Source organism: Malania oleifera, chromosome 9 (assembly GCF_029873635.1).
Source record: "Malania oleifera isolate guangnan ecotype guangnan chromosome 9, ASM2987363v1, whole genome shotgun sequence".
NCBI classification, from domain to species: Eukaryota; Viridiplantae; Streptophyta; class Magnoliopsida; order Santalales; family Ximeniaceae; genus Malania; species Malania oleifera.
The window spans coordinates 6,548,004-6,620,092 of NC_080425.1; the positions used below are offsets into that span (position 1 = coordinate 6,548,004).

Sequence of the window (72,089 nt, forward strand, 5' to 3'; positions counted from 1 at the left end):
GTCACACAATTTGAGTATTACTTCATAATATATAAATTTTCCTGGGATAACTTTATTTTTCTATTGAAAATAATGGTATAACAAACTCTAGGATTTTACTCAATTTCAGAATACTTGTTTCCCAAAAATATACTTATAACAATATTAATCCAAAATTCTCACATACTTCCATTCAGAAAAATCACGTATACCATTTATGTACTTAAAATCTCAGTTTTAAACGGTTTAATCTCAAAAAATAAGTTGACCTAATTTATTCCCCTTATCTGTTTACTGAAGAAATGTCTGCAGGTATCCTAAAACAGTGCATGCGGTATCCAAATACCCAAACTTAATCAGCTCAACTCTGGAATAATAACCATTTAACATTTCTTAAGCCCACACATTTCCAATAACTGATTAAACTTTAAAAACATCTTCCTTACCCTAGTTTTGGAGTGGTGTCTAAGATCCCCAACCAGCTAATCTACTTCCATTAAACTGTAGAGAAATGTCGCCAAGATCTCAAAATTACATTCATCCTTCAATTCGGGCTTATATCATAGAAGAAATTGAAGAGAGAAAGAGAGGGTCGCAGCCCTAGGAGAGAGAAAGAGAGAGAGATGAAATTTTCTTCCAAAAAAAAAATGTTTGAACCTATTTATAGGTGGCTGTCTCCAAATAAAACTGTCGACAATTTGGTTTTTAACTAAACTCATTTTCACTGTTTTACCCTTACCTTACCGTGGCAACTCAAAATCGTTGACGGTTTTCTGAGCTCATCCAAAACCGTCGACGGTTTGGCCTATGCTAAACCAAATTTTCTCTTTTCTTTATTATTTTTATTATTACTATTTTCCGGGTCTCTACATCCTATATTTAACATTTTTTGTCCATGAATCTACATGGTATCATGCATTGTATCTCTTGTATATGTTTGTATTTTTACTATTTTAAGTAAAATATAATTTTAATACTTTGAATATTCATACTTTAATATTTGTAAACTAAATTATGAAAATATATTATAAATTTATTCTTAAAATATATCTAACCTTCATTAAGAAACCTAAAAATACATACATAATATCACAATATTATTCATGTATAATCACATGCAATGCACGTGACATATTTATTAGTAAATTAATGAAAGTACAAATAAAATAAATCATTTTATATCAAATTGCCCTATATTTCAAAAGCACTAAAAAACAATCTTAAAGAATATAAATTCAACCAAACTTAGATAAAATACATTTATAAAGTATATTTTAGATATATTAAAATTAGCTAAAAAAAAGGGCAGTGTATATACATATTATATAAAAAAGTGCAAATAGTGTGATTATTTTTTTTTGACAAAAATATTATTATCTTTTGTAAGTAAGAAAATTATTTGTAAAAAAAATTAAATTCAATGAAATTTTATATATTTTAAAATTTTTATTTTGAATAAATCAATATTTAGACCTAGAAAATCCATTTCACACAAAAAATAAATAAATAAATACAATGGTATTATAAACTTTAAATTAAATGTATATCAAAAAATAAAATAGGCAAGTTTATTTAATGTCTTCTAAAATTATTGTGAGTGTCTAATATCATTTACATAAATAATATATTTTTTCAAATATAAATTTTATGAATGAAACCGTGGACAAATTTGTTAACATTTTTTTAAAAAATTATTAATTGAACAAAAGAAGCAAAAATAACAATAATTAAGATTTTAGGTAGCAAATTAGAATTAAAAAATCGCAATAAATTTATTACTATTTTCACTAGAAGAAGTCATATATTGAGATTTTATAAAATAAAATTAATAAAAAATATGCTCATTAATTCTTTTTTATCTATAATGTTTGTAAATACCAAAATCTAGTAATTATCATATTTTTAATTTGATTATTTGTGTTATATTGAATCTTATACTTTTAAGATTCTTTACGTCCTTATATTTACATGATGTTACAGTAGTGTCTCATGTCGATATGTATTTTATCATTTTTAAATAAAATACTAATTTTTGTAAATAACTTTGAATGCTTAAACTTTACTACTTCTAAACTAAATTGTGACATATATTATTAATTCCTTTTGTTGGGAGTCCCAGCCCGGAGTATATAGTCTAGAGGGGGGGTGAATAGACTTTTTTTGCGGAATACGTATTTTTCTGCAAAATAAAAACTCTTGGCAAGATACAAGAAATTATATCTTAATATAAATATAAATCATGCACAAGATATAAAATAAAGAGTGTAAGGGGGAGAAAGAATAACACCGGTATTTTTACGTGGTTCGGCATCAAGCCTACGTCCACGCCTTAGCACTAAGCCAAGGATTCCACAATCCACTAAAGATACTCCTTCATTGGCGGAGAAGCCTTACAACTCGAGAACTAATCCCTACACTTGGGAACGAACCCCTACCGCGCTCATCAAGAGCCTTCGCTTCGGTTCACAAAGAACCTTACAAGAGATTGGAAATACAATTTAATGCTCCTTAAATGAGCCAATATGAAACACAACCAAATCTTCACTCTATTCTCTCAAGGAATGAATCTTACAAGATAAGTGAGCAAGAGAGGATTCAGCACTTGTGAAGAATAACTAAAATGCAAAGTGCAAAGTGTTTAGGTTTTGGATAAAATAATATTTTTCACAAATATGATCAACAATGCTCAAAACCATATTAATACAAGTCTAAAAGCTTGTATTTATAGTCCAAGAACCTTAGGAGCCGTTAACTAGCCGTTGGGGAGAAGAAAAAATACTTTATTTGGCAAACTAGCCGTTTTCCACCCGTTGGGGTGCTTCTGCCCAGAATTCGTCGACGAAATCTGAATTTCGTCGACGAAGTCCCTGAATCAGAAAAAGTGATCAACATGAAAGTTGTGGAATTTTGTCTTAGGGACTCAAGGTTGCACTACGGTAGTGACGATTACTTTGTTTTTCTTTGTCAAAAAGCATTTTAATGACTTAAAACATTATTGGACAAAAGTATATGAAATATATTTAGTCTAATGAAGATTAAAACTTGTCTAATTGAGTTTCCCCATAAATATAAGATATCTTGTTTTATGAAAACATATTTGAAAACTTGTTTCGATATCTTATATGCTTAGTATGTCTTTTATTTAATATACTTAACTTTCTTTGAATCTTTAGGACATTAAACTTGTTTTAATACAATCGGGACTAAGTATAAAAATATTCTTAAAACTAGGATGTTAAAAACTTGTCCCTTTGAAAACATATTTGAGTTTTAGGATTCATTTGACAAACTATTGTTTTAACTTAGAAAGTCATGAAAGGTGAGTTTGTGTTTATGTCTTTAGTCCAATCCTATAAACTCATGTATCCTAGTATGCTTATGCAATGGCTCAACTCTTACTCAGAAATCATGCAAGATACACATCGCAAGAGTTATAATACGCACTCACTCACACAACCCTTATTACAATTAATTTATATACTTAAGCTTTCTTTGGTTGTGCTTGGGTCATTACGAGTACGTGTCCATTTGATCTTTCCTTCTTGACGTCTACTCGGTCTGATCTTTGCCTTTGATCCAATAATTCATATACAAGTACCTGTACTAAACATGATTTGCAAAGATAGGAAAACACTAGGAACAACATGTAGGTTAATATCATCAAAACACATTAAACAATGATGGTGTAGCTACTAAGGCTAACACGTTTCAAATATATATGTATATATATATATATTCAAAATTTATTAAAATTTTTAATAATGCTTTCCACAATATTATTATACAATCACATGCAACACGTGTACATACTGACTAGTTATCTTAAAATTCTATTGAGAGTTTTAAAGACAAAAAAATCACCTCCATGTGCTTTCATTAATAGCATTAATATAAATTGTAAATAACAATAGCGTGCACATATGATTATAATCTATTGATGGAAATCACCTTGATGTGCTTTCATTCTCTACTATTATAAGGAATCATCATAACAATTTAATTTGTTTCGTAATTAATTCTCTTAGATATCCATTTAACTTCATTAGTGACTAACCGCTCGTGTGTGATTCTATTTTAATTTTTTAAATATTTTTTTTATCAAGCAACTTTTAATAAGAATAGTTTTCATTTAAATTTATATCTCATTAAATTAGGGAAAAGACACCGAACGATAACTAAAGAGTCATTTGATGGCGGTTTAAAAACAAAATTTAAAAATTAATATCTAGTAACTTGTTTAATTAGTTTTTATATAATTAAAGAAAACTAAGGATGAATTTGATGTCCTTTTTTTTCAAGTTATATTTTTAAAAATAAAGTTAAATATAATGTGTTTGGTATATATCTTTTTAGCTTTCAAGCCTAAAAAACTTGATTAGACAAATACCCTTGTTTTTTGTAGTTAGATCGAATAATAACAATATTAAGTCACGAATCAAATCGGGAGGACATTGAACTTTTAAATTAGGAATTACGAGTTTTTGACAAATACACCATATACAAGAATGAAGAAAGTTTAGATTTTAAATCCACAATAGGACAAAAGATGAAAGAAATAAATATTAGATTTGTAGACAAAATATATTGTAAGAACCTACTTTCTAAGAAGTCTATAAAAAAATATGTTAAACTTGGGTATAATGATCTTCACATAGGGTGTGTCTAGGTAGGAATCAAACCCTTAGCAACAGGATTAAACAATGCTCTATTGATTTGTCTAAGAGACACTAGAATTACGGATTATGCAAAATTAATTATAGGCATGGTAAAAACTTCCCTAACCAAGGGATCAATATACTCTTTAAGTATTTTCCAAATTTTACTATAGGATCGAACACTAATGATCATGAAAAAAATGTTTAGTCTTGGACATATAGACACATAATTATAAATTTTTTAGTGAATCAAGTGTGTACAGATTAGTTTATAAAATTCATTATAAACTCTTGAGTTCGGGAATTATTTTCCACTTTAATTCACCAAATATATTCCATGGACAAATAATATGTTACATATGAACCTTCTCCCCATATTAATGTAATGATTCAAAAAAACCCTAAACCCTTAGATGGGGTGTTTGCTCAAACCATTTGGATATAGTCATTTTGTCAAATTGCTCAAATTCATGTTGTTTCACCATTTAATGTAAATTTTGTTGGTGTGAGTTGTCATTGTAAACAACCAAGAGAGATTTGAGCCATTTGAAATTTGTAACATCCCATAAATCAAGGGTGGTTAGCTTGAGTTTAGGAGAAGAAAATTTGTGTAGCAAAGTTAAGTTTTTTTGCATATAAGAAAGGACAGATGGCTGAAAAAAAAAAAAGGATGAAGGGGTAGAATACAAAAGACAGATTTTTTACATGGTATCAGAGCCAAGTTAGTTCTAGCTTCCTGTATTGCATCCCAATCATACCTCTATTTATGGCGAACTCTGATGATCTGAACTCTTCTGGCGACACGTTCAATCTCTCTGATTCTATCCTTGAATTGACTATAAGGATGACCGAGGTTTTGAACAACACTCGGACCCCGACCATCACCACTGAAACATCCGTTGCTCCGATCGGCATTAAGTTGGATGGTTCCAACTATGCACTATGGTCCTAGGTTGTTGAGATGTATATCTCTGGCAAGGATAAACTGGGGTACATTAATGGTGATTTTCCCCAGCCGCTATCCACTGATCCCTCCTTTCGCAAGTGGTCGATAATGCCATTGTTAAAGGTTGGTTAATTTCTTCCATGGATTCGTCCTTGATTGGCAATTTTATTCGGTTTCCTACGGCAAAGGTGGTTTGGGATTCCATTGCCACTACCTTCTTTGATGGTAGTGATACATCACAAGTGTATGATCTTCGACGCCGTATGACACAACTGAAGCAAGCCACTGGCTCGCTGGAAAAATATTATACTAAGTTGCAGGGTTTATCGCGGGAAATTGATTTCCGTCGGCCAAATCCTATGGAATGCTCTGTTGATATTCAACATTATAATAAGATCATCCAGGAAGACCGTGTTTATGTGTTTTTGGATGGTCTTGACGATCGGATAGACAAAATACAGGCTGATATTTTGCAGATGAAACCATTTCCTATTGTCGAACAAGCGTATGCACGTGTTAGACAAGAGGCTATTCGACAGCAGGTTATGACTACCCATGACCTCGATGGGCTCCAGGGGACTGTCTTGGCCTCAAAATCACTTACGTTAAGCACATCTGCCCCTGGTAAATCTTCCAAGCCCCGAAATTCCACTGATTCAAAAAAATGTTCTCATTGTGGAAACCAGAAGCACACAAGTGAAACCTATTTCAAATTGCATGGGTACCCTGATTGGTGGCATGACCTTCAAGCCCGTAAATGTCCTGCTGGAACCGGAAAGAATGGAAATTTAGGCACAGCTGTTGTTGTTACTGCAGAGCCTCATCTCTCCCTTATACAACCAGCTGCAACGTCCATGGATGCTCCTCCTAATTTGAACTCAGGTATCCCTGGTCTTGCTCTTCCTACCTCCCACAAGATGTAGATTGTAGTGCATGGCTTCTTGACTCGGGGGCCACTAACCATTTGACTTTTGCTGCCTCAGACTTCTCTCATACCTCTTTTCCGCAACACACTAGCATAGTCAATGCAAATGGTGTTATCTCACTAGTCACTGGCGCTGGTTCTGTGACTTTATCTCCATCCCTGCATTTATCTAATACTTTACTTGTTCCGTATTTATCCCATAAATTGTTGTCTGTGAGTCAGCTTACTGCAGACCTTGGGTGTGTTGTGCTTATTTATCCCAATTTCTGTCTTATTCAGGATATTCTCACCAAGGAGATAATTGGACGTGGTACTAAGAGGGAGGGATTATATTATGTGGAAGACATTAGTATCAGCCAGGCCAATCACATGAACCATCCGCATGCTGATAAAGAGACACTACTTTGGTTGTGGCATCGATGCTTGGGACACCCATCTTTTCTTTATTTGAAGCATGTTTTTCCCAATTTGATTAAGCATTTACAGACTCCTGATTTGAAATGTGACACTTGTATTTTGGCTAAGAGCCATCACGCTACTTATCCTTTAAGTATGAATAAAAGTGACACTCCATTTACGTTAATTCACTCTGATGTATGGGGGCCCTCACCTGTTACTAATATGTCTGGCTTTCGTTGGTTTGTGATTTTTATGGATGATTGTACTCGTATGACATGACTTTATTTGATGAAACACAAAGATGAAGTTCTTAGTGTGTTTGAAACATTCCATGCTATGGTTGGTACTCAATACGGTGCCACCATGAAGGTTCTATGCTCTGATAATGGTGGTGAATATATCAATAAGCACCTTAAAGCGTACTTTACTCAACATGGTTTAATTCATAAAACTTCATGCTCACAAACACCTCAATAGAACGGTGTTGCCGAGAGGAAGAATAGACATGTTCTTGAGACTACCCGTGCTTTGCTTCTCGGTGCTTATATGCCCAAACGTTTTTGGACCAATGCCGTCTCAACTGCTGTCCATCTTCTTAACCGAATGCCTTCCAAGGTTTTATCCTTTAAGACACCACTCCAATGTCTTTCTACTTATGTGTCACTACCTACTGCACTAATGCTTCCTCCGCGCGTCTTTGGGTGTGTTATCTATGTGTATCTCCACAAGAACCAACACACTAAACTTGATCCATGTGCATGTCGGTGTTTGTTTTTGGGCTATGGCGTCCATCAAAAAGGGTACCAGTGCTATGATCCTACCACCTATAGACTCTATGTGACTATGGATGTCCAATTCTTAGAGACTGATATGTTTTTTTCCTCTTCGGCACCTACTTCTCCTCTTCAGGGGGAGATACATAATGAACAGTTGAATTGGTTCCAACATAAGGCGCCAAATGAGTTTGATTGGTTGGCGCCAAATGAGGGGCCATGTGAACTTGAGGGGCAGGATGGGCCGAATGATAACTTAGGTATTGTGAACTGTGAAGCTAAGATATATCCTACTACAGAGCATGCAACATCTGAGACTGAACCTATATCCCCTCCCTCTGAAGTGCCAGCCGAATCATCTCCTGAGAATACTCCTGAGGTACGTAATGTTATTACACCCTTACATACAGATGATATAGATGCTTCTGTGGGTTATGTCTTACCTTACAGGTACAATCGTGGCAAGCCACCTAATAGATACTCTCTAGATATTGAGGAACGAAGGTCGAGGTATCCTATTGCTAACTATGTATCCACCAAGGAACTCTCTGAACCTCTTAAGAAATTTGCACAAGAACTCTCCATATGTCAAATTCCTACCAGTGTTCATGAGGCATTGGCAGATCCAAGATGGACCCGAGCTATTGAGGAAGAAATGGAGGCACTACTAAAAATTGATACATGGAATCTTGTTCCATTACCTAAAGGAAAACGAACTGTGGGGTGCAAATGGGTGTTCTCCATTAAACACAAAGCAGATGGATCTATTGAATGGTACAAAGCACGACTGGTAGCGAAGGGATATACGCAGGCATATGGTGTCGATTATCAGGAGACTCTCTCACCTGTAGCCAAGCTAAATACAGTCAGGGTATTATTGTCTCTTGCTGCAAATCTTGATTGGCCTTTGCATCAATTTGATGTAAAGAATGCTTTTCTCAACGGTGATCTCCAAGAAGAGGTTTATATGGATGTTCCTCCTAGTTATACAACATCTTCAAAGAATGGAGTGGTGTGCAAATTGCAGCGAGCGTTGTACGGACTGAAACAATCACCACGAGCATGGTTTGGAAGGTTTAGCTTGGCAATGAAGAAATATGGCTTCCAACAAAGTAACTTTGACCATACTTTGTTCTTAAAGCATTAGTTAGGCAAGGTAACTGCTTTGATAGTCTATGTAGATGACATTATTATTACAGGAGATGATGAAGATGAAATCTCTTTGCTTCAAAAGCAATTAGCAAATGAATTTAAGATGAAATATCTGGGAGGACTCAAGTATTTCTTGGGAATTGAAGTTGCCAGGTCTAAGAAAGGCATATTTCTCTCCCAACGGAAATACATATTAGATTTACTAACCGAAGTAGGGATGTTGGAGTGTAGGCCTGCAGACACCCCCGAGGTTCAGAATCACAAGCTTGGAGAATACCCAGACCAAGTACCAACAGATAAGGGAAGATACCAAAGGTTAGTTGGTAAACTAATTTATCTCTCCCATACTCGCCCAGATATTGCCTATGCTGTAAGTGTCGTAAGTCAATTTATGCATAATCCAAGTAAGAGTCATATGGAAGCAGTGATTCGAATACTTCGATACTTGAAGTCATCACCGGGCAAGGGACTTATGTTCTCAAAACATAACAGTCAGCCGATGGTTTATGGGTATACGGATGCGGATTGGGCAGGTAATATCACTGATAGAAAGTCCACATCAGGATATTTTACATTTGTTGGAGGAAATCTTGTAACCGGGAGAAGCAAGAAACAAAAAGTGATAGCTTTGTCAAGTGCTGAAGCTGAGTTTAGGGGAATGGCTAAAAGTCTTTGTGAACTCCTTTGGCTAAGAAAGCTACTCAATGAAATCGGGTTTGCCCCCACTTCCGAGATGGATCTCTTGTGTGACAATAAAGCTGCAATTGCCATTTCTCACAATCCTATTCAACATGATCGTACTAAACATGTGGAGGTAGATCGACACTTCATCAAAGAGAATCTTGAAGCTAAAACAATTAGATTTTCGTTTGTGAAATCCGAAGATCAATTGGCAGACATCCTTACAAAAGCTGTATCTAGCAAGGACTTCTACAGCTCACTTGACAAGTTGGACATGCGAGACCTCTATGCATCAACTTGAGAGGGAGTGTTGGTGTGAGCTGTTATTGTAAACAACCAAGAGAGATTTGAGGCATTTGAAATTTGTAACATCCCATAAATCAAGGGTGGTTAGCTTGAGTCTAGGAGATGAAAATTTGTATAGCAAAGTTAAGTTTTTTTGTATATAAGAAAGGAGAGATGGCTGAAAAAAAAAAAAAAGGATGAAGGGGTAGAATACAAAAAACATATTTTTTACAAATTTGTCTATCAAAATATGGAGCTTTATGTGGTCCTATGACACTGTCCTGAATCACATATTCCATCATAATAATTTATGTCAAGTAAAAAATCTTGTAAAATATAAATAATATAAGATATTCCAACTAGTGGTCTAGGAGATTAATATTGTCATTCTAGAATTTGTAATTCTCTTTGAGCTTGAGATGGAATTAGAGGTAGACCAAATTTATCTCACCACTCATGAAACTAATGGGAGACTTCAATGGTCATATTTTTGTCAAAATATATAAATCAATAAAGAAAATATCTTTTAATTTTTCTATACAAAGTTTTTTTGTCGTGATATCTTTATAGTCCCAATAATTAAACTTTGAGGGAGATAATGGAAGAAAAAATTTCTTCATAGAATTGGGGTTGCCTCCCAATTGTTTTATTGACAATATACAATTAATTTTTATTTTAATAAAAGCTAATTTTGTCAGATCATGTTTGTCAAGATTTTGAAAATCTCAACTGATTCAATATCAACCAAGATAAATTCACAAATTTTTTTGTTGCTTCTTGTCATGGAAAATTTGGCATAGTATTTTTGTTTGTAGGTAGATAAATTATAACTGCATATTTGTCCTTGGAATTAGATTTTGGTTTTTCCATAATTTTTTCTCTTGCAAAATCCGCGATTTAGAAAATCAAGTAAAGTGTTTGTCTCTCATTCAATATCTTCAATATCAAAATAAAAAACAAATAATAAAGCCTATCATCTAACAAATATTTGTATTCCCTATCTACCTTTTTGTATTCTCTATCTATTTTCAAAAAGTTATCTTGTATTAGACAAAACCTTAAGATTATCTTGTATTTGGAGCAGATCACGAAATCAATATTGTATCATCATTTAAATTTAAAGTCATTAAAGTCATTAAAGTAAGATCATTTTATTTAACTATTATTCCGCATGTTTCCTGCTGATATTGTTATTTTATATTATTATTTATCTATTTATATTGTTATTATTTATTCTACTTGTATCACATAGGTGTTAAAAATTGGTATAAGGGCCATGTTGAGATCTTTCCCTGAGATTATTAAGACTTCGTCGAGCAGTGTTTCGTTGTGGAAATTTTGTTGTAAGACTGTAAGACCTTGATTTTTTTGGTCATTAAGTCATTACTGAGTTATAAATCTTATGATGTTTATAATATTCATGATTTTGCCGAATGTCCATTCCTTTAGGTTTAATTGTAGGTATCTGCTCTCACCAGATTCTTTTTAATCTTTTATTTTGTTTCTAACTTTTGTCACAAAGATGGATGATAATGTTATAATAAATTTGTTTTTTCAATAAAAAGCCCTACAATAAGTTCATTGCATAACTCTCGTCATAAAAACATCTTTATACCATTTGATATCTGATAGTTTTCTACATTTAAGGTTTTGTCAGAGTCCAAGCCTACAAAACTTGATTGAACAAATACTCATTTTTTTCGTAGTTAGATAGAATAATAACTAAAAATATGTCTAAATGAAAAAGAAAAAAGAATACACATTAAAAATTTTACAATAAAAATAAAAATATTGTAATCATTTTACTTCATTATTTTATTCTAAAATTTACATTCTAAGAAAGATTTTATTGTACTTGATTATTTTTAAATTATTTAAAAATATTTTTAGATAATTTTATTTTTAATTATATTTTAAATTTATATGATTATTTTATTTTATTTTAAACTAAAAATTATGTATAAAATGAATAATTTAATTTATAAAAAATTAATTATAAATAATTAAGTATTTTTAACAATAAGTTACCAACAAAACTAAAAATTACAAAATTTGATTTTTATTTTTAAAAAATAATTAAAGAATTATAATAAAAATAGAAAATTAACAATGTACACAAACACATTTTCATAATTCATAGTTTGTTCTTTTGGTAGAAAAATATAAAAAAAAAAAAAATACTAGAGTAGGTGAATTGGAGAAAATTATTTACTAGTAAAGAAAATAAATTATTATGATAATTAATAAATTATTATTTTAAATAATAGAGCATAATTCACGTAATCATACTTTCCTATAGATTTTTTTTTTTTTTGGAAAATCAGGAAACATAAATGAGTTGCCCAGCCAAACACAAATTATTATAAAATTAATTATAACAATTTTAATGTTTTACAAACCTGAAATGGATCCATTCCCCCTTGACCGTACCATTTCTATTTCTATAACGCTCGCTGCTTAACTGCAGATGAACGGAACGGAACGGAACAGAGCTCTGGTGAGATAGACGCTGTCGGAAAGAGAAAGCTTAGCTCGTGCGATTACTAAATACAGAGCTCCCCACCGCCCTCTCGGCGCTCCTGCACCGGCAATGGCGGATCGGGCGGGGAAGTGCGTGAGGGAAGAACTTGTTACCTACGCTTACATTCTCCTCTACATCGCCCTCTCCAGCGGTCAGATCTTCTTCAACAAGGTCCTCTCTTCTTTTTATCATCCTCTCTTTAATTCGAATTTCTTCCAATGCTTATCCGGCGCTCCGTTTTCTTCTTCTGTCGGGTGTCTCGATCATTGCACATTCCGCGATGTCGACGGTTTTCCCTTGTCTCGGGCCCTTGACCTGCATTTTATGAAATTGTTACGGGCCGTTAGGTCTGCTCTGGTCTGTGCAATTTTAGCAAAGAGTTGTTGGTTCTTGTTAATTGTGTTTTAGCTTTGTGACTGTGACTAGGTACGTATAAATTCATCTGATCTCTTGGTGTGAACTTTCTTCTGCTTCTTTTTTTCTTAAAGATATAGATTTTTTAAAGTTCTTTCTGCTGTGGTTGCTTTCTTTTATGTTACTTCAAACTGCATTTGCTAAATTTAGTATATTTGCCTGTTTTTTTTATGTGCCACGTCTTGAACAGAATGAGTATGTGCGTCATAAATAATATTTAACTCCATGGATTTTTTTTTTTTAATAAGTAGTAGGAGTAGAAGTTTTTTTTCTTCTTCGCCACCTTCCTTTTGTTAACCTTATGTTTATTGATTATTTGGTACGTTGGTAATCGTATGGAAAGTCTCTAGATGGACTAGTGGCCAGATTTTGTATGATTGCTCTTAAAATGAAAACACTTTATCATTTTGTTCTAGTGCAGTGGTTTCTCAAAACCCTAGTTTTCTGATTAAAATCTTAATTGAAGTTTTTCAGTTGAGGGATTATTATTATCTATTAGTTTGAGGGTGAGCCTTAGCTCAATGGTAAGGATTAAGGTCAAATGTTCAAGTTGTGGAAATAGCTTCTCCAAATATGGAGGTGAGAGTGCACACGTCATGTCCTTTCCATGCTCTGATATGGCTCAAGAGCCTTGTGTATTAAGTGTTGCATTAGAGGGTGAATATAACAGTAAGGGACTAAGGGTGTTACAATCAAAGCATGAAGGTCACAAGTTCAAGTAACAATGGCAGCCTCCCGAATGTGAAGTGAGGATGTGTAGGTTTTGCCCTCCCTAAATCCCTGATATGGCATGGAACCTTGTCCCCAAGTTGTTGCATTTAGAGGGCAAGCCCTGATTCAATGGTCAGATTGTTACATCAAAATCTAATGTCCAAGGTTTAAATCGCATAAACAGTCTTGCCAAGCCTACATATAAGACTATGTGCATGACTTCCCCCCAGACCCCCCCCCCCCCCAACTCTCAATAGCGTGTGAGCCCTGTGCACTGGGTGTTAAGTCCTTGAGCTTGGATTCCATGCATTGAAACTAAGGGGTTAAGTATTTGTTCGTGGATTAAAAGCAGTGATGGATTTAAATGTACCTCGTTGACTGAAAAAAGGTTCTCAAGGAAGGAGTTGAGACAGGCTTAATGTTCTCTTGACAAAAGGTTTTCTATAGCGGGCATGTAACCCAAGCCATTATCCGGCAGGGCAGACAGGAATCTGTGGGTGTAATGTTGGAAAATGTATTGCTGTGCAGCTGTAAAAGTTTTTAAGTTTGCTTCCTACAATTAGGCAGATCAGATGTAAAGGTTCATTTTGTGTCTCTACCTATCTAATTTGATCTATGGGACTGTTTGTAGCGAAACAATGAGGAAATGGAATTTTTGCAAACACATTCTGTTGAATTGTTGATCAAATTACTCTTTTTATATTGTTAGTAGGATTGTCATGACAGGTTGCTTGTCAAGAAGATTATGTCAATGTCGTTTTGTTGGTTAAAATTTTGCTTTTCTCATGTAGTTGGCTAGTCTGAGAAGATTGCCCATGATTGACCACCTGGTGGCTATGAATTGGGGTTTCTAGACTAGGTGCAACACATGTTAGAAAAGATACAAAATTCAGTGACCTTCTAAGTCCATTGCAGGTTTGTTCTCGAATTCCTTCTTGGTTTCAGCCTTTTGTCTAACCAAAGTGTAAGGGAGAAAGGGCTTCAATATGCAGGGTGCCCTCCTGGTTTTTCCCGTTGGGCATATAAAGGAAGAAATAACTGAATTTTTAATTGACTAAGGCGACTCTTAGCAAAACAAGTCACTGGAGTTTGTAGAGATTGCAAATAGGCGCACTGCATTTCATGCTGTCTTTTATTGGTCAAATAAGGGTGCAGCTTGGGAGACAACTAAAACTTTTCAGGCTTGAGCAAGATTTTTCAATACTTGGATTGCACTTTGATTGGGCAACCTCAACTTGAACCGATTCAGGTTGGCCTCAAGCAAAGGAGTTGGGCAACTCAATCCAACCTAAACCTGTGCCTTTTTATTGTTCAAATTAGGGCTGCAACTTGGGGCAGGCTAACCTGAATTCTTGCAGGCTTGAGCTATTTCAATGCTTGGGTTGAGCTAGGGCTGGAGAGCCTCAATCCTTATCTATGTTTCTCTGTGCAAGTGTGTATATTTACTTATGCAAAAAGTGTCTCAATTTTATGTTTTATATTCTATGAAATATAGCAAATGATTACTAATGTAATATAGAAGGAGCCAGTCCTAGCTTAACCTAAAGATGCTGTTTTGGGCTTGGGTTGGGGACTATTGAATAATTGAGTAAAATGGAAGACCTAAACTTAATGATAGGTCTCTCCCTCTATTTATAATATATGTCAAATACAATTGGAATGACCATAATACCCTTACTGACTCAACACTTATTACTAACCAAACTCTTAACTCATAATAATAATGCTAAATCACTAAATAACCATTAACACCTCCCCTTAAGTTGGAGCATATATATCATATGCTCCTAGCTTGTTACAAATGAATTTCACATGAGCACCGCCCAAGGCTTTAGTGAACAAATCAACAAGCTGAAACTCAAACTTCACATGGGTGGTTGTAATGAGCTTCTGTACAAGTTTCTCTCGAATAAAATGGCAATCAACTTTCATGTGCTTTGTCCGCTCATGGAAGACATGGTTGGAGGCAATATGAATAGCAGCTCAATTATCACACACATCAACTCCATAGGGTGAGAATGTGAAAAACCTAGTTATTTCAACATGTTCTTCAACCGAACAAATTCACATGTAGTGTGCACCATAGCCGTGTACTTTAACTCAGCACTTGATCTGGCCACCATAGTTTGTTTCTCACTTTTCCAAGACATCAACTTACCATTGACAAAGATACAATACCTAGTTGTGGATCTTCGGTCAAAAGGTGACTCGGCCTAATTTGCCTTTGTATATCCTTGAATATGAGTGTGACCCTGATCTTGATATAAGAGATCTCTCTCTGATGCACCTCTGAGATATCTCAAAATGCGAATTGCTGCATCCTAGTGACTTGTTCTCGGGGAATTGAGAAACTGACTCACAACACTTGGTGCAAAGGATAGATCTAGTTGAGTGATTCTGTGATAATTCAACTTTCCTACAAGTCTTCGGTAATAACTTGGGTTAGGCAACAAATCACCCATATCTGACACCAACTTACCATTGGGACCCATGGGTGTATCAATAGGTTTGGATCCCAACAACACCGTCTTATCTAAAAGATCAAGAATATACTTCTTCTGTGACAAGACAGTTCTCGTACGAGATCTCGATACCTCTATACCCAAGAAGTACTTCAATTGTCTGAAGTTCATCGTTTGAAACTTAGTAGGAAAAGCTTTAGATCTTGGATGCCTTGATCATCATCACTAGCGATCAAAATGTCATCCACATACAAAATAAGCAAAATCCTGCCATATGGAGTATGACGATAAAATACAAATTGATAAACTGCACACTGATGGAGGTTAAACTTAAGTACTATAGCACTAAAATGGCCAAACCAAGCTCTTTAGAAATTGTTTTAATCCTTTTAATGATTTTTTATGTTGACATGCCGAGCCTGACTCCCCCTAGTCAACAAACTCAGGAGGTTGCTCCATATATACCTCCTCATGAAGATCACCATGTAGGAAAGCATTCTTCACATCTAACTGATGTAGAAGCCAATGACAAGTGGTGGCTAAAGAAATGAACAAACATAGTGAGGCAAGTTTAGCGACCGGAGGGAATGTGTCTGAATAATCCAAACCATACATCTAAGTATACCACTTAGCAACAAGGCGGGCCTTCAAATGAGCCACAAAACCATTAGAATTGACTTTCACATTGTGCGCCCAGTGACACCCAATCGTAGACTTATCAAGAGGAAAAGGTACCAAATCCTAAGTATCATTATCATGTAGTGCACGCATGCCTTCAACCATCGCGGTCCTCCACCTAGAATGGGATAGAGCTTCAGAAATAGATTTTGGAAGAGCAACAGAAGATAGAGTACTAACAAAATAGTAATAAGAGGGTGACAAGAAATCATTACAAACAAAATTAGAGATCAGATGTTGGGTACAAGTGCGTTTACCTTTTCTAATAGCTATAAGAGGATCAACATCATGGGAAATAAGATCATCTGACGAGGGAATTGGAGGCACAGTAGTAGAAGCTGGAGGAGGCACTTTCCCCTTGAATGGTCATTTGTATACCTGCAAATTGGGATGATCCAAGTGATGAAGACTCAAATGGGATGAAGATGTAGGAGGATTGGGCACAGATACTAGGTTTGGATCTGGAAGGCAAGGCAGAGGAAGGGACTTATCAAGATCAACAGAACTCAAGGAATCAGAGTAGTACGGTGTAGACTCAAAGAAGGTGACATCAGCAGAGACAAAGAATTGATGTATAGTAGAACTATAACATCAATATCCTTTTTGAGTATCGGAATAACCCAGAAAAATACATTTGATAGCACGAGGATCCAACTTATTCATTCTTGGAGTTAACTGATGGACAAAGGACACACAACCGGATATACGAGGAGGAATGGAGAACAAAGGAGCCTTAGGGAAGATAACTAATTATGGGATTTTACCCCCAAGGACAGAGGATGACATTTTATTGATGAGGGAGCAAGCTGTGAGCACAACATCGCTCCAAAAAACTTTGGGGACATTCATTTGATACAATAGGGTACGGGTGACTTCAAGAATATGTCTGTTTTTCCTATTTGCAACTCCATTTTGTTGTGGAGTGTGGGCACGAGAGGACTGATGGATCGTACCAGAGTTAGTTATACAAGTACCGAATTAGGTGCTAAAGTACTTAGTCATATAAGTACTAAATTGGGTACTGAAGCACTCCTTATCATTATTACTACGAAGTATTCTGACTAGCATATCAAATTGATTCTTTATTTGGGAACATAAGGCACAGGAGAGATCAAACAACTTAGAATGATCTTTCATTAAATAGAACCAAGTCATCCTAGAGTATTCATTAACAAATGTAACAAAGTACTGAAACCCCAACTTTGATGTGACATGACTAGGACCCCAAATATCGGAATGGATTAGCATGAAAGGACTAACTACCCTTTTGTCAACTTGGGAAGCAAAGTGAACACGATGATGCTTGCCCAATTGACAGGATTCACACTCAAGATTAGACACAGAACTCAATGTAGGAACTTGCTGTTTCAACTTGTCCAAGGACGATGACCAAGGCGACAATGGATTTGAAGTGGTGTAGTTGCAACTGTGTAGGCAATGGATGGAGAAGGCGACTCAAAGTAGTAAAGTCTACGACACGTTCGGTGCCAATTGCCTTTCTCGTCTTTAGATCTTGAATTACCACATAATTAGGAAAGAATGTGATAGAACAATTTAGTAAGTAAGCTTACTAACTGACATGAGATTGAAAGGCAATTTAGGTATGTATAAAGCATAAGAAAGAGAGATAGAAGGAGTAGGATTTATTGTTTCTATTCCCTTAACAGCAATAGTGGACTCATCAGTAAGGGTAACTTGAGGTAGATTTTTAGGATACTAGAATTTAGAAAAGAAGTTGGTTGCACCTGTTATAAGGTCAGTGACAGCAGAAATGATAGCCCAAGGACTAGTAGGAAGGATACCAGATGGCATATAGACTGTAGGATTACCTTTTTGGGAAAAAGACTTAATGTGATAAGATGTTTTTTGAGACAATTGATACTATAGAAATCTTGAATACTCCTCTGATATAGTCACAGTACGTGGTTCACTCAAATAAGTTACTAACGAAGGGACCATACTTTTGGGATTTGCAAACTCCAGCCCAACATTCACAAACTGAGAACAATGATCATAAGATTAATTGCTGGAACAATCGGAACAACCACAAACAAGGTGACCGACCATGAACAAGTCACAAATAAATCAGTTCAAGGCTGCCACAGCACCAAGAAACTCAGACGCAGCCCCAAGAAAGCAACACACAGCACTGGAAAAATTGGAGAGGTATATCACCAAAACTACCATGGACAAATCACCAGCAAGCTTATATAACACTGCCACAGCCTAAAAAAAACAGCTTAGGAGAACTGACACTGCTCCAAGAAAGTCACCAATGACTGTCACTAACATTCAATCCACAAGTGCATGGTCCCAGAAAAGATTGGATCTTTGAGTAAAACACATGCGCAACGGCTTGATATGTTGATATATGGAAGGAATTAGAACATTGAATCAAAAAACACAACAAATCCCACTGTTTCTGACCAAATAAACTCAATGACCATTGATAAACAGCTTCATGAAGCATCAAACAACCATTCCTTGGGTGCTGCTCATGAGCAATTAAAAAAGGTGAGATCTTTGGGCAAAAAACTTCAAGAAAAACTCCAATAACATGTTAATAGAGGGATTGGATCACTGCTGGATGATTTCAGGTCAAAACCATGCCTGAAAAGAGCTTCACATGTCGGTGTGTGGGGTCGGCCCTGGCAGCCTTTGACCAGTGCGTGAGGGTGTGTGGGACACTGCCTGGAGATGGGATTGGGGAGCAGTGTCTGTGGGTGACTATGGTGTTGTTTCTGCAAAATCTAGAGCAGATTTGATGTTCTCGAACTGGCAGTGCCGCCAGAAAATTCCAGCAACAGGTCTGACTTTCTGCTGCTACTGGCTGTTTTCTAGGGCTATATTATTGCTGGAAATTCTTTTATGATGGTAGACATGCAGCGGATTTTGGGTTTTAGGCTTTTGATGGTGGTGGTAATAATTAGAGTTTAGGTTTCAGAATCATGCTCTGATACCATGTTGAATAATTGGGTAAAATGGAAGACCTAAACTCTATTAGAGGTGGTTATGTATGTCTTTTATTAGTATTATTATTGAGTGTGTTAGCATGTTAACGAGTGAGAGTTAGTAAGGGTATTATTGTCATTGGAATGTATTTAAATTTGTATTATAAATAGAGGGAGAGACCTATCTTCAAGTTGAGTCAATCAGTTTTAATCAAATCTTAACATGGTATCCGAGCATGATCCCATCTAAACCCTATTTCCCTCAACCGTTGTTGGAAAACACTATTCCCACGGCTGTTCTTCCCTGATCCACCTCCATCCCATACTAAATCACAAAACCAACCATATACCCATAAGCAGACCCCCCTGACGACCTGCCCCACAAAACCCCATCGCCGATGGGCCCCCCCTGTGCTGGCCAAATGCCGGCAAGGCCAACCCCACGTGCCGGCGTGTGAGAGCAGTTCTGGCCACTTTTTTTTTCTTCTGCCATGCTCTGATTCCTCTTTAGACCATATTATCAAGCTGTTAGGCCAGTTTTTTGCTAAAAAATTCCATCTTTTTCGATCATGTACTCGCGATATTCTGTTTAATTTCTGTTTAGGGTTTGTGAAGGCTTCCTTGTGAGTTTTTTGGAGCCGTGGTAGTGTTCATATGTTCAGTTGTGAGGCTGTGGCAGTGCTATATCCGTTGGTGAGTTGTTCACCTTGTTCGTGGTTGCGTTGGTGTTTCACATGGATTATGATTGTTCCGGTTATTGATTGTTCTTCTTGTTTTTGGTGTGGTTGCTGTTTGTGAGTGCTGTGGCAGCGCTATATCCCGTCATTGTGTCGGTGCTTCACATAGTTTGTGATTGTCCGGATTAATTTTGATTGTTCTTCTTCTTTTTGGTGTGATTGCTGATTTGTGAGTGTTGTGATGGAATCTATGAATCCCAAAAATTTGTTTCCTACATTGTTGCTGCAAATAACGTCTCAAAAGTTGGATGGAAAGAACTATGTTCAATGGTCTAAAGCTGTTCGGATTTATTTAGCAGGATTAGTGAAATCTAACCACTTGCTTCAATCTGAGTCTTCTAATGAGAAGAGAAAAGATGTGTTGGTTTAGGAAGATGCCTTGATTGTTTCCCTTTTATGGAATTCGATGGAGCCACAGATTGCACAAATGTGTATGCATCTAGATACTTGCAAGGAGATTTGGGATTATGTCAACTTCTTTACTCCAGTAACATTACATGTATGTATGATTTATCCCAAGTGTAGATTCAGTTACAACAAGGAGATAGGAGCATTGCAGATTATTTTGGAGAGATGAAACGTATTTATAAGGAGCTTAACATTGTGCAACCTATAACTGTGGACGTTCGTGAGATGCCAAAGCAGAGGGAGCAGATGACAGTTCTTCGTGTTCTAGCAGGCTTGAGACCTAAGTATGAGGTAGTTTGGTCCTAGATACTCACTGGTGCTAAGCTGCCATCATTTTTGATGTTTCTTCTCATGTCCTACGTGCTTACTTCAGCACGCATTCCCTTGTTCTTGCATTTGGCTTTGAGAGGACAGCCTTAGTTACACAGAGTGATTCTAGTTCTCTACCAAACAACAAAAGTTATCACGGTGGTTCAAGTAGTCGTAGTGGTAGAGACGGATGAGGCAGAGGTACTCCTCGCAAGTGCACTCATTGTGGACGGAATAATCATGGTATTGAGTAGTGTTGGGATCTTCATGGAAGACCTTCACATATTGCCAATGCAGTTGCCATTGGCTTCACACGTTTGGGGGCAGCCACCACCAACTCCTCACCTTTGGGGTTGAGTGGGGGGCAATGTACTGTCTCTATGCCAGAGGAAGAGTATTCCAAGTTCTAGCAGTATCAAGCGTCACAAAAAGCTTCTCTTACCATTGCATCTCTTGCCCAATCTGGTAAGCTCACCGTATGCCTATGATCCGGTACTTCTCATCCTAGCCCTTAGGTCATGGACTCCGCTGTCACAGATCATATCATAGGTATACCTAGCTTTTTCTCCACTCTTCAATATCCTACAAATTTACCTTGTGTTACTCTTGCCGATGGATCCACCATTGCAGTCAAGGGAATTGGGACTGTAAATCCCACTTCTTCTATTTCTCCTCCTTCGATTTTATATATTCCCAAATTTCCTTTCAATCTTATGTCTGTTAGCAAAATTACTAAATCCATGAATTGTTCAGTGACATTCTTCCCCGATTCTGTGATTATTCAAGATTTAAAGATGAGGAAGATGATTTGCGGAGGGCTTAAAGTTGGTGGACTCTATCACTTTGAGCCGCTATCTCCTTCTACCGCTTGCACTACTGCTGCCACACCTTTCCAAATTCATTGTCGCTTGGGTCATCCTTCATTGGAAAAGTTTAAATGTCTTGTTCCTAGTTTTAGTTTTGTGTCTAGTCTTGATTATGAGTCTTGCCAGTTGGGAAAGCACCATCGTGTTTCTTTCACTTCCTAGGTCAATAAACGGGCGGCAAGCCCTTTTATGTTAGTTCATTTAGATGTATGGGGTCCTAGTAGGGTTGTGTCCAAGTTGGGTTTTTGGTACTTTGTAACCTTTGTGGATGATTATTCAAGAATGACTTGGTTATATTTAACAAAAGATCGTTCTCAGTTATTTCATGTATTTTGTGCCTTTTGTTCTGAAATAAAGATTTAATTTGGTTTGCCAGTTTCAATACTTCGAAGTGATAATGCTAAAAAATTTTTCAATGCACAATTCACTACTTATATGACTCAGTTTGGTATTGTTCATCAATCATCTTGTGCCCACACTCCTTAACAAAATGGGGTCGCAGAGCGGAAAAATAGACATTTTCTTGAAATCACTCGCACTTTGTTTTATCAAATGCATGTACCTAAAGTGTTTTGGAGTGGTGCTGTACTTATTGCTTGTTATCTGATCAACAGAATGCCATATGTGGTAAAATTCCCTACTCCATTCTCTTTCCTAATTCACCTTTATTTTCTCTTCCTCCTCGTATCTTTGGGTGTGTGTCCTTTTTTCATCAACTAACTCTTGGGGTGGATAAGTTGGATCCTTGTGCTATAAAATGTGTCTTTTCCGGCTGCATCGCTTCTTTGTTTCTACTGATGTTATCTTCTTTGAGTCTACACCGTACTACACCTAGTCACTAAGAACTTCCAAGCCCAATGAGTTTCTTCCTTTGCTTAATCTTCCAGATTCTATGTTGCTGTCTTTGCCTAACCAACCATCTGAGTCTCCATGTAGTTCAAGTCCTCATCGCCTTGATCATCCTAATTTGCAGTATTCACAACGACGTCTCCAAGAAAGAGAGTCCCCTCTAGCTTCTACTATGATGCCTTTGGTTTCCTCGTCTGATGATCATACTTCTCATGATGTTGGTCCTCCTAATGCTGTTCAGAAAGGTAAATGCACATGCAATCAACGCCCCATTTCCATCTATGTTTCTTACGACGCCTTATGATCCTCCTATTATTGTTTAGTCATTGCTCTACCATCTACTACCCTTCTGAATCTGCTTTGAAAGCCTTAGTCCATTCAAGATGGAGGGATGCTATGGTTGACGAGATGAATGCTTTACATGACAATGGTACTTGGGACTTGGTAGACAAGTATGTGGTTGGTTGTCGTTGGGTTTACATTGTTAAAGTCAACCGTGATGGTTCTGTGGCTCATCTAAAGGCTCGTCTTGTTGCTTACACTCAGGTGTATGGTTTGGATTATTCAGATACTTTTTCTCCAGTTGCCAAACTTGCATCATTACGTTTGTTCATCTCTTTGGCTACTATTTGTCATTGGCCTTTGCATTAGTTATATGTAAAAAATGCCTTCTTGCATGTTGACCTTGAGGAGGAGGTTTATATAGTGCAATCACTTGGCTTTGTTGCTCAAGGGGAGTTAGGCTTAGTGTGTCGCCTCAAGAAGGCTTTATATGGTTTAAAACAGTCTCGCAGAGCATGGTTTGGTCGTTTCAGTGCTATAGTACTTGAGTTTGGTCTTTGACGATGTGCTGTGGATCATTCTGTGTTTTATCGTCATACTTCATCAGGTAGGATCCTTCTTGTTGCTTATGTGGATGATATTGTTATTACAGGTGATGATGATAAAGGTATTAATAGTCTCAAAATTTTTCTACAGACTAAGTTTCAGACCAAAGATTTGGGACTGCTGAAATACTTCTTGGGTATAGAAGTATTGAGATCTCGTATCAGAACTGTTGTGTCACAAAGGAAGTATATTCTTGACATGTTAGTTGAAACAGACTTTTTGGGATTTCAATCGGTTGATACACCCATGGATCCTAACATGAAGTTAATGCCGGATATGGGTGATTTGCTACCTAATCCTAGACAATACCGGTGACTTGTTGGAAAGTTGAATTATCTCACAGTTACTTGGCTGAATATATCTTTTGTAACAAGCGTTATGAGTCAATTTCTTGATCTCCGAGGACAAGTCATTGGGACGTAGTAATTCACATCTTAAGATATATCAGAGGTGCGCCTGGGAGAGGTCTTTTATATCGTGATTAGGGTCACACTTATATCTATGGATATATAGATGCAGATTGGGCTGGATCGCCTTCCGATTAGGGATCCACCACCAGGTACTGTATCTTGATTGGTGGTAATTTTTCTTGGTAAAGTAAGAAACAAACTATGGTGGCAAGGTCAAGTGTTGAATCAGAATATAGAGTTATGGCTCACACTACCTATGAACTTGTCTAGTTGAAGAACATGTTGGAAGAATTGAGTTTTCCGCATTCTTAGCCTATGAAGTTGATGTGTGATAATCAAGCTGCTCTTCATATTGCCTCCAACTTGGTCTTTTATGAGCGGACAAAGCACATTGAAGTTGATTGCCACTTTGTTCATGAGAAACTTGTGTAGAAGCTCATTACGACCGCTTATGTGAAGTTGGACATGCAGCTTGCTGATTTGTTTACCAAAAGCATTGGGGGGTGCTTGTGTTAGATTCATTTGTAACACGCCAGGAGCTTATGACACTTATGCTCCAGCTTGAGGGGGAGTTTTAAGAGGTTATATATATATTTTAGTATTATTATTATTGAGTGCGTTAGTATGTTAATTAGTGAGAGTTATTGAGGGTATTATTGTCATTAGAATGTATTTAAATTTGTATTATAAATAGAGGGAGAGACCTGTCTTCAAGTTAGGTCATTTAGTTTTAATCAAATCTTAACAAACTCAATGATAGGTCTCTCCCTCTATTTATATTATATGTTAAGAACAATAAGAATGACCATAATACTCTTACTAACTCACACTTATTACTAATCAAACTTACACATAATAATAATGCTAATGACTAAATAACCATTAACAGGGACCTTGGGTGTTGTCTTGGGTTTGTGCCCTTATTTCAAATATTTTGTTTATAGGCATTCCAGTAATTGATTTTTCATATCCTGGTCCTTTCCTTGATTCTTAGATATGCATTTGATGGGTTTTTTGGAAAATTCTTGGCTTAGTTTTTCTGTAACATTTTTGCCTTTTCACGAGCTTATAATTTTAAATTTAGAAGGAACCATGTTACCAAAATATATGGTGAAATAAATTTCCACAAAGATAATCTGCTACAGGCTAGAAGGGCTGAGGAGAGGATAGGGCATTCTAATTTCTAAATGAGCAAAAAGGGGTGCAGGAACACAAAGATGACACGTCGGGAGCTGAGAGTTATTAAGTAGGTGATCTAAGATTATTTCATTAGGTGTATTTGCATCCATTGTGTGCCACATAAGCATGGTGTATGAGGTAGCATAATTGTGTTTTAGGCATCTTGAGCCATGCTATGCTTTGCGACAATTAGGTGTGGGCTGCCATAGCTCACACAGACAAAAATATATTGGCATGTCATGGTTAGTGCATGTCATGTAAGCATGGTGTAGCATACTTTTATTATGGACATCTTCGTGCATGCTTTGCCTTGGCAATAATCAAGTTTGTGACATTATTATACATACATATAGACATGTTTGTATTTACATACATATGCAAATTTGCATACGTACATACATACAAATACACATGGGTGCATACCCAAGTTCTCACACACACACACAAACGCTCTCAATGCATAAGGCTCCCAAGCCATAACAAAAGCCTAGGAGGGGGCCTTAGCCCTTGCCTCCACATCTGGAGAGATGCTTTGATGGTTTGGATTGGTGACATTTAGGTTTATGTTTAACACCTTTATCATTGATTCAAAGTGGGCTTTCATTTTCAAGCCTCGAGTGTGTGTGTAGTGATAGTTCCAGTAACTCGCGCTTTCTGAGAATGTGCAGTGACCAAGAATGAATTACGCCCATGGAATTCAATGATGATTGAAACCTTATTTTATTGTTGAAAGCACCAAATATTTTATGCTATTAAAAACATATTGAATTCCAATGCTTAAGATGTTCAGCAAGGGCATAAGAATAGATTTTATTGGCCAACACCCTATCTCGTGTGCAAGCCTATTGAGCTTGAAAGCATTTTTTAAAACTTGATAAACATTGTTGGCCCACAACTTCACAACTTAAGCTTTTAGGTAAAGTGGTAATCTAAGATGGTATCAAAGCTGGTTACCAAGAGGTATTGGGTTCTAGACTTCTAGTCTTGTTGCCCGTTTACTATATGGTTTTTAAAAATTATTGTGTTCCCTATAATGGGTGTTATCTATTGTGTCTGTCTCTCTCCGCATGTGCAGGGGAATGTTAAAGCTTGGTATACATTGTTGGCCAATAACCTAACAACTTAGGTGAAGTGGTGATCTAACAGCATCAACAAAGCATAGGACCATCATTTACCTTGCGCTCAAAGTTAATTCTAGGAGTGTTAGAATTTTAATTTTGGAGTCCACAGTCCAGTGTTTTAAAAGGTGAGGTGTTTTACCCTTGATGAGGTAAGGCACATGCCTTATGAGAATTAAATTTTTTATTTTAAAAATACATATAAAAATTATATATACCAAAAATAATATGAAAATTGTTAAAATAAATTATAAGGACACAGTAAAAATAAGGATTGTGTCCTTATTTCATTTGATATTTGAATTTTAAACCTTAAAAATAGTTTAGGAAAAACATTCTAAAGTCTAAACACAAAGATGAGCAATGTGTGCAGATTGTAATGAGACAGCAAGTCATTCACATCCAGTAAATATGAAATAAGGACAAAAAAGGGTGGGGAAATGACTCATTTGGATTGAGAGAACCACACCAACAAGAGAGCCACGAGAGAGTTGTGTCCTTATTTCATTTGATATTTGAATTTTAAAACTTAAAAAATAGTTAGGAATAACATTCTAAAGTCTAAACACATCGACCAGCAATGTGTGCAGATTGTAATGAGACAGAAATTCACATCCAGTAAATATGAAGTAAGGACACAAAAAAGGTGGGGAAATGACTCATTTGGATTGAGAGAACCCCAATTGCCTTGTTGCAGAGGGAGAATGAGTGAAAGATTAGGCTTTGCTGCTAAACAGATATTAAGGTGTGTGTGTGTGAGAGAGAGAGAGAGAGAGAGAGAGAGAGAGAGAGAGACATAGACTAACAATGTGCCTAGATTGTAATGAGATAGACATGTCATTCAAACCTAGTAAATACAATATAAGGACACAAAATAGGGCGGGGAAGTGACTCATCTGGACTAAGAGAACCACACCAACGAGAGTGTACTATGCGCACAAGAGAGAGGGTCTCAAAGTTCCTCAGTTGTCCTTTTGGAGAGGGAGACTGAGCAAAAGAGAATGCGAGGCTGCTGAAGAGAGACAATGGTGTTAAAGAGAGAGAGGGAGGGAGGAAGGGGCTAGGGAGATTGAGCAAAAGAGAAGGCTAGGCTGCCGAAGAGAGACGATGGTGTTTGAGTAGTTTCATGCGAATACAATTTGCTTCCCCTTTAGTCTCTAATTTTGAATTGTGGTTCTCCTTGCATTCCTTACTATGGTACAAAAAGGGAAGGGAGAGATTCTCAAGTAAAATTTTTTTATTCAATAGAAACCCCTAGAATGCAAACTTTTATCAACTTTTCTTTCAGAGAATTCCGACAATCCATAATGCATCCCTAAGGCGTTTTATGTAATCCATGCAGTCTTCTTAGGACTTTCGGTGATTGCTTCCTCAGCCTGTCTATCACTTTGTGGAGAACTTCTAAAAAAAAGTAGGCACATTTACTGCCATGGCTCTATGAAACCAAGAGTATGATTGATATACAAAGTATAGACTTTCTAAGTGAGAGATTTAACAAAGTTCTGAAGCTTTGTGTCATCATCTAGGGCCTAAGCCCCCAAAGCTTATACAATTTCATGATATGTCCCGTAGCATCTCCATCTTACCTTTAAAAGGTTGAATTTGAGGCCAGTGTGGTCTTTGGGATAAGGTTTTGTTATGATACAAGCAGGATAAGAAAGCTTAAGATCAAAACATGAGAATGATTATTTGTTTTCTCTTTGCTTAGAAACTTTTGCAAGTCCATAGTGACTTACGAGGTGGCATTGTTAACCCCCATAAGCTAGGGGCATTGGTATAGTATTAAGTTGGATGTTGGATACTTGGATGTTGGACACAATCTTCTTCCCACTCCCATCATAAAGGCCTTAGTTGAGTTCAACGAGTTTGAGTTGGAGCTTTAGATGTTTTGGAAATTATCTATCGAGTGTCAGGAGACTAGGCTATAGAAGTAATTTTTGGTGTTGGAGAAGCTTCTCCATCTTGATCTTTAGCAAGGGTGATTTTACATTGTTATCTTCAACAGGCTTAAAAGTCAAGGGCTGGAGGGGCTGAGGAAATATGATGGAATTCTTTCAATAGGGCTGGTTGGGTGTGGAATCGTGGATGTGGCAAAGAATTGGTTAATCATGGCCGGTGTTTGGTTTTGCGAGCAATAACATTCGTAGTGTTGTATGGGAGATATTAAGGATCCTTGCTTGGAAGCTTTGGAATGCTTTCATAAGCTGGAAACATGAGGAGGGATTTCTTGGGAATTGGAAGGATCTGTTCCATATTGCTATAAAAAATTATGAAAACAATAACTAGAAACAAAACTAAAAATCAAAAACAAAAACTACCTAGCAAACTTGTTTGGTTAATATTTCTAAAACTAAAACAAATTAAAAACTTGATGGAACAAATGCTCATTTTGTTCTTGAAACAAATAACAATTGAAAAATTATGATTGAAAATAATAAAAATACAAAAAATACAAATTAATAAACATTATAATTGTTGAATAATTGAGTAAAATGGAAGACCTAACCTCAATGATAGGTCTCTCCCTCTATTTATAATGTATGTGAAATAGAATTCTAATGACCATAATACCCTTACTAACTCTCACTAATGTAACTTTTAACACAGATGAATAATGCTAAATGACCAAATAACCATTAGCACTCCCCCTCAAGCTTGAGCACATATAGCATATGCTTCTAGCTTGTTACAAATGAATTCACACAAGCGCCTCCATAGCTTTAGTGAACAAATCAACGAGTTGAAAATTAGACTTCACATGAGGGATTATAATGAGCTTCCGTATAAGTTTCTCTTTGAAAAAGTGGCAATCAACTTCAATGAGCTTTGTCTGTTCATGGGAGATCAGGTTCGAGGCAATATGGATGGCAACTCGATTATCACGCATCAATTCCATAGGCTAAGAATATGGAAAACCTAGTTCTTCCAATATATTTTTTAACCAAACAAGTTCACATGTAGTGTGAGTCATAGCTCTATACTTTGACTAAACACTCGACCTAGCCACCACAGTTTGTTTCTTACTCTTCCAAGAAATCAAATTACCACCAACAAAGATACAGTGCCTAGTTGTGAAATTTCAGTTGAAAGGCAATCCGGCCCAATCAGTATGTGTATATCCCCTAAACATGAGTGTGACCCCGATCTTGATATAAGAGACCTCTCCTTGGTGCACCTTTGAGATATCTCAAGATTCGAATTACTACATCCCGATGACTTGTTCTTGGAGAATCGAGATATATTTGGTCAAGTGACTGTGAGATAATTCAACTTTCGAACAAGTTTTCGGTATCATCTTGGGTTAGGTAGCAAATCACCTATATTTGGAACTGACTTACTTTTGGGATCCATGGGTGAATCAACAGGTTTGGATTCCAACAATTCAGTCTCATCTAAAAGATCAAGAACATACTTTCTCTATGACAAGACTACTCCCATACGAGATCTCGATGCTCCTATACCTAAGAAGTTCTTCAATGGTCCCAAATCCTTGGTATGAAATTCAGTCTGTAGGAGAAGCTTTAGATCTTGGATGCCTTGATTATCATCTCCAATAATCACAATATCATCCAAATACACAATAAGCAAAATCCTTCCAGATGGAGTATGACGATAAAATACGGGGTGATCTACTGCACACCGTTGGAGGCCAAACTTAAGTATGAAAACATTGAATCAACCAAAGCATGTTCTCGGAGACTGTTTTAAACCATATAATGATTTCTTGAGTTGATACACTAAGCTTGACTCCTCCTAAGCAACAAACCCAGGGGTGTGGGATTTACTGTTCCTATCCCCTTAACTGTAGTTTTGGACCCATTAGCAAGGATAACTTGAGGTAGATTTTTAGGATACTAGAGGGTAGAAAAGAAGTCGGTTACAACTGTCATATGGTTAGTAGCAGTAGCTTTGATAATTCAAGGACTAGTGGGAGAGATATTGGAAAACATACAAATTGTAGGATTACACTTCTGAGCAAAAGATGCAATGTGATGAGATGCTTGTTGGGATGCTTGATACTGTACTACTGTAGGAACCTTGAATACTCTGTCTCCGAGATAGTTATAGTATGTTCACTTGAACAATTGCTTGATGATAGGAACACACTTTTGGGATTTTGAGTGAACAATTGCCTGACGATAGGAGCACACTTTTGGGATTTTGAGGACGCGATCCTAACACACACACAACCTCGATACAGTCACAAATCAAAAATACATAGAGAACAAAATGCTCTTGGGATTCCAAAAGTGAACTTTTGGACCAACCAAAACAACCACAAGTGAGCTTCTAAACCAACCAAAACAAACACAATTGAGTCAACTGCTGATTCAACCACGAATGAGTCACCAACAACTGGACATAGCACTACCACAGCCCTACAAATCAAACACTGCCACTGCTCCAAGAGAATTAGATTCAGCCCCAAGAAACCAACACACAGCTCTAACCGCATCAAACAGCCTCTATACAGTTGCAAATCAGAAATACAAAGCGAACAACATCCTCCTAAAATTCATGGCCACCATCCCAATACACAACATTCAACAGCCGGAGCAAACCACAGGTACACAATGAACAAGAAGGATAAGAACGAATCAAGAACACAGCGATACCACTGTTTCAGGCCTCAATGAACTCAATAAACATTGACAAACAGCTTCGTGCATTAGTAAACAATCAGTCCCGGAATGCCGCATGTGGGCAACTAAAAAAGGTGATATCTTTGGACTAGAAAAACGACAAAAAACTTGGTATTATGGTGTGAGGAAGGATTCAAGACATTTGGGAGGAAATTGTAGCAAAATGGATAGTGTTTCACGCACCAGCGCGTGGGGTTGGAAGTGTGAGCATCTGGCCAGTGTGTCCCCATGCATGGAAGCTCCTCTGGCTGTGAAAGTGAGAGCTGGCTGATTGGCAGGTTCTGTGGCTTGCTATGTGGTTACTTTTGCAAAATATGAGGTATTTCTTCAAGTGTTGGAGAGGACAGCAGCATCCAGGATTTTTCCAACGACTGTAGCTTTTCCGTTAACTGCTGAACCTGCTCCTGGACTTTGGTGATGCTGATGATCCTTCTACAGCAGCAGGTTGCGTGGTATTATGATGTTTAGGGTTTGATTTCACGACAGTCGTGCAATTAGGGTTTAGTTCGGATCTTGCTCTGATACCATGTTGAATGATTGGGTAAAATGGAAGACCCAACCTCAATGATAGGTCTCTCCCTTTATTTATAATATGTCAAATACAATTCCAATGGCCATAATACCCTTACTGTCTCTCACTAATGTTACCATAACACATACTACTAATGTTAAATGACCAAATAACCATTAACAATAATAATTATAGATATTATTATAATTATTTGACTTAATTATTATATTTCAAAACCCACTTTTAGTGCTACAAGAACAATAATTGTACATGACAATTGAAAAATAGTAAAAATATTTTTTAAATGACTTCTATATTTTTTCAAAAATTTGGAAATTTTATGGATATTTTTAAAAATATATTTAAATTCACATGGTTATTTTACTTTATTTTTAATTAAAATAATATGTTCAAATGAATAATTTAATCCACAAAAGGTAATTTTTGATATGAAAGTATTCTAGTAAGTTGCCAAACAATTGAAAACCATATAATTGGGCTTTTAGTGTTTTCAAAAACAACTGAAAGCTGATAACAAGACAAAAAACTAGCAATATAAATAAGTGTGTTGTGATAATCTGTTTCTTCACTGTACACGAAAACAGAAAACAAAAAATAGAAATGATACCAGATGGCCCCTTAAGGATAGGTGGATTGTAAAATCCATCACATTTTCTTCGAGGGCTTGAGAGGATGCTTGTATGAGTGATCCCTCAAGTTGACTACCATGCTTCTTACTTCTTTTTGATAACAAAAGAAGAGATCATTGATAAGAAACGAATTTACAAAAAGGAGAAAAAGACTTTTCACATCAAAATTCTGGAATAAATCCAGAATAAAAGACTAAAAAACACAAGAACTAGGAAAAATCAGAGCAAACGATTCCTCCATTCTTGCTGAACCTCTGAAAAGCTAACTCCCTTACAGCAACCGAAGCCAACACACCATAAAGAGGCCAGGTATTGAATCTTCTCCCAAACCAGCTGTGAATTCAGTTTTATCCCTGGAAAAATATCTGTGCATTATGCTCCAACCATAATCCCCACAACACTGCAAAAATGCCGCATTTCCAAAGTGCTTACGTCTCCATTCTTCATCCAAACCCCCCAAAAGAAATAGACGCCATTCCCTCCACCAATGCCGGACAAAAACCCAAGTATAATCCCAGTGTAAAAACAGATGAGGTGCTGTTTCAGAATTCAAATAATAGAGCACGCAAACATCTGGAAATAGAGCCTTCAAAGGTCTCCTGATCTGCAACAGGTTATTAGTATTGATTTTATTAAGCACAATCAGCCATGCTTCTTACTTAGGGGCACTACCCGGTACGGTCACCCCTCCCAAGTGGGGTCGCAAACTGTAGTGAGGGTTCACCAACACTATTGGAGGTAGTGTTGCATGCAAGTAACAGAGAGAAGTAGGGAGGGTAGATAGGAAGATTGGGAAATCTTGAGGAGCTTAAGTGCCATGTGGAACGCAAGCAAGGGGGTAGAATGATGCAAGAGTATGGAGGACATGAAGATGATGGAAAGATGAAGTAAAGTGGGAAGAAGTAAGGTAAGGGAAATTAGATATTCTTTATTGAGAGAACCTAGGGGTAGAAGCTTTGATGTTAGAACAGGCCAAAGGTCTCTGAAATGAGGTAGGAAATAGGATATAAGGAAATGCTAGGAAGATTGGGAAATCTTGAGGAGCTTAAGTGCCATGTGGAACGCAAGCAAGGGGGTAGAATGATGCAAGAGTATGGAGGACATGGAGATGATGGAAAGATGAAGTAAAGTGGGGAAGAAGTAAGGTAAGGGAAATTAGATATTCTTTATTGAGAGAAGCTAGGGGTAGAAGCTTTGATGTTAGAACAGGCCAAAGGTCTCTGAAATGAGGTAGGAAATAGGATATAAGGAAATGCTAATGGCTTGTACAAACATATAACCACCTTTCTTTGCATGACAATGCTTAACCTTAAAGTTCCGAGGACCATCCTCATTCTATTAGTTTTGATATGTAAAGATTATACTGATTTTCTTAGTTGAGGCTCAAAATTTATGATGAATAATAGAAAAAATGGGTTGAGCTAGTTCTTGCGTCTTTGCATTGGCTTTCTTGACTTTCAATTTGCCTATTAAGGGGGTTTGGAAGGGATAGGAGGCTATGATTTATTGGAGATGTGCTGTGTTTGCTGTGATTTGGTATTATTTATCATTTGTTTATCTCTCCACATGCAATCACATGAGGGGGAGTGTTCAAGCTTTATATACATTGTTGGCCCACACTCGGACAATTTTATCTTTTAAGTAAAGGGGTCATCTAACATCTAGTAAGCATAAAAATAACCACCATGGCTCAATTGTATGCCTTGTGCTTTTTAGCATAGTTGTTAGAATCTTATGATTCACAATTTGATTCTTATGATTCATATCAATTCCATTCCAAGTTGATTTGAATCTTACTAGCAAATTAAAAAACAACTGAATTGTTGCTGAATCTATCGATTCACCTCATCTAATAAATCGATCTAAATCCATCGACTCACACAAGTCAAGACCTATCTTATCCTAACAGACCTGACTAGACATCATTTTTTTTAATTGATTTTATTCTTACACAATTACCTTCCATTCCTTGCTTACGTCAGTTATGTGCTAAATAGATGAATATATAGAACTTTAGGTCTTATGTTGCCTTCAAAAAACCATTCTTCACTCTTGGAGGAGTATAGTGTTCTGCCATTGAGAAGAAGGGGCAAAACACTCATCGGCTAAGGGTGGTACTCATGTTTTGTTATGTTGCCAGGTTGGGTTTTTAGTAGGTTGTTCAATTATTATCATTTTTTTAAAATTCATTATTTTTTTCTTTTTAATTTGAGAAAGAATATGCATGAAGTATTATTATTTTAAATTGTTGATAAACACCAAAAATTCAGTTTTTTAATATTTTATTTCTTGATTCCTTCCCTTAAACAATATTGTGATCCGCCCCTTTCTTGGACCCCACATATACAGGAGCTCTGTGCACTGGGATGCTCTTTTTTTTTCTTCCCTTAAACAACATAAATTTCATCTTTATTGATATTTTCTTGACTCCTTCCCGTACTTTTCATTTTTTTAGTGAAAGCATACAGATGAAAAAATATATGATTTTTTTAATTGCAAAAATTTAAATGTATTTTTCTATTTTTCTTGTTGTTTGTATATAAATATATGCACGTCATTTAGAATTTATTTTGAAAATTTATACTAAATCTTATGGTTCAATTCAATTCTCGATTCTCCATTTCCAAAATTGGAATTTCATTTCATGATTTGAATCTCTATTTGGCAACTATACTTGTTAGCTTGTTTCATTTTTTTTTTTTCTCTCTTTTGAAGACATTAAGTACTGCTCTATGTTAGTCTTTATGTAAGTTTTCGCTAATGCATATTTATTTTATTTTATTTTTTTTTCATTTCACTATCACTAGCTATTCACTCAAGGACACTATATGGTTTTGTCTCAACTGCTTCATCTCCATCAGTTTTTCATTCTTTACATTGTTGATATTAATCAAATAGCAATGCCCATATCGATAATTATTTCGTATGGCTAATTTTTACAATTTTTTTTTCAACATTCATGAATGCAGTGGGTTCTGTCATCAAAGGAAATAAACTTCCCTTATCCTCTTGGATTGACCCTCCTTCACATGGTTTTCTCCTCTGTGTTGTGTTTTGTACTCACAAAAGCTTTTAAGGTATTTGTTTTGCCAAGTATCAGGGCAGGCTATTTTAGCTACTCTCTCTCTCTCTCTGTTTTTTTTTAAAATTATTTTTTAATGAAATTCTGATATTCTCGCAGATTTTGAAGGTTGAGGAAGGGATGACACCAGAAATGTAAGTACTGAAGGAATTTACTTTCCTTTATGCAATGTGTTCAGCTTCTATTACTGTAACTTGTATAAAAAATCTATTACAATGCATCAGTTAAAACATGACAAGGAATATGAATGATTGTGTTTTTTTCTTTTCTATTTTGTCCTTTCTGTTCTCATGCCATGGAGACTTACAATTGTAAACTAAACCAGTCTACTGGGTTTCCACCATTTTGCTCTTTGCCAGTGACTTGAACCTTGAAAGATGAATATGTGATTTACTTTGCTAGGATAAATGGATTATTGGGGACTAGAAGATGAAATTTTGTTTTTGTTTTTTTTTTTTTTTTTTCTTTGTGGGGGGGGGGGGGCGTGGTGGTGGAGGTGAAAAAATTAAACACTTGCTTTAGCTACTGACAATTAAGTGGGATGAATAAGATGCATATTATTTGATATCTCTCATAAGATAGACTTTGGAGAAAGGGTAGGAGAATCAAGTTAGCCACCTGAAAGTGAGTGGAATGAATAACGGATCTTATTGCTTTTTATTTTTGTAGAATAGATTATTGCATGTTATTTTATTTATGATAGCTTTCTTACTGTTGGCAAATATGTATAAATATTTTTAGTATTATTAGGAAAGTAATCAATAATTTATATGCTAGATTAGATACAAAAGAAGGAGAAAAGAGACATATTTAAACTTTGCTAGAGCTAGAGAAAGAAAGAGCAAAGAAAGGTGGCAAAGTTACTTTAGTAAGCTATTTAATGAAAATCAAGTAGAAGACTTAAATTTGGAATTAAAAAATGAGGCAAAGGCTAAAGATATGAGATTTCTTCACAGAATTATAGTTAACGAAGTTAAGTATGCATTAAAAAAATGAAAAATGGAAAAGTTATAGGACCATATAACATTCTGATCAAAGTTTGGAAATCCTAGGTGTAATGGAATGGTTAACTAATTTATTTAACACAATTATAAAAACTAAGAAAATGCCAAATGAATAGAGGAAAAACACTTTAATACCTATGTACAAAAATAAAGGAGATATTCAAAATTGTTATAACTATTGTGTAACTAAACTTACGAATCATATAATGAAATTGTGGGAAAGGGTAGTTGACCTAATATTAAGGTTAGAAACAATGGTCTCAAAAAATCAATTTGGTTTTATGCTTGGGAGATCTACCATATAAGCTATAGATCTTTTAAGAAGATTAATGGAAAAGTTTAGGAAAAAAAAGGGACTTGCATATGGTTTTTATCGACTTAGAGATAGCATATGATAGGGTACCTAAGAAAGTTGTATGGTGTGTGTCAGAAAAAAGGGTGTATGTAGTAGTAGGTATACTAATGTCATGAAGGATATGGACGATAGAGTAATGACTAGCATCAAGGATTTGCCTTGAGCTCTTATCTTTTTGCTCTAGTAATGGATGAACTTACTAGGAGTATCCAAAATGAGGTTCCTTGGTGTATGTTGTTTGTTGATGATATTGTCTTGATAATTGAAATTAGGGGTAGAGTAGAATCTAATTAGAATTATGGAGAGAAGCTTTAGAATCTAAATGTTTTAAGATAAGTAGAAATAAGAAAGAATATATGAAATGTAATTTCAATCATAATGGGAGGAATATTGGAGAAAAGGTTAAACTTAATAATCAAGAAATCTACGACACTAGTAGATTTCGATACCTTGTATCTATTTTGCCAGCTAAAGGAGAAATTAAAGAAGATATAATGCATAGAGTTAAAGCAGGTTTGGTGAAATTGAAAAGTTCTTTGAGTGTTGTGTGATTGTAGAATACTCTTCAAATTAAAAAGAAAGTTCTCTAGAATGGCTGTAAAACTAGTTATGCTATATGGATCAAAATGTTGAGCAACTAAGAAACGACATATCCAAAAAGTAAAAGTTGTCGAGATGAGGATGCTAAGGTGGATGAGTGGTATAACATTAAAAGACAAACTAAGTACTGAACATATTCATGGTAAGTTAGGTGTAACTCCTAGATAAGATAAGGAGGGACAACTCATATGATTTGGGCATCTGCAACATAGGCCAGTATTGCACTAGTGAGGATGAGTGAGCTAATTATTGTGAGAAGCAATAGAAGGGTAGGGGTAGACCCAAAATAACTTGAAGTGAGATAGTGAATAAGGATTTAACAGCCCTGAATTTGTCAGAGGAAATTGCCCATGATTATGTAAATTGGTGGAAAAGTATTCATGTAGCAACCCCACCTAGTGGGACTTAAGACTTGGTTTGCTGTTGTTGCTGTATTAGGAAAGTAAGTACGCATAATAGTGCCTTAGTTTTATTAGGTTTCTGGTTTGTGTTTTCTTGTTCCTCTGGCATGCAGGTCTTTGAATATCATATCAGTATTATGTAATGGACTTGGAAAAATTTTGGAAAGGAAATTAATTAGGTTAAGGTTAATTCCTTCTTGTGGATGTGTCTACATTATTTTTTATTGCTGCCTTTCTGCTGGTGTGCCCACAGCTGCTGCTTCTAGGGTTGGGCTTCATTTTCATCACAGAAGCCTTTAGGAGGAAGCCATGATCTTTTGAGTTACACTCAAGCTACCAAAATCTTAGAGCCCCAGACCTATGCCAATTAACTCAGCCTGAACCTGAACTTTGGACCAAACTTCCTTTGCTCAAACCACTTGAGAAAAAAATTGGATACACTTTCCACATTCCTTCCTAAGTAGCCATGATGCTGCTAAACTGGATTATTTCCCTATCAGATTTGATATCATGCAGATATGCACTGCATTTATTCCAGTTCTTCCATAGCATGATGCATGGAATCAAAGCACTAGCTTCCACGGATATTTGAGTTGTGTTGGTAGAGTTCATAGGAGTCTCATTGACCATTCCATTACTGTTAAACTAAAATTGAAACCCAAGCAGGCCAAGCTACTGAATTTGATATCTTATCTCTGTATCAGCAAATACTTTTTCCACAAGGAATTGTCGTGTCTTTCTATTGGATTTTTTTTTTTTTTTTTTTGCATTACTTCCCCTGTGGGAGCAATACCGTGTTGAGAGCCGTAGAGAGATGCTTGTTTCTCAACGAGATGGGCAATTATTCAGGATACATCTGGTATGGTATCCCTCCTCGGATAATCACAGAGAGGGCTTGGTCATTCACGGATCAAATAATTGTATGTCAATTCAGGAGAAAGGCAGCCATGGTGTTTTGTACATAGTTGCCAAATGTCAATCCTAAAGATTGCACTAAAAGATAGTTATTCATCCCAAGCATTACCTACACAAGTTGATAACAAAATTGCAAAGCAAGAAGAGTACATCATGGGTAGTCTTTTCCTGAGTTTCACCTGCTCAATCTGAAACTGAAGTTTGAGAAGATTGGGCCTGAGGAGCTCCCCAAACATAAGGAAGATAGAAACCCATCTAAGGATGAGCAAGTGGCCAAGATGGTCCAAGAGTTCCTGTAAATCCCTGCCATTGAGTTGTCATTACCAATGATTAGGTTATGTGATTGGCAGGCAGAAGCTGTAGTTAATTTCTTCTTGTTCCTATGGGAAAAAAATTTTTGATTGATTTGGAAATCTCTAACTCTGAATTCTAGTTCATTGTTCTCCTCCCACCCTTTAAATACTTGAGGTTGAGTATTTTTCAACTGGGGGAAAATGATGCAGTATGGGAAGTGAGGCTAGAAATTCAGTTTCAAATTCAAGTCATTTAGTTTTTTGGATATTATTTATTTATCTGCAAAGAGAAATTTCATTAAGGGGTACCTGGGGTTACCCCCCCTTCCAACACAAAACAGTGTCAAAAGAGAAATCATCTGTAATACAGGGTGTCAAAAAGTTAAGAATTGTATGGGCGTCTATCATGTACATGCTACCCATGTGAACTAATTGAACTGGTAGTCCATCTCTCTTTGATTAACATGGCTGATTCTTCAAGGGCTTTTCTATTTCTTCCCCTCTACATAATCCAAAAAATGGTAAGGGGAACAAGAGTCAAAGTTTCCTTCTTAGTTCTTTCTTTCTTGAACGAATGCCTTTCATGCCCAAAATTCTTTACCCATCATCATAGCAGTAGCCTGCTGCTTTCTGATAAGTACAGTGGCCAAGTCTCAGAGATTTCTGGTCCAAGAATAAATGCTTTTAGTGGTGATTTAGCCCAGTGGAGGTTGATTAGAAATCAGCAGCCTTTGAAGCTCATAACAGTTTAAATCTTTATGGGCTTTCTGGCCAGCCCAGAAGTCTATTTATCACAAAGAAGGTAATGAGCCCACTACAGAATATAGAGATGAACTGTATAAGCCTAGTACTGTCAACTCTGCCCTTCCCCTTCTGCAGAATAAGTTTTACACTTTATTGCAGGGAAGGGATTCCAAGCCTACCATTGCGCAATGCAAGGGGATTGGTAGGGTGAAGCCAGCAGGGCAACCTTCACCTAGTGTTATTGGCCATTCGGTTAGTATTAGGAACTCAACTGATCCTGTTTCAGTTCAAGAGGGTTGCTGCCAGGATGAGGGGTTGATCAAGAAGTTGCCCTCAGCATTGACTGAGGGAGGGGCTTGCACTAAGGTTCATGAAGGTGGTTTGGATAACATACAGAGATTGGCTGTTGAAGAGGGGGATCACTCTTCTGGTGAGGGAAGGAATTTCAAGAAGGTTTATGTTCGCCTGGTGGATGAGCAAGATAATTCTTCTAGGAATTCCCAGGAAAATGTAATTGACAATACTGGAAGCCTGGAAATACTTTGTGTTGTGAATTCTCAAAATCTTCAAAAAGGATACAGAAATGAGAGGACTGAAAAGTGCAAGGAAAAGGAGAAATGGGGTGATGTGTTGGATGATGATAGCCATGATATTAGTGAATTTGCAGATGAGGGCAGCTTGCTTTTGGATGAATTCAAGATCAATGTGGCTATGTTTCTGAATCATCTGATTTATATGGGGATTTATTATATGTGGTGCCATCTCCATTGGAAGGCTTGGAGGGCACTTCTACTGAAGAGGATGGTTTGGGTAAGAAGCAACAATGTAAGGAAGGGATCTTGCCACTCCAATTGTTGAGGTTGATCGAAAGGACTTAGAAGCTCAACAATTGATGGATGAGATGGGGACGTGGTTTACCAGCCTTGAAAGTAACAAAGTTTGCTTGCATGGAGAGAGGAGGAAATTGAAAAAAGGGCAAGTGAATAAGAAAACTTTAAGTGTTTGGTGAATTATGAAGGCAAGGGCTTAAAGAGGGGGTTTCTTGTGTGACTTGTTAGTTAGGTCGTTCTATTTTTATTTTTATTTTTAAATTTTTTTAGTTTAATTTTTTTTTGAGATTGCTTGTCCTCTTTTAAATTGTAATCTCCTTTCCTCTCTTAATATATCTTCTTTTTTCTATTAAAAAAAAAAGTCTCAGCATCTGCCTTGCACAAATAGCATCTGTGGCAGTCATCTTTTCCACTGATGTTCATTGTGAGGATCTTCCCTATACTTACCTCCCACACAAAAAACAATCATTATGGTAGCAGATGTCTTCCAAATAGCCTTCCAGGAGGACATTCTGCTCATTGCAACGGGAGATATGAGTTTTCTATAGTGGGAGCTGACTGTAAAGCTGTTATTGTCCAGGGTGCACATTGGTTCAGTAGGGAGGTATCGAAAGTGAACAAAAGTACAGGTTGCTAAAGAAATCCACAAAGCTTTCAGTCTCCCAATCATGGGTATTTCTCAGCAGGTGGGATGTCCTGTGGACTTCCATTGGCTGAAGGGAGGTGACTTCTAATTAGTGCACCTTTGTTGCAGGCCAAGCTGAAATTTGTTGGAAACCTTATGTTAAGAGGAGAAGGGCCACACCAGATGTTGGGCCAAAACAAAACATTATCACCATTCCCCATGTCAAATTTGATAAAACAGGATAGATCTTTGCAGCCTTTTCATATGAATCTCCAAATTCCTACCTCATAGGGTTCTCTAACTTCTTAAGTCCAACCATTGCGATCAAGGTATTTTGAAACAATGATCTTTCTCCAGAAATGATTTTGCTTATTCAGGAACCTCCATAACCATTTCCTGAGGAGGGGTTTGTTGAAATTTGATAGGGACTTAAGCCTTAAACCTCTATTTTGAATACATTGATTAACAGCTACCCCTCCCCCCACCCTATGGAAAAAAATTGAGAAGATGGTAGTTGAACTCCTCTCCTATCTTTCCTCAAAAGAATTTTTGGGAATGCCTTCCAATCTTTTGACTATTGAGCAAGGAATAGGGAAAAGGGACATATAATAGAGTGGGAGATTTAAGAGGATTTAAAAAGGTATTCTTGATGATGGTAAGTCTTCCTCCTTTTGATGGGTAAATCCTTTTCCATCCAGTGAGTTTCTTCTCAAACCTCTCGATGATAGGATCCCTAACTCCTTTATATTTAAACTTAGCTCTGGGAGGGGGACCAAGGTAGATTAAAAGAAAATACCCCAATTTGCAGCTCAAAATGCCCACAATGAAAGCTCTCTCAGTGATGTCTCCCATGTGAATAATTTCATTTTTCCCAAGTTGATTTTCATTCCCGAGAATCCTTCAAAAGCAAAGAAGGGTACACCTTAAATTGAGGATCTGCCTCACAGAATATAATGGTGTCATCAGCAAGAGGGTGACTTCCATTTTTCTACCATTTTCCCGATACTAATACCTGAAACGACCTACGCATTTTGCAGCAGGAGGCTCAATAAACAATGAGGGAGAGAGGAGATCCCCTTGCCCTCTAGAGGATTGGAAAAAAAAAAATTGACGGTCAGCCATCAACTAACACTGGAAATATTGGAGTCATAACACATTCATGGATCCATTGACATCGCATATCCCAAAAGGCTATTCTTTTGGGAACTAGAGGAGAAAATCCAGGCTAACGCAGTCAATATTTTTTGCAAATCTCTCCTCATTTCCATGCCTCAAGAGTAGGCATGCACAACTTTAGAGGCTATAAGAGCAGCATCCATGATCCATCTACCTGCTACAAAAGCGTGTTGGAGCTGGCCAATGGTTTTTGGTATCACTTCCTTGAGTCTTGAGGTAAGCACCTTGGATAAGATTTTATTAATAGTTATATACTTCCCAGTAAGCTGATAGGGCAGAAATTCTTGATGCATAAGGCCCCTGTGATGCACAGGCAGCATCAAGGATCTGCAGCCATGGGAGAGGTTTGAAGAAATTGAAGTGAGGAAGGGGAAGAGAGGAGATGCAAATGGAAAACTCACATTCACTTCAATTCAAATCCAACAACTACTCCTACAACATGGCTTTAACACCTTATTTATAAGAAAGCCCCTTAAAATGAAATTTCTCGTGAACTCCTAAAACTACATTACATTACAAACATACCCCTAGAATACACTAATATTACAAACAAGCCACAACACTTACTTAATCCTAATACAGGCAAACAAAACACACATCATTAAACAACTAACTAAACACATTTGGGTTTATGACACAATAAATCATTGACTCTATTCTTTGACATAGGCCTCCAAATTGGGACAAAATGATCCATTCAAGTACCCACTTCTCATCCTATATTTGCTCTTGCTTCTAAAAATTACTCGACTCCGTCGAGTTGGGGAAAGTACCAAGGAGTCCATCACCATGAATAGAATCATCTTGTTTCACAGGAAAAGAACTCGTGGTATGCTTCGACTTGGTGAGTGGTAGAGTTCAAGATGGCATCAACTTATACTTCTTGTGGTCAATGGAGAGGGAATAAGAATTCTCATATCCATCATGTTTCACCTTCCTATCAAATAGCCATGGCGGCCCACAAGGATATGACATAATTAGAGAGGAAGGATATCACATTGCACTGTCTCCAAATGGAACCAATCTTGAAAGTAAGTAAGCAACAATCATGGACCTTCAAGTTGGTATCATTCACCCAAGCAATTTTGTATGTTTTGGGATGAGGCTCAACTGCTAAATTTAACTTCCTCATGGCTTCTTCAGAAACTACATTTGTGCAACTACCAAGATCAATAACCTAAGTACAAAGCTGCTTTTGGCATATCACTTAAGTTTGAAAGATGTTGGTCTGCCACCAATCTTCTTTTTCTTCACTCTTGTTTGAGGAAAGCATATGTCGAAGCACTCAATAGATTCTCACATTGCCATCATCATCTAAGTCACTTGGAATTTTTGTTTCAGCTTCAACTACCTGAGTTCCATCATCATCACCATTTTCTTTTTCCGCAACATCCATGACTTGGTTAGGACATTGTGAAGCTCGATGCCGAAAACCTTGACATTTAAAGCATTTAAGTGATGGTTGGATTTTAGAAGTTGTTTTGGAATGCTCGACAGTCTTCCAAGGGGTACTAATTCAAACTCGTTTACCCAATTGCTCAACCATCTTCTTTGTGCAACTCCACTAGTATTCTTCTCAAATCAAAGAGCTGATGTAGCTCTAGGAGGATTATGTTGCGTGTCCTCCTCAATCTGAGTGACAACATGTTCTACATCCCCAACTGTAATGAGACAACATGTAACAAGTTTGGGGGCAATACCTGGCTTCAACCCTTTTTGTACAAATCTATCATCACATCCTTGTTCCATTCTATGTCAGCATGAGTAGCCAAATGATAGAATCTACGTTTAGTCTGTAATTGTATTTTGTTCATGCTTCAAATCAAAGAGTTCGAAATGAACAAATGCTGCTTTTAATTGGATGGCGCAAATTGCTCCTACATGGCTTGCATCTTCTCATCCCACGTTGTAATCTCACCAAATCTCCTTCTTCTAAAGATCTCACATTTTTTAGTTCACCAAATTCGAGCAGTTCCCTTCAATTTAGAGTCAACCAAGCATAACTTTCTAGCCTCATTCATGTCATACCATTGGAAGTAGTACACCAAAGAATATAGCCAATCATCAAATTCATCAGGAGAACCATCACCATTAAATCTGAGACTTCTAGTTTAATTCCCTAGCACGAATGATTATTTTGGTCCTCACACAACTCAAAAGTATGGGACTACAGCTGATTCGACCATCTTGTTTGGTAGAAAAATTCATGGGCCTTCTGCCTAAAGCTCAATTGTGTTAGCCTATTCAAAGCATTGGTAATCGTCTCTAAGGCATTTTCCATGTTTTGTACCCTACAGATAACAATTCCACCTTTGCGGACTCATGATGCAATTATATATCACCAAAGATTCTTAATTGATTTGCAAAAAAGCCTCAATATTCATGAAAACCACAAATTTCACTCCCAATTATTTAAGAACAATCTTCAAGTCACCTTTAATCTTGAGTATCACGTAGAAATGAAATGAATTCACTTAGAAAACTCACAAATGCAACAATAGAAGCTGATTTTCAATGCTGAAAGTGAAATATTGTGGAAGAAACCCAGAACATCATGGCTGAAGGCAATTTCTTGTGAAATTGACAATTGCAGGGAACTCTGCCAACTTTTCTCACGCGCATTGCTTGTGCGTGTCGCATGTGAGTTGCCGGCGGCAACTTTCCGGCAATGATTTTTGGGGCAAGGGGAGATCAAGGAATGGGGAGTACAATGGTGTTGGTGGTGTGATGAGAAAAGCACAGGACGTTAGAGTTTTCAAAGAGCGACAGCTGGAGATGTTTGACTGGCTCGTGGGGTTCAATGGTGGCCAGAAGATGATGAAATTTTAGGGGCTCGGGTTTCGGGAGGTTTCGTTTGTGATGGTGTGGAAGTTGTCAAGAAAAGGTTCAACCGTTCAAGGGAAGGGGTGTTTGAAAGAATGTGATACTATTGGAATTTTCTAAAAAGTTCAGAACTGTTTCTCTTTTTCTTTTTAACTGAAATTCTGGGCATAGAAAAATCAAAGGGAGAATAAATGAAGAGAAACAGAGAGAGAAGAAGAAGAAGAACAACAATAACATTTGGGTTTAGGACCCAATAAACCATTTACTCTATTCATCAACATAGGCCTCCAAATTGGGTTAACTGGAGGGGGCAGCTCCCCTGCAAAGCTCCATGTTTCTCTCTCTTTATTTTTTGTTTTGTTTTTGTATTGAAAAAATTGACCCGTTAAAGCCCCCCTGTCCCTTCCAATTAATTCCCAATCCTACCCCCCAGGCTCAGCTGAAGGACAATTTTTATATATATATATATATATATATATAAAACTTCCATCATACTTTTACCTGTAGAACAAAATCACCTAGATCATATGAAAGATCAAATCGTATAGATAATGAAGATATCTCCACTATTGTTTTATTCTATTTTATACCAAATGTATGTATGTACATATTTTAAAATGCAAATTACATGCACCTAAATTTCTTACATCATAATTTAAAAATTGGTAGTTGCATTTATTTCTATCTATGTACATACTTTAAAATGCAAATTACATGCACCTAAATTTCTTACATCATAATTTAAAAATTGGTAATTGCAATTATTTCTGTTATCATATTATAATTTTTTTATATAAAAATAAAAAGAAAGATTATAGCAAGAATTTATTAAAAATATTTTAAAAATTAAGTTAGTAAATATACGATGTAAAATTTCTTGTCTAATAGTATAAAAATCTACATTAAAAAGGTTAAAAGTTAAGGATTACTAATACCAATGTATAGAATAGGTACACATGATATAACAATTTGATAATTCTTAAAAGAAAATTCCTAAAGAATAAAAAGTGACAAAAATATTTGTCATAAAAATATGTTAATTTTATTCCAAAGACTTTACTAAAAAGAGAAGTTTTGAGAAATTAATTACTATATTATCAAATTGATATTTTTCAGTGTCTAGAATTTTTAAGAAATGTCAATCATTTTTAAATTACGTTGAGAGTTGGTGGAAACAGTAAAATTATTAATTTATCCTCTTGTTGCTAGATTGTCTCAATTTATTTTAATTATCCTAATTTTTAAAATTATAATCGAGTGTGTTTTTTTTTCCCAATTATGAATTTTGTTAAAATCAAACTTGCGATAAATGAAAGATGTCTATCTTGTGATTACTTTATTATATACAGTTAAAAAGAAATTCTGCAAAATTTTGATATTGATTTGATGATTGATGACTTTTGTGCTATGAAAGAAGCGGCGAACATAACTATAGGGTCATTACTCAAGTTAAATTATTGGTTTATATTTGATCTTTTGATTTTTTTTTTTTTTGTAAGTCATGCTCATAGTGATGTATATATAATTTCATTTTTTTATAGTTGTTAAGATGGATTTACTTATTATTCTAATTAATCATTTTTTTAAATTCTTGCGTGTGTAGATAATTTAGTTAAAAATTAATGAAAGTTATAATAATTACAAACATATTAAAAAAATTTCTATAAAATTTATATATATATATTTATATATATAAATATATATACTTTGGTCCCCTTCAAAATATAATTTCTGAATCCGCCATTGGTCGAAATGATGCTCACTGGTCTGCCTGATCTGTCGAAATCATCAAAAACCCTGATTATGTTCTTGCTTGAAGAGGTCCCAATTTGCTTGGAAGAAAACGAAAGTGAAGCCGTAGGGGCCTGGTGCTTTGTCTCCAATGCAGTCTTTGAGGGCTTGAAGCATTTCCTCACAAATGGCCTTTCCTGCCACTGCATGGAAGAATTCAAGGTGTTGAAAGTGATGCCATCAACTTTTGGTATCCAACTTTAAGGTTCTTTGCAGCAATTTTTATAGAAATCACAATTCCCTTCTTAATGGCCTCTAACTCTACCAAAGCCTCTTCCTCAACTTCAACTCCACTCAAGGTGTTAAACCTTCAGTAAGCATTTGCTGTTTGGTGGAAAACACTGCTGTTCAGATCCCTCTCTTTGAGCCATGAGGCCCTGGAGTTTTGTCTCCAAGTTGTTTCTTCCATATTAATGACCTCAGCCATCTTTTTTTCCCCCCCTGAGAAGCAGCCTTCTTGCTTCATCTTCAGCATCGAGGCTTTGAACTTTTTTTGTTTTTTTTTGTTTTTTTTTTAATCATCGAGCTCCTTTGAGGCCGCAAAAGTCAGATTCTTTTTTAAGTGAATATTCCCAAACGTGAACTTATTCATTCATTTCAACTTTTCCTTCAATTTTAAGGAGGCTAGATAACTTGCCTGCCCTTGATGAAGCGAGACAACCATAGCTTAGTCACCAACCCTCTAACTTGAGCCACATATTTTCAAACTGGAAGGGGGTTGGACCCCACTTGATTCCTCCTGTGTGCAGAATGATAGGAACGTCATCTGAGAAGGCTTTGGAGAAGTTTTTGTGATACAAAGGGGAAAGAAATGTTCTTCCCATCTTGTTGAGATTAAAAAAATGCCAATCCTTGGGTAAGAGGGGATCTCTTGAGAGTTAGGTCATGTAAAAGAGCCGCAAGAAAGGTAAGATCTATCAGAGGTTCACATTTATAAATTCTAGAAATTCCTTCATGCTTATGCCCTGAGAAGTTCCCACACTTCTTTCACAAGCATACAACGCCATGTTGAAGTTTCCCCTAATAACCAAGGGGCATTCCACTTGTCTTTGATCTCAAAAAGCTCCATCCACAGCAGCTTCCTGGTGGTCCTTCACCAGATCATAAATTCTTGTGAAAATCCACATGAAGTTATCCTCCAAGTTCCTGAAAGGCAAGATACAGAGAATGTATTAATTGTGTGATCCAGCATTTCCACTACTTCAGCCTTGCATGTCACAAATTATCCCATGTTTCTAGCAGCTCCAAGGTAGATCCATTTGCAATATCTGTGGCCCCATATGCTGATCCTATCAACCATCATAGTTTTGGTTTTCTGTAAGCATATTATGTCACCTCTCCATGGTTTGAGAAAACATTTAACTATTGCCCTTCCTGATAAGCCAATTCCAAGAGATCATTTTCATCAATATAATTTCTCCCGAAGTCCTCAGCTGCTACCAGTCGCCTAAGTCTGATACTCCTCCACTTTAGTCATAGTTCATCGAGAAATTCCTGTCATTTCAGTTATCTGTTAGTACCCTTTTTGCTGTTGCCCTTTGGTTTTTTGATAATAAGCTCTCTTCTTTTTTTCTGTATTTCTTCAAATTTGTGTCTTCTTCAAAGTTTTCGAGGGACACTCCAATAGTCTTGATCAACTTGAACGCATAATTGGAGCAGATAATTGGAGGCTCTAAAAAGGTTCACCCATGAACTATGCAAAATAGTTGCATATGATTTCTGGCCAGGATCCTCTATAATGTGAAGGAATTCTCTATAGTGGTGAGACAGAAAATCACCCTTTGAGACACCATTTCATCCACTCCTTGATAAAGGATTATTTGAAGTGAAAATAGACATTAGACAATATCCAGGGATACCACTTACCGATGTGTCCTAGATTTCTGCCATTTGGATCACACAATGAGTTCTACACATTCATTCAGAAATAAAAAGTTTATTGATTTTAAATATTTTCTCCTGATCTTTTCTGTTTTTGTAGTTTTCAGGCAATATAAGCAATTAATGAATTTTTCCTATCATACAATATCCAATGGAAGGGGAGCCTAGGCGCAATGGTAGTCAGGTTCGAGGTATGGAAACAGCCTCTTGCAAAAATGCAAGGCAAGGCTGGGTATTCCAGACCCCGCATATGCGGGAGCTTTGTGCACCGTGCTGCCCTTTTTTTATATAATATTCAATGGCTTTAAATATTTCTCACCTGATTTGCTTTCTTTTCTAGTTTTCTAGTTTTGGGGCAATTTGAAAGAACAAAGAATATTTCCTATTAAATTATATAGTTAGGGGCAACAAAGAGGAAGATTTTGAGTACATTCCAGTATAGACTCAAATTAAGTTTTCTTATGACTGCATTGTGAAGTCTTAACAAGGCGACAGAAGGTGCCACCCTTTGGTTACTGATTTACATTCACTGTGCTGGTCCAGACCCTGAAAATAATAGTTTGCTGACCAAGGATCCTGGTTGTGCTATATTTCGTCATGTATTAAGAATATTTGTCCAGATATTAAAAGTATTGTCTTAATCCCTTAATAAATTGGTATAGACTGGTTACTTATTTTGGTTACGTGTGCATTCTTGCCTTGTTCTAGGAGATCTAATCAATTTATAACTATTCAGATTTGCTTCTTCAGTCATCCCAATTGGTGCAATGTTTGCCATGACTCTTTGGCTGGGGAACACTGCCTATCTTTATATATCTGTTGCATTTGCACAAATGTTGAAGGCAATTAGTAAGTTCTTTTTATTCTTCTTGGATCTCTCTTTCAACTTTCAAGTTGTATAATTATAGCCTTTATTGAAATTCTGTGGTCTCAAAATCCAGAAATGTATTTGAATATGTTTGTTTAGGGAATGTAACCAAGGCTGGGAGTGGTGTGGGGATTTTAGAATAGTCAATAAATCCAAGTATTGTGACTATTTGTCATTGACAATGGTTTTAATTTCACCAATGATTTCTTCTAAATTGAGATCTGCAGTGCCAGTGGCTGTTTTCATTCTTGGGGTTGCAGCTGGTCTTGAAGTAATGAGCTGCAGGATGCTCTTCATAATGTCAGTGATAAGTTTTGGTGTTTTAGTGGCTTCTTATGGAGAAATCAATATCAGCTGGATTGGAGTGGTTTACCAAATGGGTGGCGTCATTGGAGAAGCCTTACGGCTTATATTTATGGAGATTCTTGTTAAAAGGAAGGGTCTCAAACTGAACCCTATATCTGTCATGTACTATATTAGTCCCTGCAGGCATGTACCACATCCGTTTGCTAAAGCTGTAATACCCTTCAAAGTGGTTCTTTCCACATTTTGTTGAAGGAAAATTCTCCCTGAATTTTTTGTTTATTTTGCAGCGCTCTTTGTTTATTTATTCCATGGATTTTCTTAGAGAAGCCAAAGATGGACGCCCAGGGGTCGTGGAATTTCCCCCCTCTTGTGCTATTACTCAACTCTCTCTGTACTTTTGCTCTCAACCTGTCAGTTTTCCTTGTAATCTCACATACAAGTGCATTGACAATTCGTGTTGCTGGAGTTGTCAAGGATTGGGTGGTTGTCTTACTCTCTGCGCTCCTGTTTGCGGATACAAAGTTGACAATTATAAACTTGTTTGGCTATGGCATTGGTAAGAAGCTAAGCAGAACCCCACCCCCGCCACTAATGATTAACTTGCTTTAATGAAATTGTATAGAATGATACAATTGTTTTTAAAAAAAATGTACTTATATGGGTAAAAATAAACAAAAAGACAGAAGAAATTGAGATTATTTTTTGCAGCTATTGCAGGTGTGGCAGCATATAATAACCACAAGTTGAAAAAGGAAGCCACTCAAGGTAGCTCCACGGAGTCCCAAAGTAGTCAGTCTACATCGACAGCCTCATCATCAACCTTTAATGAATAGATATATCGATAGAGTAATCCTGCAAGTAACTGAGGTACTTAATCAACTTACATAAACTAAAATTAAGTTCGTAATATGAGTTGTTTATCACTCGCATTAAAAATAAAAAATGAAAAGCTTATTGGGCCTAAACTACCCAACCAAAAAAAATAACCCGTACCCCATATCAATCCCCTCTCCACCATTTCCTAAAGTTTAAAACCTGAAATCTCCAACTGATCTACTATCTGTGACATCTTTTCTGTCGCGACCCGCACATAATGTTCTATTTTTTTAGAGTACTTAGGAAGACTCTATCTGTGTTGTAATTTTGAAGTTCAGCCCGGTGAGGGTTTTGTTGTATGATATTCCTTTCCTTTTTATTGATTTGTTGCAGATGCTCCTACATTGGGAGATTTTGTTTGGTGCATCGTATGGGAAAGACACAACCCGGATACTGGAAATTTTCATCTGTAAAATCAAGAGAGCATATATTTTATGAATAGAATTATGAATGCTTGTTTGAAGGCTTTTCATTGTTTTTGAGGAACCTTAATTGTATAGGATGATTTGCTTGTAAAGAAACTGCTGGAATTCAAGTCATAGTAATATTTGTATTTCTTTCATCCCCCCTTAAGAAAATCCTGATTCCTGGAAGGTTGATGATGCCCAAAGGTTCACTGTAGCTGTTCTTAGTATTTTAGCACAGTAGGCTTTGGGTACTAATTGGGACGAACAAAATAAGTATTTATACTAAGGTTAGGTTTGGCTCAGGGAATGCTTGGTTTTTATGAATTCCTATGGACAGAATATAGTACAAAGGACTGATAGCTTAACAAAAGAAACGGTATTTTTATTCTAAAGTAAATGATTATGCAAATTTTTTATTAATCTATAACATGGAATAGGTAAAAAATAATTATATCTAGATTTTTTTTCATAGGAAGGTCTATAGTTTTATCTGATTTCCTGTTTGATGGAATAATGTAACTTTTTATGAGCGACTATTTTGTAAATTAGTATATAAAATTACTGTTCTATTTTTACCTTATTTATTGGATTGGAGTGAACACAATTGGCATTATGAATTTAACTGTTGAATTTTTAAAAAAAATATTGTATTCTTAGAGCGAAACTGCGCCCAATTATTGAATTTAAAATCATGTGAAATAGAAACTCATGGATAATATTGTGTTGTAAATTTTGGTTGAAACTTTGATGCATTGATAATATTGTCATGGATTCTCAATTTAATTGTTTTATGAGTAAATTAAAGACTTGTTTGGCATCATTTTTATTTTATTTTTAGGACTATAATATTTGATTATATCCTACTTTAAACGTACACTATCTTTAAAGCCTGACAAACGCTGTCATAATCATTATTATATGTCAAACTATAAAATCATGAGTAACTTGCAAAATTGTAAATTGCCAACCCAAGCATAATAAAAGTTCCAATATATCACAATTACACCTCAATGATGGGAAAAAAGAGAAACAAGAAAGGAATGAAAAAAATGAGCAACAGATTAGCCAAATTAAGTTAGGGGCTAAAAAAATGTTATGAGTTCAAGTTTTGAAAAACAAATCTTTACTTAAGATTTAGCCAACTCAAGAGTGAAAAAACTTTGTTAAATAGTTTGAAGGTTTCATAATTAAGTTCTTTTGCAGTTGTGCATCCCAAGTGTGTTCAAAGAGTGGAGTGCAAGCATATATCATGGCCTATTCAGTCATTCAAATCTCAAGATCATCAACTGAGTGTGTGACAAACATACGAGAATGGAAAAATCAAGATTTGTCTAAAATGATGAAGGAATATTAGGAGAATATCAACTCTCATGGATTTGAGACCTTAAATTTGGATTGGATTTGGACAAATTTTAATATAATTTTATATTACATCTTATCTAAATCTAATATAAATCCAAATCTAAAGCCTATCCAAACATAGGATTAGCGTCTTCACAAGTCCGTTTCTTGTCTAGAGATCCACATCAACTATAGGAATTCTAGAGTTTTACATAGCCTATCTCTTTCATACCAAATATCTCAATGATTTGTCAAAAGGGTTCCGTTAACCTAAACACATAAAGAATCTTCAATTGTTCTTTTGCGACTTCTTGTTCACTTGTTTGTACGTTCAAACGTCTATCCTAATCAGCTTCATGCCCACAAAGATTGAATACAAATCTATATGTTATTTCTTTATTTTTCATTTTTGTTATAAAGGTTCTAATTAATATATTTTACCTCAAAAATTTTACCTTGGAACACCATTAGACAAGTTTGTTTTGTTTAAAACTTGGTTAAGAACCTGTAATCTCAAATACATAAGATACAAAGATATTCTTTTATTTTAGGATATAAATATATAACAAATATTTCTTTAGTTATGCCACACAAAATAAATCCATTCAAAAACTTTCCCTCTTGGGATAAATGCATCTTGTCATAGTTGTCATTTTACCATACTCTTTGTTGTCCTTCCAATTCTACCAAACATAGACTTTGTTATTAATATTTCTCCTTTTTTTTTTTCTCGTATGTGCATTTGTATGGATTTACTATTAGTGCATGAAAGAATATTTGTGAATAAATTTAAGGTCATCAATGCACATCCAATATTGGAAATTAATTAACTTCCTCTCCCAAACAAACATCTCTCCCGAGTCTAGATTTTGGAATGATGTTGCCATGTTGAGGAGAAATTTGATAAATTATTCATTGAAGTTTTAGAAATTTTCATAAATAGGCTACAAAATATGCAAATATTCAAATAAAAATTTAATGGGATGGCCAAATATTGCCTAAGAAACGAAAGAATATTAATGCATTTCAAAATGTATGATGACATTTTTCCGTCTTGTTCATATTCAACGTTAATTTCAATTAGAATTGTTGGATCAAAATAAAAAGCGTGAGTGTTTAAAATTTAATGAGGCCCAATATTGTCAAAAGTTGATACACACATAATCTTTTTAGAAGAACTAATTATTCAATTTTCTTTCTATATTTAATTCATTTGATAATTGATTTATCTATATAATCCCATCATTCCACCACCCTCATATCATACCCATTTTTTCTTCCTTCTTGTCATTATTTTTCCCGTTCATCTTTGCCCTCAACTTGCAATGGATTATGATTTAGTGTTGTGTCTATCCATGGTTGCGTTGAATTGGCGAAAGCAAAGATTGTTGTTCAAGATAATTCTTGAAGATGCAGGCGGATATCTCTTCACTCTCGTTTCATCAATCTTAATATATTTCACAATTTTCTATCTTTTTACTTAGAAGAGGAAGTATGCTCTGCTGTCAATTATCCTCCTTATTGAGTAAAGAAGCAAAGTGATGGTATTATATTTTATATTTGTGCTTTTTTTTTTTTAGTTTCTTTTTTCGGTTTGTGCATAAAGCTTGTACCTGTATCTTTAAAATAAGTTATATTTGAAATAAGTGGTCTGATGATGGAATACAAATATATGCTTTTATCAAGTAGAAAAGTTCTCTCTCTCTCTCTCTCTCTCTCTCTCTCTCTCTCTCTCTCTCTCTCTCTCTCTCTCTATATATATATATATATATATATATATATATATATAAAGCTATAAAATAAAATGAAGATGCAATAAAAATTATATAGTGATATAAAAAATTTATAAGAAATTATTCATTCAAAATTTATTATGTTATTTGATCTGATATAGAATGTGATAAGAATAGATATTTAAATGGTAAAATTTGGTAATAGTTATTTTTTATGACTTTATTTGGATCAATAATTTTTTTTGATGAATGGGAAGAAAAAGAAAATAAGAAAAAATAAAGTCATTTTCATTGTGTTGAACTCTATTTCAAATAGAATAAAAAAAAAATTGTTCTAATATAATTACAATTTTAAAATAAAATATCAATTACGTCAAAAATAAAATTTTGTTCATTGACTCGCTATATTTTTTTTCACTTTTTTTTTATATAATTAGATACTAAAAAGTGAATTCTTTCAAATTGCCTTTTCTTTTTCTCCCTAATGTTTTCTAAATTCCAAATGGACCAATTTATTTCATTTTATGAATTCATAAAAAAAAAATATTTGTAGTGTCACTTACTTTATGATGACTGACACACCTTCTCTTTATAAGTTTTTAAATAATCATACTATGATTGTTCCATCTTAAAAACATGAATTCCGTGAATCAAATGTACTCTTAGAACATTTCAAGAAAAAAAATTTTGGAAAAAAAAAAAACAAAAAAGGAAAATAACACTTAATTTCTTAAATTTAAGTTTTCAATAAGTGGATATATTTCTTAACATGTATCTAGTAATTGTTTTTATAAACATTATAACGATTTTTTTGGTGTGCAAGAATAGAATGGATCTTTATAATTTCACATCTTCACCATATATTTTTTCATTCTACTCGTGTACCAAACATTGGGTGAATGAAAATATAAATTTCTTAAGTAAATGTTTTCCGTATGTTAATTTAAATACAATTGAATGATGTTTATTGTACAAAAAGGAAAAAAAATATATTTTGAATTTGTCACCAATAACTTTTACACATATATAGTATTATAATAATTTATTTAATTTTACAATAGCATATATGTTAAAAGAGAAAATAATACGTTAATCGGATAAATGAGTTCATAGAAATTTACAAAGCCATAAAAAATTAAAAGATTATTATCCAAAAAATGTTTATATGTTATTCAAGAAAATTGACAAGGTCATAAATTGACTTAATGACAAACAGGTTAATTTTATTTTGCAGTTCATCTTTGGAGAATTCTCTTCAAAATAAACACTAATAAAAATAAAAATATATATATGAAAAATTCCTGTCCAAGAAAGCATGGAGGCATGATCTTGTCTTGTCAACAGATCAAAAAGCCTAATTGGATGTGGAAAACTAGCTTTGATATAATTGACATTAAGCCCTTTACATAGCTTTGAGACACAATTGTGATGGATGGCCAAAGTAGGTAGTCTTGCATTATCCTCTTCCTCTCCTAGCCCACATGATCTTACAATGGAGATCTCTGCCCCCTTTAGCTATCCCATTCACTTGTGTTAAAAAACTTCCAAAGGGTTCAATTAATTATTGCTTGTTGATTAGAAATGGTTCTTGTCATTACCCAAATCTCAAGTCTCACTTACCATTCAAATTCTTGACTTAACATGTATGATGTATGGATCCATGCATTAGTGGAGCTCTACTCCTCATTTATATTTTTGACACTACCTCTAAACCCTACTTAGTCTCCTATCAACCCACTTCTCTCGTTATCTCATAACCACATTATCTATTAATGGTATTCATTATAATTTGAATTAGCATATTCGATCTTCTTCTAGGCATAGGTTTTTTTTTTTTTTTTTTTTTTTATTTTTTTTGGAAAGAGCAGGAAGCTACCCATATAGTGGTCCCGTCCCAAGTTTATTAACCCTCACTTATGACAGAAGAATACCATGGAAACAAAAGGATACTTGGGACTTACATAATAACAAATAAAACACCCTATGCATCAAACCAAATAAAAGAAGAAAACAAACCTATACCAATACCAAAAGGAAACCAGCTAAACACGCCTCATATAAGTCGTACCCATTTTATCCAATCTATACAAACCTTTGATAACTCTAGGAAGTTGGCTACTATTTGTAAATGTTAAGAAAGAGAAACTCTAGATTGTAAATATATTTTAACACTATACAAGGGGCCATCCTTTTATAGCTATAGGAGGCAGACTACAAGGTGAACTTAGGAAAATACAAGGGTAACTTTGGAAGATATGCTAACATCCCCCCTCAAACTCAAGGTGGTATCGAAGATGTCATCTGGAGTTTGCAGACTAAAGCACAATGACGACTAGGTGGATGAGCTTTCGTGAAAATATCAGCTAATTGATCAGCCGAAGGAACTGACAAGAGGCAACGTGTCCCGTCCTAAAGATGATGACGCACAAAAATGACAGTCGATCTCGATGTGTTTGGTGCATTCATGAAAAACATCGTTGTGAGCGATCTGGACAACACTATGATTGTCACAATAAAGTGGAGTGCTCGAGGGTTGAGGAACACCCATATCTTGGAGAAGCCAAAGAAGCTCAGAAGTAGTATCAGCAAGAGCCCAATACTCAGCCTTAGTGCTAGAGCAAGCAACAATAGTTTGCTTTTTGCTCCAACAAGAGATATGAGAGTTACCAAGTAAAAAAAGAAAACTAGTGGTAGACCGACGATCAGTAGGGTCCCTTGCCCAATCAGCATCTGAATAAACTTGTAACGTCAAGGATGAGTAAGAGGAAAAAAAAAGTCCATGAAATAATGTGCCCTTCACATATCGTAAGATGCGAAGAACAGCTGCATAGTGAATGGAACGAGGAGCCGACATAAACTAACTAACAAGATGCATTGTATAGGCAATGTCTAGTCTAGTGACAGTGAGATAAATCAAGCTCCCAACAAGCTGGAGGTAACGAGTGGCATCGGGAAGGAGCTCCCCACCAGTAGGACAAAGCTTGATGTTGGGCTCCAGCGGACTATCAGTTATCTTACAATAGGTGAGACTAGCACGTGTGAGAAGATTAGAGGCATATTTGGCTTGGGTCAAGGAGTAGCCATTAGAGGTAGGGGACACTTCTAAGCCAAGGAAGGAGCGAAGAGAACCCAGGTCTTTCATATCAAACTGCTGACATTGAAATTGCTTAAGCTCGTGAATACCAGAAGTATCATCACCAGTAAGGATCATATCATCAACATGAAGTAGTAGAATAGTGATGCCAGTAGCAGTGTGACGGGTAAAAAAGGCTGAATCATAGGGGCTAGAAGCAAACCCAAGTTGTGCAATAGTGGAACTGAACTTGGCAAACCAAGCACAGGGAGCTTGCTTAAGCCCATATAAAGCACGACGGAGATGACAGACCTTACCAGGAAAATGAGGATACCCAAGAGGGGGCTGCATATATACATCCTCAGCCAAATCACTATGTAAGAAGGCATTCTTGACATCCATCTAAAATAAAGGCCATCGTCGGGCAGAGGCAACAACAAAAAGGGAGCAAACAGAGGTAATACGAGCAACTGGGGCAAATGTATCCCATAATCAATGTCATATTCCTAAGTAAAGCCCTTTGCCACTAAACGAGCTTTATGTCTTACTTCAGAACCGTAGGAGTTTGTTTTCCGTTTATACACCCATTTGTTCCCAACTACAGTCTTACTAGGAGGCAGGTCAACCAGGTCGCAAGTATAAGTTTTGTAAAGTGCGTCAAGTTCTTCAGACATAGCTTACTGCCAAATAGGAACAGAACAAGCTTCGCGATAACTGCGAGGCTTGTGAAGGGAATCAAGAGTAGAAAAACAGTGATAATCACTAAGATAGGTAGGAGGTGCCCTTACCCGACTAGAACGACGGACATCCAAATCAGAGGACTCGAGCGGAGCGGAAGCAATGGCATGATCATCATACGGGCCAGGTTCGAGACCGGCAGACGTAGAGGGAACACCTAATGAGCTGTCATGAATTGCATTAGAAGAGAAAACGGGAGAGGGATCTATGACAGGATTAGTGAAAATGGGAGAGTATAATGGACGATAGGAAGAAAATGAAGAGATACTAGTGAACATTTTGTGTTCCCAAAACTGAACATGTCGAGAGACTCGAAGACGCTTTCCTATGGGGTCGTAGCACCAATATCCCTTGTGTTCAATGCCATAACCAAGAAAGCAACAAAGACGAGAGCGAGGTTCAAATTTTGTATGTTCATGAAGTGGGAGCAAAACAAAGCAAGCACAACGAAATACTTTGAGAAGAGAATAATCAGGTACCTTCCCATAGAGAGTCTCATATGGAGATTTATTGGAAAGAGTAGGGGTTGGAACCCGATTAATAGTGTAAATAGCGGTAAGAGCAGCTTCACCCCAAAAGGATTCTAGGAGGGATGTAGAGAAGAGTTGAGAGTGAATAGTGTCAAGAATGTGACGATGCTTACGTTATGCACGACCATTCTGTTGGGAGGTGGAGGGACATGATCGATGGAATAAGGTGCCGGCCTCTCGAAGTTCTTCAATGAAAGGGGTAGAAGTATATTCTAGGGCATTATCGGATCGAAAGACTTTAATGGTGTGATCAAACTGAGTTTTAATCATTTGCTTAAACTCACGAAAAACATTAAGTAACCCAATGTGATCATGTAAAAGATAAATCCATGTATACCGAGAGTAATCATCGATAAAAATGACAAAGTAACGAGACCCACCCTTAGTAAGGACACAAGCAGGTCCCCAAATATCAGAATGAACCAAATCAAAAGGTGCAAAAGACAAAGAATTACTTTCATTAAAAGGTAAAGCTTTCTGTTTCCCAAGTTGACAAGGCATACAATCAAAATGTTCAAATTTAACATCTCCTAAGCAACCACTAGAAGCTAAAGACTGAACACGAGACAAGGAGGTATAATTGAGACGAGAATGCCAAACACTGGAAGACAATGCAACAGAAAGAGATGGAGGAGAACACGAATGAGGAAAATGCAAAGATGTGAGCTCGAAAAGGCAACCAACTTTATGCCTGGTCCTAACAAGCTGGCCTGTCTTTGGATCCTGCACATCACAACCTTTGTGAGAAAAGGTTAAGATCAAACCACTTTCAGCAAGTTGACCAACAGAAAGGAGATTAAGAGACAAGTTAAGCACAACATATGTGTTAGGTATATAAAAAGTAGGAGTAGAAACATGACCAAGATGACTAACAGACATATGTGAACCCTCAGGAGTATAAATTAAGGGAACAAGATTTAAGGACTGCGTATGTGTCACTAAAGAGGAATCAAAGGTCATATGATTGCAACATACAGAGTCAATAAACCAAGGTGTAGAGGTACTTGTGGAGACCGATAAGGCAATAGAAGTGCGGGATAGAACTTGGGTGATAATTGTCTCAAGGTCAGCTGTAGAAAGAGACGACAAAGGAGGTATAGAAACTGAGGAGTTGGTGGAGACAGCAGCAATAAGCCTAGAAGAGGAAGATGCCTTAGCCTTGAGAGCATCCTTGGCCTTCTTCTTAAGACAATCAGAAATATGGTGACCGTCTTCCTTACAATAGTGGAATTGGCCATTGAAACAACATGGTCTAGAAATAGCAACAGCCACAGCAGGAGTAGAGGAGCTAGACAGAGCAATAGCCAAGACCATATCTGTAGAATGAATTTGAAGAGTCTGTTGTTGCGTCTCCTCAAAAATGAGCTCTGCAAGAGCAACCTCAAGTGTAAGAAGAGGAGATCAATGTAATAAAGAAGCTCGAGTATTCTCAAATTCATCCCGGATATGCATTATAAAGTATAGGAACTGACGACGATCCCGATATGCTGCAAAAAGCTTAATTGATTGTTGATCAGAAAAAGTAGGGTCAGCTTGAGAAAGCTAGTCCCAAATGCCACTAACCCAAGCATGAAACTCAAAAATAGACTGTCCAGGTCCCTGGCGCATCTGAGCAAGCCTAGTTTCCAATTGAAACTCGAGAGCAGCATCACTGCCACAAATTGTATCGTTTTGCCAAAAAAAATCCCAGGCAAGTTTGGCATTACGAAACTTAGGAAGTAGACTCGGAATAGTAGGAGCTAATGTATTAATAAACTAGGAAAGGATCTTACAGTGAGTACTTTCCCATTCATCAAGAGCCTCATCAAACTCCTCTGTGGATTGCGTGACAGTTTTGGTGGGTTTTAGTTTTGTGCCAGTGACAAAGCGCGACAATCGCCAACCAATCAAAACAATTGACATTTTTTGAGCCCAAGCATTGTAGTTGGAGCCATTTAAAACAATCTCTATGGGGCGAACAACATCAGTTAAAGATGCCATTAAAAAAAAAAGGATAAGACTGGCTGATGTAGAGCAAAGAGCAATTTAACGGAATCGGAGAGACAAATATGGGAGATATGAGTACTCTGGGAGACGAGTATGAAAGATACCACGCTGAAAAACCGGTGCTTTGTTAGAGAAAGAATGCTGCCACAGAGAGCCGAATACGGGACTGAGAGGTGAGGTGACACGTTGTGCGCAGAGCTAACTATATTCTGCACTTGGTGGTTATGTAGAAAAAAAAGATGCAAGGACAATATTTAAAAAATGGAATCACAGTAAAAAAAAAAAAAAAAAAAAAAAGGGCGCTGCTCTGTTCCCGTAGGGTTGCTGCTCTATTCCTATCGGGTTGCTGTGGCTTGAGGCACCACCAGATGTTACAACAGCAGAACCGCTACTGCTGCCGAAGAGACAAAGCCAACAAGACAACGCTGATAGATGAGAGAATCAAGAACACCAGAGAATCAAGAAGACGGAGAATCAAGAACGTCGTCGGAGAATCAAGAAGGATGCCGTTGGAAAGTCAAGAAGGCCACGAGACCAAGACGTTTAAGAACTGAGAGTTGTAGCAGCAGAGTCCACGAGACGTCGAAGAACTGAGACGATGCTGGAGAAGGAGAGAGCCGAGGGAGGGTGGCCGTTGGGAACGAAGCACGAACAGACGCCAAAAAAGGGAGCACGAACCGAGACGATGACGAACCAAGAGACTGAGATGGTGATGAACCAAGAGAACACTAGGTGCATGAGAGAGCGGCGACGATAACATGTTGGGAAAAAAAAAATAATGGCAGCATCGAGAAGTCAAGGGAACACCGAGAAATACTGCTGCGGTTGTCAAAAACAGGTAGAAGATGGAGGGCTAGAGCGGCGGCGGCGGCGGCAAAGAAAAGGAAAAATAGATTAAAAAAAAAAACGTAGGCTCTGATACCATGTTAAGAAGGAGAAACTCTAGATTGTATATATATATATTAACACTGTACAAGGGGCCATCCTTTTATAGCTAAAGGAGGTAGACTACAAGGCAGACTACAAGGTGAACTTAGAAAAATACAAGGGTAACTTAGGAAGATATGCTAACAGTAAACAAACTATTCCTCTCCATGACACCTTGTCGAGCCAAAGCATCTACCACTTTATTCCCTTCTCTATACAAACGATTTATAGAAAAATCTACTCCCTCCGATAAACCAATAAATTGCTTCCAAAAATCTCACAAATACCATAAAGAGTATTTACTGGATTTTATCTAGTTTACTATAATATTCGAATCACATTCAATGTCAATACTAGTATGACCCAATTGTTTGCAAAGTTTCTTTTCTTCCATCATTGCTATCAATTCAACTTCATTATTAGAATAAGAACCAAAATATTTTTAAAAACCAAAAATAAAAGAACCTGTAGAGTCTCTAAGGATGCCACCACGACCCGCCGACCTTGGGTTCCCCAAGCTGCTCCCATTCATAATTTCAACCTCCCTTGCCTCGTTTTTAGCCTTCTCATACCTTGCATAGTTTTATTCTTTTTATTCACAATCTGCACTTCTAGATTCTGCAATATCCGAACATCAAGATCATTTAAATGAGCCATAACTGTCATATTCTTAATTAAAACCCCCACCCAATTCTTAGTGGACAGCCACACATTTGAACTACTCTCCAATTTTCCTTCCATTCTAACCATATATCTCCTTCTCCACAACCTCCAACTACTAAACAAGGAATCAAACTCATCAATGTTCCCAATTGGAGGTAACGGGAAGTCCTATTAAACGACATTTGGACTATTTCTTTCCAGTTTTGGTGCCTAAAGGAAGGTACACCTACCTCCACTGAAACCTTCCTCCATAGATCAACAACAAGATCTCCCTTATTCATAACATGCTCCACATCTTCTGATTGCCTCATCTCACAACAATCACATGCTGAAGCAAGCGATACTACTCTTCTCACCTTTTCATCAACGTTTAAGCACTCAAAAGCAGCCTTTCACATACAGATAGTAATTTTTTTTGGTAACCATTTGTTCCAAACCCACTTTCCCCAATCAAACTTTGGAGCTCTAACTCTGATAGCATCCCATGCCGACTTTGTATTAAAGCAACAATTCTTTTTTAGGAGCCATAACAGGATGTCCAAAGAGTTTCTAAGTTTTCCAACTCTTTCCATCACTTCTTTCGCTTTATTAAAACTTAGAATCCTTTACAAATTTTTCACATCCCACACATTATTAATAACCAAATCTTTTAATTTGATATGTGAATGTGCACCATATGGAAATTCTGAAAACAAAGGTCTCGAATCCAGAAACTTGTCATACCACAATTTTACATCTCCTTCTCTAACCTTTCACTTAAATTTACTTAACAGTTCAGGCATACATAGCAGAATTTTCCTCTAAAAAGAAGACTCCGATCCATGCGGCCTGCAAAGAGCAATATGTCCTCCTTTAACATATTTAACTTTAAAAAATCTAGCCCACAAAGAATTTTGTGTTAATAACTGCCAACTAAATTTCATAAACAACGACTGTTACACTTTCGAAATGTCCGTTTCTAGGTATCGGCTTAGAAAGCCCAAAACTCTCAACATCTTGTACACAAAAAAGTCTGAATACTTAGAAAGGTCAAAACTCTCAATTATCCTCCTTACAAAGTAAAGAAGCAATGTGATGGTATTATATTTTATATTTGTGTGCTGCCAAATATCCTTCTTAGGGAGTAAAGAAGCAATGTGATGGTATTATATTTTATATTTGTGCTTCTTTTTTTTTTTTTTTGTCTTTTTCCAAAGCTTGCACTCATATCTCCTATATTTGAAATAAGGGGTCTAATAATTTAAGTTATGTTTAGTTTGTGAAATGTGTATTTTTGAAATAAAATAAAATGAAGATGCAATAAAAATTATATAGTGATATAAAAAATTTATAAGAAATTACTCATTCAAAATTTAGTATGTTATTTGATTTGTTATAGAATGTGATAAGAATAGATATTTTAATGGTAAAATTTGGTAATAGTTATTTTTTGACTTTTTTTTGAATCAATAATTTTGTTTGATGAATGGAAAGGAAAAGAAAATAAGAAAAAAAAAAGTTATTTTCATTGTGTTGAACTCTATTTCAAATAGAATAAAAAAATTTGTTCTAATATAATTAAAATTTTAAAATAAAATATCAATTATGTCAAAAATAAAATTCTGTTCATTGACTTGCTATACTTTTTTTTTCACTTTTTTTTTTTATATAATTAGATACTAAAAAGTGAATTCTCCCTAATGTTTTCTAAATTCCAAATGGACGATCTATTTCATTTTATGAATTCATAAAAAATATATATATTTGTAGTGTCACTTACTTTATGATGACTAACACATTTTGTGTTTATAAGTTTTTAAATAATTATACAATGATTGTTCCATCGTAAAAGCATAAATTCTGTGAATCAAATGTACTCTTAGAACATTTCAAGACAAAAATTTGAAAAAAAAAAACAAAAAAGGAAAATTACACTTATTTTCTTAAATTTAAGTTTTTTAATAAGTGGATATATTTCTTAACATGTATCTAGCAATTGTTGGGGTTAGACAGCCTTTAGCAGCTCTCGTGAGTCATACTTTTCCCTAAGTTGTGAAAAGTCCCGTGAGTGCATGACACTAGCAAAGCTTAAAAAATTAGATTGGGACCAAGTTCCTCTATGAAGCGCTCGTCGCCGTTGCGAGGGAAGACGACGACGGAGTTGATGACGGCATTGGGAGCGCTCTACTGTTCCATCGCCCTTGACGACGTTTTGGGTCTCCTTCTCCGGCTTCTTTGCACGCTCGCCCCAGATGGCCGTCGCGAGGGAGGAAGACGACGAAGTTGGAGCGTAGTTCCGTGACAATGGCGTCCTGCCGTTCCGTCACCCCTGACGGCGTTTTGAGTCTTCTTCTCCAGATTCTTTGCAAGCTCGCCCCAGACGGCGTTTGGGGGGTTTCTCAGACTCTTCCCGAGAGGTTTTCTGTGAAACTCTTGTCGTCGTCACGATGAGAAACGACGACGACGGCGGCGTTGGAGCTCTGACTTCGGCGAGGTTGTTCCATTGCCCCTGAAGGTGTGGGGAGTCACCGTCGGCTGTTGGCGGCCAGGGGTAGAGTTGGGACTGACTATCGTGCAGCTCCAAGGGAAAGGAGGAGGTCTTCGCCAGCGTCGCCATCTTCGCTGCTTCGAAGAACCCGTCCGCCTCAGCATTTTTATGTCGCCATCTCCGCCGCAGGTTGCAATGGCAACGGTACTCGTCGGAGAGCAGCGGCGGCTTCGTTTCTGGAGTTGGCAGCGAGAATCTAAGACAGAGACAACGATGAAGTGGTGACGGCGAAGCTGTGTCGGCGACATATGGTGACGGAAGACGTAGGTCTATCGCATGTTTGGTTTTTATTGATTATTTTTTATTTTATTTTGTTTCGGTTTTTGGTGTTCAATATGGAAAAAGGTAGTTGATAAACATGACCGCACCGTCTACGGTAGCTGTTACCGGAGGGTTGAGGGGAGGTGTCGACGCTAGTTCAGGATTGCGGGGAGTGGTTCGAGGGATAATAAGGTCGAAAAGGGGGAAGGTTTCACTAGGGGAAAATCGTTTGCAGAAGCATTGAAGAGGCCAATTCCATCTTCAAAATTCAAAATCCCGTTGAGGAAATCGGAACTAATTAATGAGAAATTAAGTTTTGTTTTCTTGGATGTGGAGATAGAAAAGGCTGCTAAGGATCTGAAGTTTGCGTTGGTGCTTAAATTTCTTTCTACAAGGCCGTCTATTGATGTCCTTCGGAGGCATATTATCCAATCCTGGGGTTTATCTAAAGTCCCAATGATAAGTTTTATGGACAACTATCATGTTCTGTTGCATTTGGTAAACAAAAAGGATTACATTCATGCATGAGCACAAGAAGGAAGATGGGTGGCAGGGTGCCAATTTCGGCTTTTTAACTGGTCTGTGGATTTTGATGTAAACAAGGAGCCATCGATTGCACCTCAGTGGATTTTCCTACCAAGTCTGCCTTTATATTTATATAGAATAGACTATTTGTAGAGTTTGGCCACTAGATTTGGTAGATTTTTGGGGACGGATAATGCCATATTATATAGAACACGAGCCACTGGTGCGAGATTATGTGTTGAAGTGGACTTGCAGAAGGATCCTGTTGAGAGTTTTTCGTTGGTGGTAGGACAAAAGAAGAATTGGAAAAAGGTTAATATATGAGAAGGGCGGTTTCTATTGTAATAAATGTTGTAGGCAAGGTCACACTGAAGTAGTATACTGATTTGGAGTTAAGCCTAAGGATAAAAGGAAGATAGGTATGAGGAAGGAGGGAGATGAGATAGTTTGGAAAGAAGTGGGTGGAAAAGAGAATATGATAGTTGAAGAGGAAGGTCCTGTTTTGAAGATTCGGGATCAGAGGGTGGAGGAAAAGAAGGATGGAAATGTGAGTGGTCCGTCGAATGGGATTGAGAAAAATAAAGAAATTATGAATGAGGTTAATAATGTCGGCTCTCAAAAAGTGGATGAAGTTAGTTTGGTAGAGAAAAATAGTGGAGAGAGAGCTGATCGTTGTCAAGGCCAGAAGTCAGGGTTGGTAGGGGTGCATGTAGAACTGGGAGGTTGTTCTAGGTCTGTCCAGGAAATCGGAGTTGTGTATGAAGAGGGGAGGGGAAAAGTTGAAAAGGACAAGGATGGGGAGGTGATTTTGGTGGAGTAGGTGGATGAGAGAGAGGGGGATGTGGAGGGTGTCGTGTGTAGGGATAATTATGATGTGTTGTCTGAGGGAGATATGGAGGTTTGCATTGATACTCAAAAAGAATATCACTCTGATCTAGGTAATGTGACAGTGGGTGAGTTGAAAGGAAGAAATAAAGATGATAGTCAAGTGAGAAAGTCTAAGAGGGTTAAGGCAGTGGCTCAAAATTTGAACTTATGATGGACAAAATTATGTTTTGGAATATAAGAGGGTTGAGTATGTCAAAGAGAAGATTGAAACAAATTGTGAAAGATCAGAAAGTTTCGATTTTGGCAGTTTTGGAACCTTTTCAACATATAGAAAAGATAAGAAGGTAGGCGATGTATTTGCAATTTACTAACTTTTGCTCTAATGTAGAGGAAGGTGGGAAGATTTAGCTATGCTGGAAAGATGATGTTGAAGTGGATTGGGTGGGTGCCTCACATCAATGTGTGACAGTTTTGTTAACAGAGGATTTGCTTCTTACTTTTGTATATGCTAAATGTTATCATATTAAGAGAAGAGATTTATGGGAACAACTTCAGGGGCTGTTAAGTCTTGATGTGGCTTGGGTTGTTATAGGGGATTTTAATGTAATTCGGTCAGATGAGGAAAGGGTAGGAGGTAGACCTCAATTGGGTTCATCTATGGCTGAATTCAATGGTTGTATTAATAGATGTGGATTATTAGACCTCAAATTCAAAGGAAGTCAATTTTCATGGTGTAAGAACCAACAAGGTTTGATGAGAAGTTGGGCGAAACTGGATAGGGTGCTGATTAATAATGTTTTCTCTATAAAATATGGCAAAGCTAAGACTTCTTTGTTGAAAAGAAATACTTTATATCATTCTCCTATCATTTTACAGCTGTGTGCAAGTATGGAGAGGTATGGGCCAGCGCCTTTTAGGTTTCAGAACATGTGGCAGTCACATGGGGATTTTTTGGAGATGGTTGAATCATCTTAGAGAGACCACATTGTGGCGGATTCAGGATTGTGTAAATTGGCAGGTAAATTGAAAAGGGCTAAAACAAAGATTTAGGGTGTAAAACAAATAGACTTTTGGTCGTGTTGGTGGTTTTATTCAAGAGTTGGAGGAAATGGTGGAAAAATATGAGAATTTACTATAGAAAGAGTACTCGGAATCAATTGAAGAAGAGTTCCTTGTTTCTAAAGCTGAGTTGGAGGTATGGTATAGAAAGGAAGAGGCTAGGTTAGCGCAGTAAGAAAATATGAAATGGTTGAGTGATGGTGATCAAAATTCAAAGTTTTTTTATGCTGTGATTATGCAAAAAAGGCATAACTCTTGTGTAAATTCAATGGTGCTTCCTGATGGTTCGGTGTTGGAAAATATGCAGATGGTTCATGATGAGGCTGTGAATTATTTTGAGCAATTCTTGAAGCAAAATAGTTCAGTGCAAAGGTCAAATCTAAATGGTTTTATCCATTCGGTGGTTTCTAAGGAGTCTATAGGTCGGTTGAGGGAAGAACCAAATAAGGAGGAGGTTTATGAAGCTATTTCTTCTATTTCTGTGAATAGTAGCCCGGGACCGGATGGATTTGGGTCTTCTTTCTATATTACCTGTTGGAAGATTATTAAAAATGATGTGATGGATGCGGTAAGAGAATTCTTCAGAGGTGATATGTTGCCTCGATTTTTTTGTTCCTCTTACATTGTGCTTATTCCTAAAGTAAAGGATCTTCAGTCTTTTGAGAAATTTCGGCCGATAAGCCTTTGTAACGTAACCTATAAAATTTTCTCCAAAATCCTTATTGGTAAGCTTTCGTTGGTGACGAGTGATTTAAAATCTTTAGAACAAGGTGCTTTTATGAAAGGAAGGATGATTTTTGAAAATATAACGTTTGCTCAAGAGATGACAAAATTATTACATAGGCGGATGAGAGGAGGTAATATAATGCTAAAGCTTGATATGAGCAAAGCGTATAATCGAGTGGAGTGGCTGGTGGTAGACCAGATTTTCCATACTCTTGGTTTTCCAGATTAATTTTGTAAGTTGATTCAGAATTGTATTTCTACCTATGGTTTTCTGTCATGATGCATGACACTTATAGAGGTTTTTTCCAGTCAAAAAGGGGCTTGAGGCAAGGGGATTCGTTATCGCCGTATATTTTCATCATCATGGAAGAAATTCTTTCTAAATTAATTCAAAAAAAGCTATCTGAGAAGTGGATTTTACCATTTGCACATTCATGTGGTGCGCCTATTATATTGCATTTAATGTACGCGGAAGATGTTATTATATTTGCTAATGCTGGAAAAAAATCTGTTAGACAGATAATGGAGGTGATTAAGGAGTATGAAAACTGGACTAGCCAAAGGGTGAATAAAGATAAATCAACTATTTTTTTCTCAAAGAAGTTGGGTGTTCAGAGGAAGGGAGAAATTCTTCAAGATACTGGTTATAGTTAAGGTAAATTTCCTTTTACGTATTTGGGTGTGCCGATAGTGGATGGTAAATTGAAGGGCTATCATTTTTACCCTTTAATTCAAAAAATAAGTAAGAGAGTTGAGGGCTGGAAAAGTAGACTGTTGTCTCTAGAAGGTCATCTAGTTTTTTTGAGACATGTGCTTTCGAGTATGTCATTGCATTTGTTAGCTGTTCTAAATGTCTCGAAACTAGTGATAAAAAAGATACAAAGTATGTTTGCTTCTTTTTTCTGGGGTTTTAAGGATGGAAAAGAAAAAATGAAATGGAGGGCTTGGAAGAAATTGTGTGTTCCTATAAAGGAGTGGGGGTATAGGAGTAAGAGATATTTCAGAAGTGCAACGGTTTTTGTTCATGAAGTTTGGTTGGCATTTATTAACTCAAAATTCTTTATGGGCTAAATTTTTTAAAGCTAAATATGTGAAAGGAGGATATATTGCTCTCTGCAGACCTCATGAATCAGATTCTTCCTTTTGGAGGAAAGTTCTGCAGGGTATGCCTGAACTGTTAAGTAAATCTAAGTGGAAGGTTAGAGAAGGAGATGTAAAATTGTGGTATGATAAGTTTCTTGATTCGGGACCTTTTTTTGCAGAGTGTCCAGATGGTGCACATTCGCATATCAGATTAAAAGATTTGGTTATCAATAATGCGTGGGATGTGGAAAATTTGCAGAGGATTTTGGGGTATAATAAAGCAGAAGAAGTGATGGAAAAGTTGGGAGATCTTAGAAACTTTTCGGACATACTGCTATGGCTCCTGGAAAAGGATGGTTGCTTTAATACAAAGTTCACATTAGATGTTATCAGAGTTAGAGCTCCAAAGTTTGATTGGGCAAAGTGGGTTTGGAATAAATGGTTACCGAAGAAAATTGTTATCTGCATGTGGAAGGCCTCTTTTGAGTGCTTAAGTGTTGATGAAAAGGTGAGAAGGGTGGGGGTTTCGCTTGCTTCAGCGAGTAATTGTTGTGAGATGAGGCATCCAGAAGATATGGAGCATGTGTTAAATAAGGGAGACCTTGCTACTGAGGTTTGGAGGAAGGTTTCGGTGGAGGTAAGTGTTCCTTTCCTTAGACAACAAAGTTGGAAAGAAAGAGTCCAAATGTGGTTTAATAGGGCTTCCATATTTTCTCAATTGGGATCTTTGATGGGTTTGATTCCTTGTTTAGTTGTTTGGAGGCTGTGGAGAAGGAGATGTGCGGCTAGAATGGAGGGGAAATTGGAGAGTAGTATAGATGTGTGGCTGTCCATTAAGTATTGGGTGGGGGTTTTGAGGAGGAACATGATAGGAATGACTCAATTAAAGGATATTGATTTTCAGATATTGCAGAATCTGGAAGTGCAAATTGTGAATAAAAGAATTAAAATAATGTAATGTGTGAGATGGCTAAAATCGGGACAAGGGAGGTTGAAACTAAATTTGGATGAGAGTAGCTTGGGGAACCTAGGGCTAGCGGATGGTGGTGGCATCCTTAGAGATCATACATGTTCTTTTGTTTTTGGTTTTTCAAAATATTTTGGTTCTTGTTCAAATAATAAAGCTGAATTGAGAGCTGTGTTGGAGGGAATAAAAATTTGCAAACATTTGGGCAATACTAGTATTGAAATTGAATGTGATTCAAATATTATTGTAAATTGGATAAGATCCAGTAGGTGCTCCTTGTGGTATTTGTGGGATTTTTGGGAGCAACTTATTGATTTATTAGAGGAAGTTGACTTTTCGATAAAGCATTAGTATAGAGAAGGGAACAAAGTGGCAGATGCCTTGGCTCGTCAAGGTGTTATGGGGAGGAATATTTTGTTTACAAATAGTAGTCAACTCCCTAGAGTTATCAATGGGTTGTAGGTCCTTGTTTTGTTTTGTTTTTGCTTGGACTTGTAATCCTGTTTTGGCTGGATGTTGGTGTTGTTTTTTGAGAGACCTTTAAAGTTTTGTCTTTTGTTTCTCACTTTGATTGTCTTGTAACCATGGTATTCCTCCGTCAAAAGTAAGGGTTTATCAATAAATAAATGGAGGTCCCGCCCTTTTTTTAAAAAAAAAATGTATCTAGCAATTGTTTTTATAAATATTTTAACGATTTTTTTAGTATGCAAGAATGGAATGGATCTTTATAATTTCACATCTTCACCATATAATTTTTCATTCCACTCTTGTGTATCAAACATTGGGTGAATGAAAATATAATTTTCTTAAGTAAATGTTTTCTATATGTTAATTTAAATACAATTGAATGATATTTATTGTACAAAAAGGAAAAAAAAAATCTTTTGAATTTGTTGCTAATAACTTTTACACACATATATAGTATTATAATAATTTATTTAATTTTACCATAGCATATATGTTAAAAGAGAAAAGAATACGTTAATCAAATAAATGAATTTTGGAATAAAAAGGATGAAAACAGTATAGTAGTACATAATAAAGGTAGACTTGTAGCTCAAGGATATAATCAAGAAGAAGGAATATACTATGATGAGACCTTTGCTCCCGTAGCTAGAATGGAAGTCATAAGAATGTTATTAGCCTATGCATCTCACAAAGAATTCAAACTCTATCAAATGGATGTGAAGAGTGCATTCTTAAATGGATTTATAAATGAAAAAATTTATGTGGCACAACTTCCAGGTTTTGAGGATATTCATAACTCTGATCATGTGTTTAGATTAACAAAAGCAATATACGGACTAAAACAAGCCCTTAGAGCTTGGTACAAAAGGTTAAGTGGATTTCTATTGGATAATGGTTTTTCTAGAGGAAAAGTGGACATCACATTATTTATTAAATCTAAAAATGAAGATATGCTTATTATTCAAATCTATGTGAATGATATAATTTTTGGTGCTACAAACGAAGATCTATGTAAAGACTTTGCACAGTGTATGATGGGAGAATTAACTTACTTCCTGAGACTTCAAATTAAGCAAGCTAAAAATGGAACCTTCATAAATCAATCAAAATATATAAAGGATATGTTTAAGAAGTTTGATATGGAAGGTAGCAAACCTATAGGAACCCCCAATGAGAACGTCTATAAGTCTTGGTAAGGATGAAAATCAAAGTTTTTGGAAAGTTGTAAGATTAGCCGACTGACCTGATTCGATTAGTTGACTGGCATTTTTATACTGAAAAAAAAAATTGAGCTGACAGAATAGAATCAGATGACTAACCCCATTCTGTGTTTGAAAATTTGCTGAATTATAAAGAATCAGGCGACTAACCTTGTGAATCATAGTCGACTAACCTTCATATTTTCAAATTTAAAATAGTGAGGGAAAGTTTCCAAAATTGATTACTTAACCCCCAAACTTTGAGAAAAACTTGGGAAACACTGCAAGAAATTTGGTGAATACAAAAATTCACTTTTTTTGTCTATAAATACATGTTAAACCTAAGGATTGAAAACGCCGACAAGCAGTAATCAATCT

The 72,089-nt window shown here is 36.3% G+C and overlaps 1 protein-coding gene across 1 annotated transcript; it reads left to right on the top strand.

The window, feature by feature from the left end:
• The first annotated feature begins 12,171 nt into the window (after nt 1-12,171).
• Nucleotides 12,172-51,263, top strand: LOC131163881 (probable sugar phosphate/phosphate translocator At3g14410). The gene is made up of 8 exons (XM_058120687.1): nt 12,172-12,487; nt 35,070-35,177; nt 35,282-35,316; nt 49,357-49,469; nt 49,716-49,977; nt 50,082-50,350; nt 50,503-50,661; nt 51,004-51,263. Exons 1-7 carry the CDS (start codon nt 12,386-12,388, stop codon nt 50,625-50,627), a joined length of 1,014 nt encoding a protein of 337 aa, XP_057976670.1. The 5' UTR covers nt 12,172-12,385; the 3' UTR covers nt 50,628-50,661; nt 51,004-51,263.
• Nucleotides 51,264-72,089: the final 20,826 nt, after the last annotated feature.

Excerpts from the sequence above, each read along its gene's own strand:
- LOC131163881 (XM_058120687.1), top strand. The coding sequence starts at position 12,386 with ATGGCGGATCGGGCGGGGAAGTGCGTGAGGGAAGAACTTGTTACCTAC. Across the intron at positions 49,470-49,715 it reads ACAAATGTTGAAGGCAATTA|TGCCAGTGGCTGTTTTCATT; the intron begins GTAAGTTCTTTT and ends TGAGATCTGCAG. Across the intron at positions 49,978-50,081 it reads TACTATATTAGTCCCTGCAG|CGCTCTTTGTTTATTTATTC; the intron begins GCATGTACCACA and ends TTTATTTTGCAG.